The sequence below is a fragment of the Dunckerocampus dactyliophorus genome, chromosome 5, assembly GCF_027744805.1.
Source record: "Dunckerocampus dactyliophorus isolate RoL2022-P2 chromosome 5, RoL_Ddac_1.1, whole genome shotgun sequence".
NCBI lineage: Eukaryota > Metazoa > Chordata > Actinopteri > Syngnathiformes > Syngnathidae > Dunckerocampus > Dunckerocampus dactyliophorus.
The window spans coordinates 30,561,566-30,633,654 of record NC_072823.1 but is presented as its reverse complement, the minus strand read 5'-3'; the positions used below and the strand labels follow the sequence as shown (position 1 = coordinate 30,633,654).

Genomic DNA, 72,089 nt, shown 5'->3' with positions numbered 1-72,089 from the left:
TACTGCATACTGCATACTGTATACTCCATACTGTATACTGCATATTGTATACTGCATATTGTATACTGCATACTGTATACTGTATACTGCATACTGTATACTGCATACTGCATATTGTATACTGCATACTGTATACTGCATACTGTATACTGCATACTGCATACTGTATACTGCATACTGTATACTGCATACTGTATACTGCATACTGTATACTCCATACTGTATACTGCATACTGTATACTGCATACTGTATACTGCATACTGTATACTCCATACTGTATACTGCATACTGCATACTGTATACTGCATACTGTATACTGCATACTGTATACTGCATACTGCAGACTGTATACTGCATACTGTATACTGCATACTGCATAATGTATACTGCATACTGTATACTTTATACTGTATACTGCATACTGTATACTGCATACTGCATAATGTATACTGCATACTTTATACTGTATACTGGATTTGCATGCTTGTGTCATTTCTATTTAACTCAACAAATACAAGTCAAAGATCCTCTATATAACAGAAGCATGCTGCTGTTGTTAGAAATCGCTTGCAAAAACACTAGTCAAAGATCCTGTGCTTTTTTTTTTTTTTTTTAAATCTGCTGTGTGAAAACACTAGTCAAAGATTGTCTATATGCCAGGAGCGCTACGCTTTTTTTTTTTATCCGCTGTTGCAAAAACGCTCATCAAAGATCCTCTTTAGACAGGAGTGCTCTGCTGTTGTTAAAAATCGCTTGCAAAACCGCTAGTCAAAGATCCTCTATATACAAGGAGCACGCCGCTTTTTTTCCCTTTTTTTAAAAATCTGTTGCAGAAACACGAGTCAAAGATCCTCTATATGACAGGAGTGCTCTGCTGTTTTCAAGCACCTACTGCAAAAATGCTGATCAAAGATCCTGTATATGACAGGAGCGCTGTGCTGTTTTTGTAGATTGTAGATTCGATTAGATTCGATTAGACAGAACTTTGTTGAGCAGAAGTCTTGGTGGTAAGCGGGCGGCCATGTTGACGCGACTTCCTGCAGGAGAAGCGTCGTGCCGAGAGGGCGGAGCAGCAGAGGGTGCGAGCTGAGAAGGACAAGGAGCGCCAGGCCAGACGTGAGGTGCGTATTCCTCCTCTGAGGAGAAGCACGTCCGTCGTGGAGATGTTCCTCATCGTGCTGTTGTTGCAGGAGGAGAGGAGGATCAAGGAGGAGGCTGACGCTAAGAAGAAGGCTGAGGAGGAAGCCAAGAAGAAGTCTGCTCTGTCCAACATGGGCTCCAACTACAGCAGCCACCTGCAGAGAGTACGTGTTGCCACGGCGACGCCGTCTTCAGAAACGCACACGCCAACATCGCTTGCTTCACACGTCCTCTCCGAGATGCGCTTTGACCCAATACTTTTGTCATATCCATTACGGAACGCCACTAGTTCAAGTTAGCTCCTTCCGCTATGTAGCCGAGATGGCGCCTCTTGAGGGTGCCGAGTGTCCAGCAGCATTTGGAGTGTTTATGGTACATACTGACAGTGCACTTATCTGCGCCAGTACACTTAAGCACTCAAATGTCTAAATGTGTACCAATTGTAAGTACACAAGTACCAATAGTAAGTGCAGAAGTGTACTAATTGTAATTACGTGCATCATTTTTAAGCACATACCAATTCTAAGTACACAATTGCACCAGTTGTAAGTATGCAAGTGCATCAACTCTAAGTACTCAAATGCACCAATCGCGAGGATGCTCGTGCACCAATTGTAAAAGTACAAACCAAATGATTACTACACAAAGTTGCAAGTACACAAGTGCACCCATTGTGAGAATGCACCAATTGTAAGTACACACCAATTTTGACTACATAATTGCACTGATCGTGAGTACGCAAGTGCACCAATACGAAGTACGCAAGTGCACCAATTGTAAGTACACATGTTCACCAATCACAAGTATGCAAGTGCACCAATTGTGAGAACGGACCAGTTTGTAAGTATGCAAGTGCATCAATTGTAAGTGCACACCAATTGTAAGTACAGTATACAATTGCAGCAATCCTAAGTACACAAATGTACCAATTGTAAGTACACAAGTGCTCCAAAGGCCCTCTCAGGAAACACATTGACCAACATTCACTTCACTCGTGTTCTACAAGATGCCAATACTTGTCATGTATAACATAACATAACATAAATAGTAGTGTTGAAACACTTTACTAACGCCAATACTTTCGTAATAGTACTGTTGAAGTACTAGAGCTGTACTTGAGTGGTCGTACTGTTTTCTTGCAGGCTGACCAGAAGAGAGGAGGCAAGAAGGAGACGGAGAGAGAGAAGAAGAAGAAGATTTTGGCCGCCAGGCGCAAGCAGCTCAACATCGACCATCTCAACGAGGACAAGCTCAGGTAGGACCCACCTGTCTAGACGAGCTCTATGTCCACAGAAGGATGTCGTTAGAGAGCATGAGCTGTATGAAAACGCTACAGGGACAAGATCAACGAGTTGTACGAGTGGATGTGCCAGCTGGAGTCCGAGAAGTTCGACCACACGGAGAGACTGAAGAAGCAGAAGTACGAGGTGAGCCGGTCCAGCCTCCGTCGTTGTCATCATCATCATCAACAACAACCCAACCGATGTCTTTTTTGCGCCCCCTGCAGGTGACCACCCTGCGCAAGCGCGTGGAGGAGCTCAGCAAGTTGTAAGTTGACACAAACGTTCACCTGCTCTACAGTGCCACCGCTGGTCAGGAGGGGACACGACACCTTCAGCATACTTTTATATTTTGCTCCAGTTAATAGTCTAGTTTCATGCTAGCACACATGCTAATCTATGGTTTATTATTATTATTATTGTTATTTCTAATGCTAACATGCATCGTCTTTGTGACGTTTCACAGCAGCAAGAAGGGAGCCGCCCGCCGCAGGAAGTAAAGCCTCTGGCCACAGGAAGCGCCACACCGGCTAAGCTGTTATAGCTGGGAAGACGCCATGACGTTATGCTGAGGTTGCATCATCATCAGTCTTTAGCTGCTGTGCAATAGGAATAAAACCTAATAACCTTTCACCTCCTCGCCCTCCGCTGTTTGGTTCTCAGTGTTTTTGTAAATAAAGTTTCACTCTTCCAGGCGCCATGTTTCCTCTTTTGTCAATAAAGTTTTGGTCAGGCCTGTCATGGCAGAAAAGAACAGCAAAAGTCACTTTTTGTTCGTTTGAAAACACAAGTGTAACATTGCTGCTTGACCAAAGGACAACGAGCGCTGCTCATGCAGGTAATTCACCCACAACTTATTTATTCGGCCTTGAATCAAGCTAAACACATCCTAGCACATTAGCTCGAACGCGAACACGGCGTGAGCCTGATACAGTATAAGTAACATTTTAAAACCTGCAGACACTATTCTATTGTATTGTAGTGGTGTTACGAGATGTGCCGAGGCTTTGAAGCGTGTGCCGAGTAATGGAGGGAGCGTTTCCATGAAGCCCGTATCGAGGCTCGCTTCATTTAGGGGAGGACCTGAAAATGATGACGTCTGAAGCCTCGCTGCCTGGCTGTACCACGTGACTGCTTCTGGCAGTGGTTCTGATTTTGGCGCGAGGTTTGACATCAATATAAACCCCTCAGGCTCCGTTCAGAGGGTGGGTTTTTGATGAGGAGTTATTTCAGCGTTTGGATAGAGTTTATAGAGTTTGGATACTAGAGTGTGGAGATAGCTTGGAGAGACTAGGTAAGAGGATGGAGCCAGTGAGGAAGAGGAGGATTTCCCCTGTGGGAACATTTTGATTTGATAACTCCTAATAAGGTAAGCAAAATTTAAAAGCTAACTTTATTTCTGACACATGAGGTTTGTTTTTGGAGAACAGTATTTTTGAACTATTTTATATTTTTTCAAAGGTGAGGTGTTTGTTGCGTTCCAAGGACTTGGGGTACAACAACACCACCTCATCCATGCTGAGGCACCACCGTGCCTTGCATGGGAATAAGGAGGGAACTGGAGCTTCAGCCAGCCACCAGAAAACAAGAGCTGGATGAAGCCCTCGTCTCCATGATAGTGAAGGATACACAGCCCTTCAGTATTGTGGATGATGTTGGATGTCCAAATTGGGTCCCAGTTATGTTCAGTTATGTACAAGGCAGGTATGTATGGCTGCATGCATGGAAACAATGAGTACTTTATTGTATGTTACACAATTCAGCACAGTGTATTTTTCCTTTAGGCTCTGAAGGCCATGGTGGAGGCCAAGTATGACTCATCAAAGGAGAAGGCTAAGGCTAAAGTGGAGAAGGTGGCTACTGTTAGCTTTACATCTGAAATGTGGACATCCATCAGTGTGGATGCCTACTTGACTGTAACATGCCATTTTGTGGATGACAGCACCACTTTGGTTCAGTGCTGATGGGAGTGCAGGCCTTCCCCCAGTCTCACGCTGCTGAAAATATTGCTCGTGTGAAAGCCTCCATGATGGAGGAATGGGGCATCACTGACAAGGTGACATGTATGGTCACTGATGGTGCTCCCAATGTGGTTGCCTGTGTGAGAGAGGTGAAGCTTGGGCACCATATTTGCATCGCACACACACTCAACCTGCTTGTGAAGAAGGCGCTTGACCAGCAGCACTCTGTGCTCTCTGGCATCCGAGCCAAATCAAGGAAGCTGGTTGGCTACTGTAGAAGCAGCACAGCTGCTAAAGTACCGGTATGCTTTGTCCCTTTATTCCAATTGATGATAACGCTAATGGTTTGTCTGTGTTCCTACTGCAGTGATTTCATGGCCTACTCGTCTGTACCTTTAAAGGAGAAGCTGACTCAAGTGCAGCTTCATCTGGGGATGGATCACTTGAAATGAATTCGAAGTGGAGACCAGGTGGAACAGCATGTATTTGATGCTGCAACATCTGGTTGAGCCCAGTTGGAGCAGCATTAGCTGGGCTGCAACACGACATCAGATGAATTCAGTATCATCGGAGGGTGCCGTTCTTCACTGTCTCCATTCTACGATGCCACTGTAGAGCTGTCAGCAGAGGAAAACGTGTCTGCCTCTAAAGGCGTACCCCTCATGAAAATGCTGGAACAAACACTTCAGGAGGAGGTAACAAAGCCAGCACCTGCAGGGGAACTGGAAATGGGCGACCAGCTCATCAGGCAACTGCGTGAGAAGCTGTACACTTTGCAGTTGATGAGCATCACGTCACTGGCTACACTTCTGGACCCCCGCTTTAAAGTCATTGGATTTTTCAGCCAAACAAAAGCCACAGAGGCAATAAAGGGACTGGCCTCGGAGTGTGCCACCATGGTAAGATCAAAGCAAAACAGAGAGGAAATCCCCCAGGCTTCCACCTCACATGATGTCACTGGAGGTCATCTATTATTTGACATTTTGAGATCATTTCTTCTTATTAGAACACTAACATGATCTGTGGTTTCTTTTTAGGTAGCAAACTGTGGCATCGTCTGGACACCAGTGTCATGGCAGCACGGAAAACCCAAAATGTAACTGCAGATGCCCATGTGGAGGTCCAGCGCTACCTTTCGGAACCAAATATCAGCAGGCTGGAAAACCCTCTGGTGTACTGGGAGAAGCAAAAACTGTTATGCTCACATTTACATAAACTAGCAATTGCATTTTCGTGCACGCCAGCGTCTTCTGTCCCGTGTGAAATGATGTTTTCAAAGGCTGGAGAAGTTGTGTCAGAAAAACATGATTACACAACCTGCCATGTCATATGATATGAACATTTACACAAATAGAATACATTCAAAAACTATTTTATTCTACACATATGTGGTAATTTATGTAGAGACATTATTTGGTCATACATTTTTTGTTATTCATTTACACAAAAATTCAGTGAATCCTACACAATGTGGTTCATAGACAGCTGCCTGTCATTATACACCTGGCCAGTAGGTGGTTTCGTGTGCACATGAAGCTTCGAGTAATGAACCCTGTATGAACAATGTATTGTGTTGTTAAAAACAATATTAAACATTTCATGCTCGATGACGAAACAGCTAATAATATTGACATGTGTTGTTAATTAGTTGAAATAATTTACTAAACAACGCTTAGCTATTTAGCTAGCTGGCTCACGACTGGCTCACGACTGGCTCACGACTCAATCAGTCAACCCCACTGAACTCTATACTACTGGAAGGGGCGTCCCTGCTGACCGCATGAAGCCATTGGTCGGCCATCTTGCTTCACCCAAAAAAGCAAACACGCATACACATATATGTATCTTCTTTTTTTTTTTCCCCCCGTCCTGTCCAGCCTTTAAAGCAGATAGAATAGTAGATCTAAATGCCGTCAAGTGCTCAACAGATTTACTCTGCCGGGGAGAAGTGTGATATACACTTCCCCTGTCATACAGAATTTAAATGACTTTGATGCTTGTTATAAAGCAAATTTGGAGCGACCGGACCGGAGCAGGAGGGGACAGAGAAGAAGAGAAAAGGAAAGGGGGGGGGGGACAAAAAAAAAATTGTGACAACAAGAACAGAACAACAGAAACATACAGAACGACATCAGCAAATAAATGTCCGTGACAACTATAAAGATGAACGAGGACATAAGGACAAAACAATATCAACAACCACAATGACAAAGCTGTCAATGACAGTCACACATAATAGCAGTCATGAAATGATGAACTATGATAATGATCACAATGACAATACCGCATTGAAACAGTTACACATAATATTAGTAATGAAATGATTATCCATGATAGTGATCACAATGATAATACTGCATTGAAACAGTTACACATAATAGCAGTCATGAAATGATGAATTATGATAGTGATCACAATGACAATACTGCATTGAAACAGTTACACATAATATTAGTAATGAAATGATTATCCATGATAGTGATCACAATGATAATACTGCATTGAAACAGTTACACATAATAGCAGTCATGAAATGATGAATTATGATAGTGATCACAATGACAATACTGCATTGAAACAGTTACACATAATATTAGGAATGAAATGATGAACTATGATAGTGATCACAATGACAATACTGCATTGAAACAGTCACACATAATAGCAGTCATGAAATGATGAACTATGATAGTGATCACAATGACAATACTGCATTGAAACAGTCACACATAATAGCAGTCATGAAATGATGAACTATGATAGTGAACAGAATGATAATTACTGTAATGCACATCATTGTAAAAAAAACTATAATCATACTGCTGATATCACCGTCGCTGTAATAAAACCAACAACATAATAACACCCTGGTTAACTCAGTGAGTAATGTGGGGAAGTACGTATGTACTGTGAGTGTGCATATGTACAGGTATCTCTGTAAGTGAGGAAGACTTCATATATATGTAAAGGTGCAAGAATGTGTGGGCGTGTAATTGTCACTGAGAATGCATGAAAGGAAAGGGGCCGCCTTCCACCTCCCAGAGAGCCCCGCCCCAAAAAGCCAGGGCGAGCCCCCGCCAGGCCCACCAGGCCCACAGGGGCAGGCAGCACAAAGATCAGTGCCCCAAGAGCCAGCCCAGAGAGCCCTCCCCCCCGGGAAGACCAGCAAGGGGCCGAAGAGAGGTAATCCCAGCCAAGGACAGGGCGCCGGCGGGCCGCAGGACTGCCAACCCCTGAGACCAGCGAGAGATCACACCCCACAAAGGCAGACGAGTACCGGGGGCCACAAACCGGCAGGCCCAGAGACGCACCCACAACCGGAAAGAAGCCCACCCGCGCCGGAAGCGCCAATCCCTGCCCCCCGCCAACCCCACCCCCAGGGAGCGGAGCCCGGCCCGCCCCGGGCCAACCCCAGACACCCATGTATCTTCATTGACTACATTTATTATGTTTCGGTATAAAAATTAACACGAATTAACAAAAATTCCATGAAAACAAAGTCAATTTACTAGACCCAAATCTCAAAATTTCCCTCCAGTTTAAGGTTTTTCCTACCTCTAAGGTGTGACATTACAATGCATAACAACTCAATTTCAGTGTTCACCAGGTATTTGTTATGAAAAGGATCTACGTAGTATCAAAGTTAAATGCAACGCATACCTTTAGAAGATGATCGGGAAAGTCAAATATTGTTGGAACTGCATTTTGTCGTAATCTAACAGTCTGGCCGGTCCTGTCCAAGTTCTCCTCGGTGAAATGACTTGAACAGAGTTGCGATCTGGCTGCAGGAATCCACCCGTCTCTCCGCATATTTACTACCCATTGCTTTAGAAGTTGAGCATTGCAGTGTGGACATCTAAAGGAGAATAAGGGCTCATTTACAACTACTTAGATGAAAAGATGCTTACAAACCCATAAGAACCCACGGTGACACGAGTGTAACAAGCACTTTGAAGGTCCCAGTCTCTTCCTTATAAAGCTTTATATCTGATTTTAACTTGTTAAGTCCCTAAGCTACACATACTAAACATCCTGGTGTGATGACCATGTGACAGTCATGTGACTGTAGCAGGAAGTGACCTCTCCAAAATGCAGGTCTGGCCTGTGTGCAAACTTCTAGGAAGCAGCTAATTTCAAAGAGCTGTTTTTTGATACTACATGTAATTTCAAACACATTTCTTAGGTTCCATGCTTTGATAACATGTCCTAAATGACTTTCAACCTGGTCTGACCATAGTTGTTGAAGAAAGTAATATCAAAAAAGGAACAGAAATATTGCTGTAACATATATGTTACATAGGGGTTTTAGCCTTAAAATCACAATGAAGAACCCGATGTGACCCATTTGTCACAATAACAAAAATGCTAATAATCCACCCAATTAATTTAGCTGTTTCAATTATATTAAGATGAAATATGTTCTGCTGGTCAATTGAAAGTGTAATGAACAATTAGAAACACAAAATAATGTGAAAGTATTTGGTTTGTGTTACAAACGTTTTTGTAAATCTGTACATCGCTGCACTGCACTCCTTATGATGCACTGGAGGCCATTTTGGGAGATGATAGTTAGTTTGAGGGATGTGACGATTGCTCAGATGAAGACCCTGATGACCCTCTTTACAATCCCAATAGTCAAGACGGGGATAGTGACGAGTCAAGTGAGTGTGGTGATTCGGACAGTAGTGAATCAAGTACACCAGATGATGTACCACAACCAAATGAATTCAGGGCAGAAAAATACATCCATTCTAGGAAAAAAACAAGAAACTGTCCATGGCCAAAAACAAGGAACTGAAGAAGGAACTGTCCAAGGGAAAAAACTATTTTCTTGGGGGAAGAAAGCATTTGAAGCCCCTGAGTGTACATTCAAAGGACCACCTCCAGACAATCGTCATAGTCCTTTGGAGTACTTCAGGAAGTTCATAACACCAGAAATGCGATGTTACTAAAGGATCAAACTCATTTGTACAGTGTACCAAAATGTCCACATCACAACAATGTTAACACCACTGGAAAAGACCTGGAAATACTGATTGGCCTCTACCTGTGCATGGGTCTTTGCCAACTGACGGCAAATCGTGCATACTGGGAAAATGACACAAGGTGTCGCATGGTAGCTGAAGTCATGTCACGTAATTGTTTTCGGAACCTGCAGGAAACTCTGCATTTCATTGACAACACGGATGTATCAAACAGGCAAGCTACAGATTCCAGGCAGAGGTTGCCACTAGCCTCATTCTTTGGCAGGCACAAGGAGGCCGCCCATCAGTCAATGCCACATTTCTACCACCACCGCTGCCCAAGAGGGTTCGTGTTGGAGATCCAGATGATGTTTGCACTGACCAAGTCACACATTGGGTTGTGAAATGTGACAAACATGGCTGCTGCAAACTCTGCAAAGTCAATGCAACCACCACTCTCTGTGAGAAATGTGATGTGCGTCTTTGCTTCACTGAGGAACGAAACTGTTTCAAGTCTTACCATGTGACCTAGGCTAAATGGCTGAAGACACTTACCAGACATAAGAACTGTGAAAATGTGCTGATGATACAACAGTTTCATTTCTCTTCAGCGTTTACGTTTTTTTGCACAATTTATGTTTGTAGGTCTGCAGCTATGGTAGCTTATTGCAAATGTCCCCAAATAAGCAGTGTTGTTTATTTTTGATGCATTTGGCATATTTTGTGATGCAAAGCAAAACTGATGAAGAAGTTTGTGAAACCTTGCCATTGAAGTCACAGTTTTTACATATCTTATGGAAATACAAATAAAAAGGCAGTTTGGTGGCCCCAAGTTTTTACTGCTTGGGAAGTGATGGGAAAATGAAGCTTCATGAAGCACTTGCGATATTTAAAAAAAATCCACGGCATCTTTAAACCAAGAGTGCCACATAGAGGACTCAAAAATATCACAAGTGCTTATGAAGCTTCATTTGTCCATCCATCATCAAAAACCGTCAGGTTTACTTATTTTCAAAGAAGGAATATGTTTACCACTAACGCCCAATGTAACAAATATGTAACAACACAGATCTTTGGTAATAAAAAAGTGTTATTTTGAAAAAAAAATTTGAAATGTGTTCTATGTGGTCCACTTGGTCTGTGGTATAGCCCGGATAATTTTCCTTTAAGGATAAATGGGTCTGGGTTCTTATGGGTTAAAGTATCTATTTTTTTTAACACTATTTTTTATTATTTATAAGCATTTATGTAACCGATGTGTTAATTCTGTTAATTTAATTTCACCAATAATTCATTTTTCATTTCTCACGTATGTATTTGTTGATATAAGCACCTTTTTATGGGCAGTCTTTATTTTATTTGCGTTCTTTTTGTTGTGTGAACTTTGACATCGCTGTGATGTCATTTCCTGCCATTCTGGCGCGCTCCTCTTCAGTCGCCTTCAGGACTGCTGAGGAGAGGTATGTTAGTCTGGTGGCAACAATGTTTGAATGTGTTAATGTGAGTATAAGAGACATTTCATGCCATTGTGTGCTCTGTATTATGTACAGCCTTTGAAGACAACTCACGAAAGTTACTGCTGTTAATTAAGCTAGTTTTGGTGAGTTCGTTTTTCATGTTTTTTTTTTTTTAGGAGACGTGTGCATGAAGCTTATTCAGGTTGCTGTACATTTTATGTGTTGTGCACAGAGAATAAACGCCCCCTCTGGATGGAAAGAGAACTGCAGCTGTCTCATCATTCACCCCGTCAAAGAACACAACGCAGAATTCATTTTTAGTCCGTGTCAGTACAGGCCGGCTACAGTGGTGCCGTGACCCGGATCCACGCTGCTTCAGGCTGGTTCATCATTTCTCCTGGAGCTGTGGATCAATGGCAACTTGGTCACCTGAGGTTGCTACTAATTTATTTTAGTGTTTATTTTGTTGATGGATAGAAGTGTTAATTAAGGGAAAACTGTTCCATAGCTGTTTCACATTTTATGTTTTGAAGGTGATTTTGTTATTCCTGAATACGTGTCCTGCAAGAGGTTTACAATGGCAAGTATTCATGAGAATATGGTTGCAGACAAAAATTCACCTGACAGTTTTGCTTTTGGAAGGGGAAAATCTATTTACAAATCACCTTGTACACCCGCTAGGGGCACATTTGATGTTGGTTCACCAGTTTTTTGTTCCACAAATATACTGGGTCAAGCTGTAGCCAGTCCCAGCCAGGGTGCTACATCTTCAGACTTCCCTGACACATCTGACCCAGCGCTCAGCAGTTTGATAACACATACTGCTCAGCAGGTAGGAGAGACTATAAGACATCAGATGAGGGTTGAGCGTGAAGAGAGAGATGGCACACAAGCTCAGAGCAGTCTAGGCCAGACTTCCAGTGACTCAACTTACCTCAACTTGACCGGTGCAAAGCTCGTCCTTCAGTCAGACGTCAAAGAGCCCCCAGTCTTCAGAGGAGATGGGCCTGACAAGAACACAGTCTGTGAATGGGAGGAGCTGATGCAAGCGCACTTCAGGAAAGGAGCCGTGCCCCTGCATGAACAGTACCCAGAAATAATGTCTAAGCTCATGGGCAAGGCTAAAGATGCAGTGAGAATAACTTTGAGAAGCACTTCGTCAATGAAGCCTCAAGAAAATCCAAAAATCATCTTCGACATCCTCAGACAGCATTTCAGCGAGGTGACTTATTCTTGCATGCCTATGGCTGATTTCTACAGCACAGTCCCAGTGACAGGAGAGGCCCCCGTTGACTACTGGCTTCGACTGAATAAGGCAGTTGATGCAGCAGAGGAGGGACTGAAAAGATTAGGACGACACATGGAGGACCCATGTCAGGAGGCGGCCATGATGTTTGTGGAATACTGTCCAGATCCCACACTTGCCGCCATTTTCAGATTTAAGGCCCCAGATAAATGGACAGCTAGTGAGGGCCAGGAGCACATTGATCGGCATCATACTGAAATGAAAGAAAAGATTCTCTCCAAATCAAAGCGCCTTAAGCCAATGGTAATACACGTCCAGACACCAGAACCTGATGACTCAGGGGAAAACTTCCATCCAGGAGGGGCTACCTACCTGTGAAATAAGTAAGTCCCTTCTTGTGATTTTCACGATTTGTGCAATTAATAGCAGCACAAGACGGCATCTCGAACTCCTCTTAGTTCTGAGGCTTTCTTGTTTTGGGTGAAACAACATGGCGACTTCTATACTTCCGGTGGCTTCAAGCCTCCAATGCGCAGCAAGCGATCGGGGCCATTCCAGTTATAGAGTTCAGTGGTCAACCCATTGACACAGTCTACATCCGGGGCCTGCAGTTTACTAGTCGTCCACATTGGCGGGCTGCATGACGTCAGCGCGCCGTGTGAAGGCTCCTCCAAATGCGGCTGACAGATGTGTCTCCTCCATTGAAAAGAAGTCTGCGTTCCAACCATCCTTGGTGGCCCGTCATATCCCAAGATTCTTTGCGCACTTCCGTCCAGCCCTTAAAAGACAGACAGTTTGATGTGCGGAGCCTTTGAATGTAAAGTATTAAAGCTTTCTCCGACGTGAAAGTCACGCCGCAGTGTTGCCTTTCCACGGCTTAAGATCAGATCAGATTGATTGCAGGTGCGTGTGTCGCCAGCTCCGCCTCAGCAAGGCAGCATGCACTAAAAAGAACAGACAGCAGGCGGCAGCAGAGCGACAACACAGATCATGACAGTGTTCGTGTGATCTTGTGCTCAGTGTGCTCTTGCTTCTGTCTTTAGAGCAAGCAGTCTTGGAGGAACGCATGAGCTCGCAAGCACCTACAGTAAACAAACAATTAAAAAATATATATATCATATGTGCAAGTTCAGATCATAATGTGGCAAACCAAATGATGTTTTCAGTGTTTATGTCAAATAAATATTGTGCTGAAACAACCGCTCTTGTGATTTTCATCTTCTGTATTAACTGCAAAGACTAATGAATAGGGAGGATGTTCTGCCTTCCAAATGATTTACTGTACTTTACTTCATATTTGCAAATACAGTGTAAAGTACAATCATAGCAGGCTTCGCAAATGGCAGCAAGTGCTACATTTTAGACATGAATGAAAATACAGTGACTATTAAACATGTATTTCAAATAAAGGTGACGTGAGTATGACTGCATATGTGTTCCATCAACAAAGATGTCTTGTGTCTGTCAGTGGGACGTCATGTGGACTTGTGCATGTCTCCAATGTCCTCATCATCATCCATCAAGTGGGTGTGCGAGGATGATCTTTCTCAATTACGTGAACGCAAAAGATGTCCACCATAAACTTCATAAAGAACACAAATAGAATGGGATAGTTTTAAACTACTAAAGATACATCCGCCGACGGAGAACTGCTCCTTTTTCCTGTAAAACCTACATTTAAAAAACGAATAACTTTGTCACATTTTGTTTGTTCTCCTTCGCTTTAGTGATGTGTCGGTTGCAAACAAGTCGGCTCTTTGAAATGGTTTCATTTACAGCGCAGCCTTGCCACATCCAATATGGCGGCGACGTTGACGTACGGGTCAGCGTTCCATGCAGCGTCTGTCTATGGCTGAGTGTAATTTAAGGGTCTGCAGCCCACAAGGCCAGTAGCCTACTCGGTCGATGAAGGCCAGACGTTCGGAGGCTCCTCGTCCAGTCATGAACCAGCCCTGTGAATTTAGACGGGAGGCCTAATTACTCACACCTGAGGACAATTAGTGAAGGCCTTCTTAAACTGCAACCAAACCCAGAGTCACTGCCACAGGATCAAAACAGTTGTGGAAGCTGCAGGACAACATTTAAACATCAAGGACCTAAAAGCAGAAGAAATACATAGTATGTTGACTATACATAATGATGCAGGATCTCAGAACGTTCATTAAATTCACAATGGCACTCCACATCCTACCATGGAATGCAAGAATTTTAATAGCAAATGGACAAGAACTTAAGAAATGTAGAAGAGAAAGTGAGAAAAGGCCTGATATGATATGTGTGAAACGTGGCTTAGACCCCATGTGGATGATGTGTTGCATGGCTATGAATCAGTGGCATTCCATAGAAAAGACAGCCAAGGGGGAGGGTGTGCAACATTTGTGAGGGATGGAATAACACAAGTATATACTAGAATAACAACATGAACTGAAATAGAATGTGTGATTATTGAAATACATCAAGCAAATAGAAATATAATCATTATTAATATACAGTATATAACCCCTGTAAACTACTAGATGTTGAAACAATGGAGAAGATCATAAGGAGGCATGGTGGTAGAGAGATCTGGTGTGGGGACTTGAATGCACATCATAGTTTATGGGGAAGTAAGCAAACAGATCACAATGGAATAGTAGTAGAAGAACTCATGCATATCAGACAGTTAGTACGCTTAAACAAGGGAAATGGAACAAGAATAGATATACGCTCAAATAGAATGTCATGCATTGACTTAACTCTGCTCTCGGATCACTTGGCAAGTTCCTGTGAATGGTATGGAAATGAAACCACAAGTTAGGAAGTCATCATTTCCCCAGAAGTTGTACAATAAACGCAGAAGTAGATATCAAAGAAAGACCCAGACATAAAAAGTGGTGCTTTTCAAAAGCGCATTGGGGAAAATTCAGGGAGGAATGTAGCAAAGCATTGGTGATGTGGAGGAATGCACAGTTAAGATGACAAATAAGATCATAGAGGCAGCAATGAAAAGTATACCGTGGAAAGGAAAGGAAAATGGTTCCATGGTGGAATGAAAAGTGCACAACAGCTGTAAAAGAAAGAAACAGCGCATTAAGAAGGTTAAGGAAGAACCTCAGCCAAGAAAATGTAATAAATTATCAGAGGAAAAAAGCTATAGCCCGAAGAGTAATTAAAAACAGTAAACAAAACGCATGGAGGGATTATTGCTCTGCCATAGGAAGGGAAATTAAGATAGGAGATGTATGGTCAATGTTGAAGAAGATGAGTGGGAAAAACGTGTTTACTAAAATACCTATATTAGAAGATAAGGGAACAATGTATGTGACTGATAAAGAAAAAGCAAATGTGCTGGGGAAAAAGTTTGCAGGGGTGCACAGTGGAGACCATCTGGATGAAAATCATAGACGAGGGAAGGAGAGGATGATTAAAAAGAATAGGGATGTGTTACTAAAACAGGATGGTGAGGAGAGTGTGATGGATGTTGAAATTAATATCAATGAACTGCTAATAGTATTAAATAAAAGTAAAGATACTGCAACAGGAGAAGACCAGTTGAGTTATATTATGTTCCAGAACCTACCAGAAAATATGTTGGGAAAAATATTATATTTATATAACAAAATATGGGAAGAAGGGAAAATACCGAAGTGCATGGATTTGACCATTTAATAAACCCGGTAAGGATCCAAAACACCCTGTGAATTATCGACCTATTGCTCTTGCATCACATCTATGCAAATGGATGGAGAAAGTTCTAGTCAGAAGACTTAACTATTTCCTTGAAAGTCGAGAGTTGCTTACAACTTATCAGTGTGGTTTTAGAAAAGGACGATCAACAACGGATGCTGTAGTTAGAGTAAGTCATGAAATAGAGAAAACCTTTAAAATGAAAGAGTTGATGAATATTGTATTCTTTGATATTGAAAAGGCTTATGATTCCATGTGGCGGGAGGGTTTATTGATTAAGATGAATAGGATGGGAATTAGAGGTAGGTTCTATAACTGGGTCCTTGATTTCATATCGGACAGAAAATTCAAAGTTAAAATAGGATCAGAGATGTCAGAAGAATACAGTATAGCAAATGGTATACCACAGGGGGGTGTAATTAGCCCAGTTTTGTTTAACGTAATGATAAATGATATATTCATGAATCTGGATAGAAGGATTGGGTCGGCCCTACACGCAGATGATGGAGTGATTTGGGCAAGGGGACGAGATTCTATAAATGTGACAAGTAAAATGAAGGAAGCAATAAAGAAGATAGAACAATGGTCATATGACTGGGGATTTAAGCTATCACCCAATAAAACATGTTACATGACGATTACCAGGAAAAAAGGCATGAAAAATCAGAACCTGATGCTATATGGACAGATCATGGTAAAGTAGATCAGTTGAAATACCTTGGTATGTGGCTAGATGAGAAAGGCACATGGAAGACCCATGTGGAAAAGGTAGAAGAGAAATGTAAGAGGATAATAAACTTAATGAGAGCTGTCACAGGTAAGGAGTGGGGAGCAGATAAACAGTCACTAATATACTGTATATATATATATAGAGCTTTGATGAGAGCAAATATAGATTATGGAAGTTTTGTACATGGAGCTGCAGCTAAAACACATTTAATGAAAATAGAAAGAAATATTCACAGCATTTAGGATATGTACAGGTGCAATCACATCAACACCAATGAAAGCAATGCAGGTTGAGTTAGGAGAAGTACCGTCTGACCTGAGAAGAGATCAACTTATGTTGACATACTGGAGTAGACTTAAAGGATGTAGACATGGACATCTGGCCAAGGATGTGATGGAGGAATGTTGGGAGTATAATACAACTAAAAGTAATAGCTTTGGGTGGGTAATTAAAGATAAAATAGATAAATATAACATAAAAAATATACATATTAATAATTCTACACCCATAAGCAATATTCCTATCTGGCTATTTCCTAAACCTGAAGTAGATATACATATAACAGAGTTAAAAAATAAATGGAAAGATAGTGAAAAAGGACATAAGGCAAGTCAATATATTAAAAACAAATATTATGGATACTTAGATATGTATACAGATGGATCAAAAAGCGAAGACGGGAAGGTGGGGATTGGAATCTATGTACCAACAATGAATTACAGCATCATTAAAAGATTACCTGACCAGCTCTCGGTTTATACAGCAGAAATGATGGCAATTGTTATAGGCTTGCAATGGATAGAGGAAATAAAAGCAGATAGAGTGGTATGTTGTGTGGACTCTCTGGCAGCATTATATAGTATTAAAAATATGGAATCAAGTCGAGAGGATTTATTATTAGAAATACATCAAAACCTATTCCAACTACTACAACTACAACTACTTTATTTGCCTCGTGAGTTTAGCGCTGTGTATTTAACTGCTGTTTACATCCCACCACGAGCTAACACTGCTAATGCACTAGGCCTCCTGTATGACATCATTGATAAACACGAGACCAAACACCCAGACGCTGTATTTATTATATCTGGCGATTTCAACCACTGTAACCTCAGGACTGTCCTCCCCAAATATTACCAGCATGTGAGCTTTCCCACAAGGGAAAATAACATCCTGGACCAAGTCTACTGCAACATGAAAGGTGCTTTGAAGGCTGTTCCAAGACCCCACTTTGGAAAGGCTGACCACATCTCTATATTCCTTTATCCAACATACAGACAACTTCTTAAAAAAGCTCCCCCTGTACGTACAGCAGTTAAAGTGTGGAATGAAGAAACTGATCAAGTACTTCAGGACTGCTTTGGCTGCACAAACTGGGATGTGTTTAAAACTGCAGCGGGGAGGGAAGATTGTACTGTTGATTTGGATGAATACGCTTCTGCTGTTACTGGCTACATTAGCACATGTATAGAGACTGTTAGCACCACCAAGTATTACAGAAAATACCCTAACCAAAAACAGTGGATGAACTGTGATGTAAGGGCTAAGCTACGTGCTCGTTCGACTGCATTTGTCATGGGCACCGCTGATGACTACAAAAAGGCCAGATATGACCTGAGGAGGTCCATACGAGAGGCCAAAAGACAGTACAGACAGAAGCTGGAGGGCTACTATTCCACCTCAGACCCTCGGCGCATGTGGGCGGGGCTCCAGCACATCACAGACTATCGACAGCAGAGTAGCGTAGCCACGTCCAGCCAAACCACACTTCCTGATGAGTTGAATGAGTTCTATGCCCGCTTTGACACCCAAACTCCTGATGAGCAGAGAGGGTGGCTGAACCTGGGGAGCACACAGGACTCACCTCTCATGGTGACATCAGCTGATGTGCGCAGGGTTCTGAACAAAACAAACCCACGAAAAGCAGCAGGCCCAGACAACATCTCAGGACGTGCACTTCGGGTTTGCTCATCAGAGCTAGCTGATGTGCTTGCTGACATATTTAACCTGTCGCTTGCACAAGCATCTGTACCGACCTGCTTTAAGTCCACCACCATAGTGCCCGTACCCAAGAAGAGCAACGTGACCTGCTTGAATGACTATCGCCCTATAGCACTCACTCCTATTGTTATGAAGTGCTTTGAAAGATTAGTCATGACCCACATCAAAAAGAGCATCCCGGCGGCAACCGTGGACCCTCTACAGTTTGCATATCGCCAGAACCGGTCCACGGATGATGCAGTCAACACTGCCATCCACACAGCCCTTTCTCACCTACAGGGCCAGGACACATACGTCAGAATGCTATTTATAGACTATAGCTCTGCTTTTAATACAGTCAGCCCCCACAAACTCACAGATAAGCTCCTCACACTTGGCCTGTCACCCTCCCTCTGTAACTGGGTGTTTAACTTTCTCACAGGCAGGCCCCAGTCAGTCAGAGTCCACAACCGCACATCCAGCTCAAGAATTGTGAGCACTGGGACCCCACAGGGGTGTGTGCTGAGTCCACTCCTCTACACGCTCTTCACCTACGATTGCGTGGCCTCCCAGAACAACACCAGCATCATTAAATTTGCAGATGACACTACAGTCATCGGACTGATCACTGGTGGTGTTGAAACATCATACAGAAGAGAGGTGGCGGACCTCATAGCTTGGTGTCGTGATAACAATCTCCTTCTCAATACAGATAAGACTAAAGAGATGATCATCGACCCAAGAACAAGGGAAAAGGAGCCGCATAGACCCCTGTTTATTGATGAGACTGAGGTGGAGAGGGTGAAAACCTTCAAGTTCCTTGGCACACACATCAGCGAGGACCTCACCTGGTCTCACAACACCCAACAAATTCTGAAGAAGTCCCAAAGGAGACTGTACTTCCTGAGAAGACTGAGGAAATTTGGCATGTCCACCACAATCCTGAGTTGCTTCTACAGATGCACTATGGAAAGTATCCTTACAGCCTCCATCACTGTTTGGTACGGTAACTGTACAACACGTGATAGGAAGGCACTCCAGCGGGTGATCAAGACCTCACAGAACATTGTTGGGGCAGCCCTCCCCTCACTGCAAGACATTTATAAATCTAGAGTCCTACGCAGAACACACAACCTCATCAAGGACAGCACACATCCACAACACTCATTATTCACACTCCTACCGTCAGGCAGACGCTACAGGAGTTTGAAGTCCAGGACCACAAGGCTGGCAAACAGCTTTTACCCACAGGCCATCAGGCTCCTCAACGAAGCACTCGCACACGCCGCACGCAACACACGCACACACTCATAGCACTTTATTTATTTATTTATTTGTATTATTTACTTGTATTAATGTCTCTTCTGTTGTTGTTGCTTAATTTATTGGTATATATGTTTGTGTGTTTATGTTTCTTATGTTCTTATTCTTTCATTTGTTTTCTTTCTTTTCTTGGGAGAATGAACAGAATAAGATTTTCATTGCATGGTATAACTGCTGTTGTACTATGCACATGACAATAAAACTCTCTTGAATCTTGAATCTTGAATCTTGAACTACACATGTTAAAAATAGACATAAGATTTTGCTGGGTGCCTGCACATGTAGGGGTGGAGGGGAATGAGGTGGCAGATAAAATGGCTAAAATGGGAATTAGAAGGAATGAAATTATAGATATACCTGCTGGTAAAGGCGAAGTAAAGGCAATAATCAAAAAACAAATGATGGAGAAATGGCAAAATAGGTGGGACGATGGTAGTAGCGGGAGAAAGTATTATAAAGTACAAAAATCTATCAGCGCACAAGGGGTGAAGAGAAAAAACAGAAAAGAGGAAATAGTGTTAACTAGGATTAGGCTCAATCACACCGGGTTAAATGACAAGATGTTTTTGATAGGGAAATGTAAATCAAAAGTATGTACGGAGTGCAAAAGTATAGAGAACGTAGAACACATATTACTACACTGCAAGAGATATAGGGAAGAACGTGTAACGTTAAGGAAAAGAATTAAGAAGATAGGAAGGGAATGGAGCATTGAGGGTATCTTAGGAACAGGTGGGGAGGGGGTAAGAGATATACAGAGGGCAGTGATAGAATATTTGAAGGACACAGGATTATATAATAGAATATAGATAAGTATTAGAATATTTTAGTATAAGTATTACTATTAGGATTATTATTAGTAGTAGTATAAGTAGTCTCCTCACTATCTAAGATAGCATAAAGTAAGATACTGTATATGGCCCATGTTACATACTCCGGTACAGTAGGTGGCGGTATGCACCTTTTCAAGTCATGGTTGCAACCCGCCATTAAACTAGAAGAAGAAGAAGAAGAAGACTCACTACCAGATTGTTACCAACCTTGTGCCAACTAGTGCCAACTAGTGCCAACTACCTGCTCTCCTCAGCATCCAGTTGTGTTGTTTCTGGTCATTGTTACTATTGCAGTGATTTTCAGTTTTACTTTTCCTGCCTACGTTTTGTGCAGCGTTTTCTGTGATTGCATTTTCCCCGTGTTGTATCCTGGTCTCTTTCTCGTGAACTTGCCTTTTTTCCCTTTGTTGTACTTTTGTATTTTTACCACTTTATGGACACCTTTTGTTATCATAAATAATCATTTAAAGGACTTGCTCGACTCTGCATACTGGATTCCAAAACCCGGCTGTGCCGAATCGTCACAGAACAATCTGGCCAGTCATGGAATCCGCAAAGCTCGAACGCCTCCAATTTGCCATCACCCATCAAGGGCAATTGGTTGGTAAGCACAAACAGTCCTTAAATGAAATAATGGCGACACCTGCAGCGTTAAACGCCAGTGTCAACGCCATTTGTGAAAGGCTCGACTGTCCCCGAGACTCAGCAACTCCGGTGAACATGGCTGACCCTGTCATGGTGGCAGCGGAGTTACCCCCAACCACTTCCGCTCAGCCTAGCGCACCTCTCCGAGAGCCGAGTCTTCCTCACCCTACACGATACTCTGGTGAGTCTGAATCCCGTGAGCAATCACTTCCTGTTGTATGGACAGGACGCTCACGGAAAAGCTCCGCCCACTATTACCGGAGTTTTAAACTTTTTGCGACCTTGGTGAATACAGTTCGTGATCACAACTTGTGATTACAACTTTGCAAGTGAGTGCTGAGACTTCCGCCTCAATTCGGACCTGCGAGTGGACTAAACTCACCAAAAGAGACAATCAGGTGGAGCCGACAGCCGTTACAAGCAGTTTTAATAACAGGATAACATTTGGAGTTTTCCTGTGCAGCTTTTTCCGGCCCACGAGGACTGGTGGGACTTTGGTGAGATACTGGTGAGAGACAAACTCGCTGTTATAGCGAATATTAATCACCGAAGGCATAGCACCACAAGCCAACGGCTAACTGACGGCGTTACCAAGCAACAGTAACAAGGTCAAAGGCTCGAGGGAGAGGAAGCGCAACAAGCGGTGGCTCTAGCAGTTGTGGTCGAAGTACTCCAGATTCAGTCATATATACGGAAGATGTCGATCTAGAACAGATTCCTGAGACAACCGGAGGTGCTCACCTAGTACCACACCCGCCGCCGAGACCCAACAAGGATGACAGTTAATCAGATGACACAACTGAGTGGAAATATAGATAAAGCAACAGCGAGAGCCTTACAGAAGGTTAAACACCGCGCAAAAAAGCAAGAAAGAAGCTTAATGGAAAAGAGTGAGGATACCACGGCGAAAACCACGGAGGATTATGGAAAACAGATGCAGCAACTTGTGGAGAATTCCAACTCCATGCAAAGAGTAATTCAAAGTCTGCTAGAGTCTTCCAACGCCATACAAAGAGAAATGCAAGGTCTGAGAGAGCAAGTTCAAGTTCAGAGAGAAGCATTGCAAAATGAAATGGGGATATTAAGGAAGGAAATGCAAGGTCTGAGAGTGGAGAATAAAAAATTACAGGAAAGTTATGCTGCACTGGGAGCCACTCTCAGAAAGGAATGTGAAGAAAAGGATAAAATCATTGAGCAGCTGAAAAACACCATAGATGACATGGATCAGAACACACCAATGAGTGACGTGGTCGTGACGGGACTTTGAATCAAACCAAGGTCCTACGCCACAGCAGTGGTGAATACTGAAGAACAAGATGAAAGGGATGTCGCCTCAACAGAGCAACAAGTTGTTGCTTTCTTGCAATCAAAGAACGTGGATGTAGACATCCAATCTATTGATACTTGCATCCCACTGTATGGGAGGAACCTACTACACCCGTCATCATCGTCAAATTCACTAATAGGAAACACAAGGTTGCTCTGCTGAAACAGGGAAAGAAGCTGAAAGGAACAAATGTCTACATGAATGACCACCTGACCAAGCGCAACGCTGAGATTGCTAAGAAAGCACGTGATCTGAGGAAGCAAGGAAAGATCCAAGGAACATGGAGTGCAAACTGCAAAATCTTCATCAAAGCAAATGGAGGACCAGAGACCAGAGTTCTTGCTGTCAAAGACATCAAGGACCTAGAAGGATACTGAGGTCTCCCAACATGGAGGAAAACAGCTTCAATATGCTACAAGAAGATCTACAACTGGACACTTTTTACTTTACAGATCACAAACAATTGGATATGGAAAAGATATTGATCCAGACTCAAATGTTTTCTCTCACATTACAAACGACTGCCGTTATTATACGGAGGAGCAATACAACAACAGCTTCATCAACGACGACAAGTTATCCATCATACACATAAACAGCAGAAGCTTGAACGCAAACTTTACTAATATTAAACAATATTTGAATCACTTCAAAGAACCTTTCAAAGTAATAGCAATCTCAGAAACTTGGATCAATGCTAACAAAGGAATGGATATGAAATGATGTGTGCAAACAGGAACAATGCAAATGGAGGAGGTGTGGCCGTTTACGTGGACAAACATCTGACCTACAAAATGGTAAAGAATATGTCATTTGTCATTGATAACATTTTAGAATGTATAACAATGGAAATCTGTAAAGAAAAAAGCAAACATGTGTTAATAAGTTGTGTGTACAGAACTCCAAAGTCAAAGATTGGAATGTTTGAGGATTGGATTAAGACAACGTTTACAGACATAGGTCAAAAAACTATTTTCATATGTGGAGACTTCAATATTGACCTTTTGAACCCACACAAGTACAAGGAAATAGATGACTTCACAGATACAATGTATAGTTTGAGTTTATATCCTAAAATCATCAGACCAAGCAGAATACCAGAGCACTGTGCCACCCTCATCCATAATATATTCACCAATGACTTGGATAACAACACCATCAGTGGCCTGCTAATTAGTGACATCAGTGATCATCTTCCAGTGTTCACTATTTACAATGAACATTATAAGAAAAGACAGGTGGAGGCAAAAAAGACTTTTCAAAGATTGCGTACTGAGGACAGCATCCGTGCCTTCAAGATAGGACTAGAAGAACAAAGTTGGGAGAGGGTCTACAGTGCAATAGATGTGGACGAGGCATATGACAGCTTCCTTGGTACTTACATGGAGCTCTACGATAAGAACTGTCCCTGGCAAGAAAAGCCCAAGAAGCAAAAGAAAAACCAGCAGCCATGGATGACAAAAGGACTAAAAAACGCCTGCAAGAAGAAGAAGACATCATACAGGACATTCATCATCCAACAGACTACAGAAGCAGAACAAAAGTATAAGACTTACAAGAATAAGTTGACAACTATCTTGAGAGTGTGTAAGAGGGAATATTATAGTCACGTACTAAATAAGAACAAAAATAAGATGAGAGCAACTTGGGGCATCTTAAATAGTCTTATAAAGAACAACTTTAAGAAAGCAGACTACCTTCACTATTTCATGGTTGGAAACACCAACAGGAAGGACATGAAGGAGGTAGCTGAAATGTTTCATGAATATTTTGTAAATATTGGACAAAAACTGGAAGAAGAAATTCCAAAACAAGACACAATTGATGAAGGGAATGATATCATTGATAGGAATCTTAATTCTATGTTTCTCACTGCTGTAACCAAAAAGGAGATCACTGACATTGTTAACCATTTTAAGGCAAAAACATCAACTGATTGTCATGGAATCGAAATGGAAACAATTAAAAGGGTCATCAATGAGATCGCAGACCCGTTAGCATAGATTAGTAACTTATCATTTCAGACTGGAATATTTCCAAGCAAAATGAAAACAGCCAAGGTGGTTCCAATTTTCAAAAAAGGAGACAAACACCAATTTACAAATTATCGGCCAGTTTCCTTGTTACCACAATTCTCTAAAATTGTGGAGAAGCTATTTAATAATAGGTTGGACAAATTTATTAATAAGAATGAATTATTTGCTAGCAGTCAATATGGTTACAGAGCCAACATTTCAACTTCTATGGCACTGATGGAAATCACGGAGGAAATCACTACTGCCATAGACAACAGAAGATGTGCAGCAACAGTATTCATGGATCTGACAAAAGCCTTTGATACAATTAATCACACTATCTTAATTTCATAATTAGAAAGGTACGGAATTAGAGGATTAGTCTTGAATTGGGTTAAAAGCTACCTAGCAAAGAGGAAACAATTTGTAAAGCTAGGAGAATACACATCTGGGAGTCTACACAATACGTGTGGAGTACCCCAGGGGTCCATACTGGGACCAAAACTGTTTAATTTGTACATCAACGGAATTTGTAAAGTAACAAACGACTTAAAATTGGTCTTATTCGCGGATGATACCACCGCTTTCTGTTCTGGTGAAAGCACACAAGAACTCATTAAAAAGGTCAAGGATGAAAAGGTCATATTAAAGTCATGGTTTGACAGGAACAGATTATCCCTGAACTTAAGTAAAACTAAAATAATGCTATTTGGTAATAGCAGAAAGGACACGTACGACCAAATACAAATTAATGGAGTGGATATTGAAAAAGTGGAAGAATATAAATTCCTTGGGGTTATAATAGATGAAAAAATGAGTTGGAAATCTCATATTAAAATTATACAACAAAAGGTGGCGAGAAATATCTCTATATTGAATAAAGCAAAATATGTTCTTGACCAAAAATCCCTCCACACTCTGTACTGTTCCTTAGTATTAGCATATTTCATGTATTGTGTGGAGATATGGGAAATAATTATAAAAGCAATCTTCACTCACTCACTGTACTGCAAAAAAGATCAGTGAGGATCATTCATAATACCAAGTATAGACAACATACACACCTTTATTTTTAATATCACATATTAGTATCATTCATAATACCAAGTATAGACAACATACACACCTTTATTTTTAATATCACATATTAGTATCATTCATAATACCAAGTATAGACAACATACACACCTTTATTTTTAATATCACATATTAGTATCATTCATAATACCAAGTATAGACAACATACAAACCTTTATTTTTAATATCACATATTAGTGATGATCATTCATAATACCAAGTATAGACAACATACACACCTTTATTTTTAATATCACATATTAGTATCATTCATAATACCAAGTATAGAGAACATACACACCTTTATTTTTAATATCACATATTAGTATCATTCATAATACCAAGTATAGACAACATACACACCTTTATTTTTAAAATCACAGATATTAATATTTGCAGATTTAATAAACTTTCAAACCGCTAGAATAATGCATAAAGTTAATAACAACTCGTTACCCAAAAACCTAATAAAGTATTTCTCAATAAGAGAGGAGAAATTAAACCTAAAACTTTTATATGTGAGAACTACGCTGAAAAGCCACAGCATTTCCGTGTGTGGAATGAAAAGATGGAAGGGATTGAGTAAGGAACTAAAACAAAGTACAGAGATGAGCACATTCATAAACAATACAAGCAGTTGATGTTTGCTAAATACAAGGAAGAAGAGTCTTGATTGTTCTGTCAGGTTTGTTATTTTTTTAGTTTTTTTTGTTTATGAAAAAAAAAGTTTTGCTCTTTATTCATATTTATTTTAAACATTTATTTATTATTATTATTATTATTATTATTATTATTATTATTATTATTAATAATGTATATATATATATGTAATGTATATATATATATATATACACATATATAATTATTATTATTTTTGGGGGGTGTGGGGGAGGGGTGTCTTACCGTTATCTATTATGTGTTATCCTGACTATCACAGAAAACATGACATGGAATGCAGGAAGTGAACTACATGTACTGTACTAGATGTAGAATGGATGGGGGGTAGGATTAAATAAGCTTTGCTTCTTCCTACTCCTTTTGGACATGAGGAACTGTGAAATAATGAATCATGAGATGTATTCCATTGTAATCTTCATGTTCAAATAAACTAAACCAAACCAAACCAAACCAAACCAATTCTTACACCAATGCTCTTATTTTTGACCAGCAGCCACTCACCAACACCACTGACTCAGCCAAGGTAGCCTTTTGACTGGTCAAGCTGCAGCATGGGCTATGACTGTCAGCAAAGCCACTCCTACCATACGCTCAAAGTTTTCGGCGGAGATCCAGAGTGTGTTTGACCATCCAATCAGGGACAAGGAGGCACGTAGTCGCCTACTAGACCTCAAACGAGGTGAACGCCCAGTGGCTGCATTTTCCATGGGCTTCCGGGTTTTAGCAGCAGAGAGCGGCTACAATGACGTAGTGCTGCGGAGCGTGTTCCGTAAAGCCCTACATGCTCGTATTAGAGATGAACTGGCAGTAAAGGATGGCACGGCTACACTGGACCAGCTCATCAACCTAGCTATCCGTTTGGATAACCGCCTGAGAGACGCGAACGTGAGAAGATAGCGGTGGTGGAGAGCATTGGAACGTCAAGAGCCACCAGGCGGGGACATGGATTACTCCTGAACTACGTGACAAAGATTCCCCAGGATGGACCGATCCAGGAGTCACAGGTGATACCGCCCGAGGAACCTATGCAGTTGGGAGGTCGACGTCTCACATCAGCCGAGCGCTCCCGCCGTCGCAGACTCCACCTCTGTCTGTACTGCAGGGGAGGGGGCGGATCAGAGCATTGCCAAGTGCCCAGATCGACCGGCTCGACGTCCCGGATCACCCCCGGACACAGCGAGACCCGAACGACTGTTATCACCGCAGAATCAAGGACTTATTCGTCCATCGTCATCGCCACTTGGGGCAGGATATTTTTTCGTCAACAAGAAACATGGGTCCTCACGACCATGTATCGACTACCGTGGCTTAAACGACATAACTCTTAAGAATCGCTACCCCCTGCCACTTATGGATTCAGCGTTTTCCTCCTTACACGCTGTTATGTACTTTACCGAATTAGATCTTAGAAACGCTTATCATTTGGTCCGGATAAAGGATGGGGATGAGTGGAAGACAGCCTTTAATACCCTTTTAGGGCACTTCGAATATCTTGTGATGCCGTTTGAGCTTATGAATGCACCAGCTATATTTCAAAGTCTCATAAATGATGTGTTGCGTGACATGCTCAACTCATTTTGCTTTGTTTACAGTATCTAGATGACATATTAATATTCTCTAACTCTTTGCAGGAGCATGTACAGCGACTTTTGGAAAATAGGCTATTCGTGAAAGCCGAGAAGTGTGAATTCCACGCAGCTTCAGTCACTTTCTTGCGGTACATCGTGGAGAAGGACAAGCTTAGAGCCGATCCCGCCAAGATCCAGGCGGTGGTTGATTGGCCTTCTCCAACAACAAGAAAGCACTTGCAGAGGTTCCTGGGCTTTGTGAACTTCTATAGGAGGTTCATTCGCAATTTTTAGCACCAAGGCCGAACCTCTGACAAGGCTGACATCGATAAAAGTTCAGTTTAAATGGACTCCCGAGGCTGAAGAGTCGTTCGTTAAACTTAAAACATTATTTACCACAGCACCTGTGCTAACTCATCCTAACCCATCTTTGCAATTCATTGTAGAAGTGGACACGTCAGATACAGGAGTGGGGGCCATCCTGTCCCGGAGATCCCTGGTCGACCAGAGGCTGCACCCATGTGCTTTTTTCTCTCGACGCCTCACGCCTGCTGAGACTAATTATGACGTGGTTAATCGGGAACTGCTGGCCATCGTCCTGGCACTTTGTGGGCACCTTTTGTTATCATAAATTATTATTTAAAGGACTTGCTCGACTCTGCATACTGGATTCCAAAACCCGGCTCTGCCGAATCGTCACATTAATAGTCTCTGCAGATTTATATTCTATTTTTTGTAGCTGTTCATTGAGGATTGAAATAAATCCATTTAAATTGGACTGGCAGACTGGAGTGGTGGTCCACCTTTTCAAGAAGGGTGACCAGAGGGTGTGTTCCTACTATAGCGTCTGCAGTAATGCGGGAAAGCAAAGCTCTCAATTTAGTGGTCGACCTACGTTCCCACCCTCACCTATGGTCATGGGCTTTGGGTCGTGGCGGAAAGAAGGAGATGGCGGATACAAGCGACTGAAATGAGTTTCCTCCGTAGGGTGGCTGGACTCCCTAAGAGATAGGGTGAGTGATGTTTGTATCTGAACATACTATACGTATATATGAATATTGTGGAATTATGGCTGTTATTATTGTGTATACTGTATATTGTGTATAACTATCTGTGTGGGATGCATGACATTTCCATCAACAATATCACTTGCCCAAAAGGCTGGACAGGACAGACTTAAAAAAATAAAGTGTGTATATGTGTGTGTGTGTGTGTGAAGGAAGAATTGACAAGCCATGTACACAAAAGAGGAGAAAGAATAAATGCATAGAATACAGCAATCAGTAGAAGCAAATTGTGTTGAAAAAGCGTTGAGATATGATCCCAAGTGAAATGTGAGTGTTGTGTCGTGTGTCATTTCTTACTCATTGCTCCCTCTTCAATGTCCAGGTTAATGGTTAATCCAAACGCAGACCAAGCCCTGTTTGCGCTTGGGCAGTGACTCAGAAGCACACAAGTTCTAGCAGGTCCGAGCGGGACAGGTTCAGAGAGCCGTCACACCGAGACCCAAGATGGCCAAGACCTCCACCTCCAAGGCCTTTGCCACCGCCTTCATCATCCTGACCGTGTCTGTCATCGGCAGTATCGTCACCATGATCATCTTGTACAAGACCGAGATTGCCACCATGAACCCCACGCCTCGTCCCACCCTTCCATCCACCACCGCTGCACCGCCGCCCGTCATGCGGCTGCCCACTGGTCTGGTGCCCGACCGCTACACGATCTTTCTCCAAACTCATTTCTACTCCCAAATCCCGGAGGAGGTGAACGTCACCGCTCCCAACCAGACCATGCTGTTCACCGGGAACTCGTCCGTCGCCTTCCACTGTGTGGAGAGGACGCGGAGCATTTACCTCCACAGTCGGGACCTGACGCTCGGCCACGCCTCGGTGAAGAACGGGGACACGGACCAGGACATGAGCATATCTCACATCGAGCATCACGCCGAGCAAAGTGACTTCCTGGAGATCGGCTTGAAGGAAGCGCTGGAGAAAGGAAGCAACTACAGCTTGTTTGTGTCTTTCCAGGGACAGATATTAGACCGTCTTCAAGGACTTTATGTCAGCACTTACTCTCAAGCGCACACACAAAGGTAAGTTGACATACATTATACAGTGCTACTACCGTTTGCGTGTCCCAAAATATATACACTAACTTCTTCCATCACAATAGCAGCCAATATGTTGTACTTTGATTTACAGCAGCAAATGATGACATGAAAATAGACACATACTGCATCATATACACACCAAGCCAGGAATAGAAAGAAAAAATACAGCTGAGATCATTATTTCAGTCATATCAATATCAACCACACCAACAAGAATGACTGAATTCATTCACCATATACAGTATCATCATCCAATCCAAACCACTTCATTTATGTAGCACGTTTTAGAAACGCTGTTTCCAAAGTGCGCTCACAGACAAGTAAAACCAGAAAAAATAAGAAGTAAAAGTACAAACTACTACAGTAAAAACCAAGACACTTACTGTAGAACAGTCAAATATTTGAAACACGAAGTAAAAACAATAAAAGCAATGACTACAAGAAGTAGGTGACAAATAAATCAATCAAGTCCAACAAAAACCCATTGAAAACTACGCAAAAGGCCCGGTGCCCCCGGTTATAGTCTGGTCTTGGGCCCACCAGTCGGAGCTGGCCTTCGGAACTCAATGTGTGCGCTGGACATTAAGGTCCGAGATGCACTGAGGGGCCGGTCCATTCAATGCCTTCAAAACAAACAATCGAATCTTGAAATCAATTCTAAAACGCACAGACAACAGGTGCAGGGAGGCTGGAATGAGGGCGATGTGCCGCCCCTTTTTGGTTCCTGTTAAAAGCCGTGCCGCAGAGTTCTGGACTAACTGGAAGCCGGAGAGAGACTTGTGGCTTATTCCAGAGTACGGCGCATTACAGTAGTCCAGACGTGACGTGCACGGCTTGTTGGAAATGTGGCAAAGATAAAAATGAAGATGATAACAACATGATTTTACAACAGCGTTGACTTTTTATGTTTGTGAAGTTTAAAATGGCTGTCTATTATGACACCAAGGCTGGTGGCAAACTGACACGGTTCCTGTGGGGGCCACTGTTATTCAGGAGGATAACTTCTGTCTTTCCCTCGCCAAGCTTCAAAACATTCGGAGCCAACCAGACCTTGACGTGGCTTAAGCACTCGGGAACGGGTGTCGCGGGGGCATGGTCATTTTTAGTGGGTGGCAAATACATTTGGCAGTCATCTGCATGAAAATGAAAGGAGATGCCATGTTTGTTCAGTGCTGCAATCAGCGGGGTAAAGATTATTCATAGGTTTGATTCATTTAGCTAACTTCATATTACTTCATGGTGTTTTTCATTATTCATATATTTTGATCTCTGTTAGAAATCAATGTGCACAATGGTTGAATTTATGAGTAGATTTGGATGATAACATATATAAAATAGAATTGTATTTATTCATTTGTATTGATGGGCTTATTGGGTGATTCTTGAATCACAGTATTTGATTCATTTAGTATTTTTTGTCATCATTTGACTTTGAAACCATGAATGTTTTGATTGCTGGATGGTGACTAGTCTCATGTATGTCTGTCCTATGTAGGCCCGTACTGCGTGACAGGTGCTAATTATGAACGCCGTCATCATAACGGCACACGGACATGATCGCGGACCAAACTCCTCAGCTTGGGAGAAAGCCATGTCAAGTTTAGTCTGCATTTTCTCACATAAATCCAATCTTCAAATGAAGAATTGTTTTCAAGTAACCACTGGCCATTTCCTTACAAAGGTTCCTAGAACTTCAGATATGTTCCCTGAGTAGATTCAAGATTCAAGAGAGTTTTATTGTCATGTGCATGGTAAGACAGGCAGTTATACCATGCAATGAAAATCTTATTCTGTTCATTCTCCCAAGAAAAGAAAGAAAACACAAGAAGGAATAAGAACATAACAAACATAAATACCAATAAATTAAGCAACAACAACAGAAGAGACATTAATACAAATAAATATACAAATAAATACATAAATAAATAAATAAAGAGCTATGAGTGTGTGCGTGTGTTGCGTGCGGTGTGTGTGAGTGCTTCGTTGAGAAGCCTGATGGCCTGTGGGTAAAAGCTGTTTGCCAGCCTTGTGGTCCTGGACTTCAAACTCCTGTAGCGTCTGCCTGACGGTAGGAGTGTGAATAATGAGTGTTGTGGATGTGTGCTGTCCTTGATGAGGTTGTGTGTTCTTCGTAGGACTCTAGTTTTATAAATGTCTTGCAGTGAGGGGAGGGCTGCCCCAACAATGTTCTGTGAGGTCTTGATCACCCGCTGGAGTGCCTTCCTATCACGTGTTGTACAGTTACCGTACCAAACAGTGATGGAGGCGGTAAGGACACTTTCCATAGTGCATCTGTAGAAGCAACTCAGGATTGTGGTGGACATGCCAAATTTCTTCAGTCTTCTCAGAAAGTCTCCTTTGGGACTTCGGGACTTCTTCATAATTTGTTGGGTGTTGTGAGACCAGGTGAGGTCCTCGCTGATGTGTGTGCCAAGGAACTTGAAGGTTTTCACCCTCTCCACCTCAGTCTCATCAATAAACAGGGGTCTATGCGGCTCCTTTTCCCTTGTTCTTGGGTCGATGATCATCTCTTTAGTCTTATCTGTATCGAGAAGGAGATTGTTATCATGACACCAAGCTATGAGGTCCTCCACCTCTCTTCTGTATGATGTTTCAACACCACCAGTGATCAGTCCGATGACTGTAGTGTCATCCGCACATTTAATGATGCTGGTGTTGTTCTGGGAGGGCACGCAATCGTAGGTGAAGAGCATGTAGAGGAGCGGACTCAGCACACACACCTGTGGGGTCCCAGTGCTCACAGTTCTTGAGCTGGATGTGCGATTGTGGACTCTGACTGACTGGGGCCTGCCTGTGAGAAAGTTAAACACCCAGTTACAGAGGGAGGGTGACAGGCCAAGTGTGAGGAGCTTATCTGTGAGTTTGTGGGGGCTGACTGTATTAAAAGCAGAGCTATAGTCTATAAATAGCATTGTGACATATGTGTCCTGGCCCTGTAGGTGAGAAAGGGCTGTGTGGATGGCAGTGTTGACTGCATCATCCGTGGACCGGTTCTGGCGATATGCAAACTGTAGAGGGTCCACAGTTGCCGCCGGGATGCTCTTTTTGATGTGGGTCATGACTATCCTTTCAAAGCACTTCATAACAATAGGAGTGAGTGCTATAGGGCGATAGTCATTCAAGCAGGTCACGTTGCTCTTCTTGGGTACGAGCACTATGGTGGTGGACTTAAAGCAGGTCGGTACAGATGCTTGTGCAAGCGACAGGTTAAATATGTCAGCAAGCACATCAGCTAGCTCTGATGAGCAAACCCGAGGTGCACGTCCTGAGATGTTGTCTGGGCCTGCTGCTTTTCGTGGGTTTGTTTTGTTCAGAACCCTGCGCACATCAGCTGATGTCACCATGAGAGGTGAGTCCTGTGTGCTCCCCAAGTCCAGCCACCCTCTCTGCTCATCAGGAGTTTGGGTGTCAAAGCGGGCATAGAACTCATTCAGCTCGTCTGGAAGTGTGGTTTGGCTGGACGTGGCTACGCTACTCCGCTGTCGATAGTCTGTGATGTGCTGGAGCCCCGCCCACATGCGCCGAGGGTCTGAGGTGGAGTAGTAGCCCTCCAGCTTCTGTCTGTACTGTCTTTTGGCCTCTCGTATGGACCTCCTCAGGTCATATCTGGCCTTTTGGCGGTGCCAATGACAAATGCAGTCGAACGAGCACGTAGCTTAGCCCTTACATCACAGTTCATCCACTGTTTTTGGTTAGGGTATTTAGGGATATATACAGTATAGGGAGTATATAGGGAGTAAACGTCTATATTGATATTAGATCATATCTATCCGTCTATATTGATTTACGAAGCCAACGACAACGTTCACGTTGACGCAGAAACATACCAATGATCTCTTCAAGCGCTATTTTATCCATGCTTCTACTCCTCCACAAATACATCGAATCTTCTCTAGAGCTTTCACATGCGTGTTTTATTCTCACAGCCATGCTCCCGTCTGCTTTTATATTTCAGACTTCAACCAAACATAGATTTCTTCATGCTGATGCATTAGCAAAGCATAGCTTTCAGACTTTGCTAAAAACGAGAAAGTCATCCTTCATGTCCACAAATGCAAACTTTTGCTCGACAGATACTCGACTTTCTCTGACTCGTGGGTACACGATAAATACTTCAGTTTTAGCGACCCACCGGAACTGAACGGAGACTCGAGTTTCACTGACTTGTGGGTAAACGACAAAGACTCACCGTTCATTCACTCACAGACTCTGTACTCATGTCACGGATACGGCTCGAGTTTCACAGATTCATGGGTATTTGACAAAGACTCCTGTTTCACTGACCAACAAGTTTCAATTATGCAACGAAGTCTCAAGTTACACTAACTCACAGGCACTCAATGAAGACTTCAGTTTTACCAACTCATGGGTACTGGATGGACGCTCATGTTTCACTGACTTATGCATAAATGACAAAGACTCATTGCTCAGTGACTCATGGGTACTCGACAAAGTCCAGAGTTTCACTGATTCACGGGAACTTGACAAAGACTCATGTTTAACTGACTAACAGGTACTTGACAAAGTCTCGAGTTTCAATGACTCAAGTTTCACCAACTCACGGATACTCGATGGAGACTCAAGTTTCTCTGACTTGCAAGGAAATGACAAAGACTTGCTTTTATCTGACCCAAAGGTACTCAATGTAGACTGACGTTTTAAACTCACAGGTACTCGACAAAGACTCAAGTTTTACAGACTCACAGGTACTAGACAAAGACTTGAGTTCACTGACTCACGGGTACTGGACAGAGACTCAAGTTTCACTGACTTGAGGGTAAACGTCAAAGACTCTCTATTCACTGATTCAAGTTTCACTGACTCACAGGTACTCAACAAAGACTCAAGTTTCATTGACTCATGGATTCTTGACAAAGACTTGAGTTTCAATTACTTGAGTCTGTACCGACTCATGGGTTGGTCGACAAGGACTCAAGTTTCACTGACTAACGGAAACTCGACAAAGACTCGAGTTTCAATGACTTGAGTTTCACCAACTCACGGGTACTGGAAGGAGACTCGAGTTTCACTGAGTTGTTGATAAACGACAAAAAAAATCACTTTTCATTGATTCAAGTTTCACTGACTCACAGGTACTCAACAAAGACTCAAGTTCTACCGACTCATGGGTGTTCAAGAAGACTTGAGTCCATACCGACTCATGGGTTTTACCGACTCACGGGTGGTCGACAAAGGCTGGAGTTTAACTGACTCACGGGTACTTGATGCAAACTCTCATTTCACGAGCGCTAGCCAAGTATGTACCGCTCGGCTGCTGAACTTTCTGCGCATGTACCGATTCAGTTTAGTGAGTGAGTCAGGTTGGTATCAGTGCTCGGAGCAGCAACAACACGATACAAGATGAAATGAGTTTTTCCTTGTAGGTTTCTTGCCAGCACAAATCTGGAGCCGACGAGCGCCAGGCGAGTGTTTCCTTGTTTCGACGAGCCTCAAATGAAAGCGGTGTTTGACGTCAGCATCGTCCACAGACTAAGCACGACAGCGCTGGGAAATGCCGAAGTGTCCGGTAAATCAAATCCATCCATGCTGAAGCTCAAAAGCTTTGACACGGATGGCCGAATGTTGACGTCACGTGACTTGAAATGTCTCGGCACGGGCTAAAAGTCAAAGGTCTTTGTACTCTCTAAGGCTCGGATATTCTTCCTGACGACTGGCAGTTGACTCGTTTTCATCCCACGCCAAAAATGTCAACTTACTTGCTGGCGTTCATGGTTTCCGAGTTGACCTCCATCCGCTCCGCACACCGGCGTGTCAACATTCAGGTATGTTTCCGACTTGTCGACTTTCAGGAGAATATTTAGGATGACTGATGCTTTTTCAGATATACGCTCGGCCAGAGGCCACTGAAGCTGGCCACACTGCTTACGCAGCAAACGTGACCGGAAGCATTCTGGACTTCTACGAGAAACATTTCCACATCAATTACCCTCAGAAAAAGCTAGGTACGACATACTGTATAGATATACAATATAGAGACATGGACACATTTGCTATGTAATTTGGTGAAATGATGTGATGTACAGAGGACTGTAATCACGTTAAAAAGCGTATTTACAAGGTGGTAAACAGGTTTTGTATGTCTTATTTTCTCTTATTATGTCTACTATATTGGGTAATAGGAGTGTGAAGGTGACTATAGGGGTGTTACTTCATGTCTAGAGGGCTCAAATCATGTTAAATTAGAAGGTGGTAAAGAGGATTTTTATGTCTTATTTTCTCTTATTATGTCTACTATATCGGGTAATAGGAGTGTGAAGGTGACTATAGGGGTGTTACTTCATGTCTAGAGGGCTCAAATCATGTTAAATTAGAAGGTGGTAAAGAGGATTTTTATGTCTTATTTTCTCTTATTATGTCTACTATATCGGGTAATAGGAGTGTGAAGGTGACTATAGGGGTGTTATTTCATGTCTAGAGGGCTCTAATCATGTTAAATTAGAAGGTGGTAAAGAGGATTTCTATGTCTTATTTTCTCTTATTATGTCTACTATGGGAATCTCCGTTGGGCATTTCTGTGTGGAGTTTGCATGTTCTCAACGTGTGTGCGTGGGTTTCCTCCAGGTACTCTGGTTTCCTCCCACATTCCAAAGATGTCACCGGCATGTTAGGTTAATTGCCGACTCTTAATTGTCCATAGGTATGAATGTGAGTGTGAATGTGTCACGGTGCAGTAGTGGCTGTCGAGTGTTTGACCCCCAGTATGCAGAGAAAATAAAGGTTCTTTAATGGTGTACAAAAGGAATAAACAAAAGATAACAGAGAAAAATGCTCTGTGGGAAACAATACAACAGGTAGAATTAAGGTAAGTAAACTGTAAGTGACAGCACTGACTAAGAGACGAGAAGCATGGGTAACACAGACAATGAACCAGCGCCGCACATACGATGGCGCTGGCCTTTTAACCGCCACGAAGAACAATTGTCCGCAGCTGTGCGGACAATTGTATCTTACACCACACCACAGTACAGCTCGCCAAAATAAGGGTGCAGGACAGAAAGCACTCGGACAACAGAAAGCATTCGCTCCTGTCCTGCGAAACACGACAGAATGATTGTTTGTCTATATGTGCAATGCGATTGGCTGGCGACCAGTCCAGGGTGTACGCCGCCTGTCGCCCAAAGTCAGCATACCCCCGCGACCCTAATGAGGAGAAGCGGTATAGAAAATGGATGGATGGATGTCTACTATATTGTGTAATAGGAGTGTAAAGGTGACATAGGGGTGTTATTTCATGTCTAGAGGGCTCAAATCATGTTAAATTAGAAGGTGGTAAAGAGGATTTCTATGTCTTATTTTCTCTTATTATGTCTACTATATCGGGTAATAGGAGTGTGAAGGTGACTATAGGGGTGTTATTTCATGTCTAGAGGGCTCTAATCATGTTAAATTGTGGTTTCTTTGAAAATATTCCATTTCTAAATAATTCTACTTTGTGGAAAGTGACTTTTCACGGTCGGGTCTGGAAGCAATTAACCGCCATGAAGGAGGGATAACTGATATGTGTGTATCATTACACACAGCAGATCCCTGCTGTTTACGGTGATTACGACCCAAGACCACCAGCAGCAAATGGCGAAAATCTGTGAGTAATTGATATGCCCACAAAAATGTCTATTTTTAACACATGGCTCGCTCCCTCCCCCTCCAAACTCTCCTGCTAGCTTGATGTGCTCCAATTTTGGATCAACATTTACAAGAAAAACGAGCATTGTAACGATTAGATTATATTCAGCTCCCGAAGCCCCCCCTTCTCTCTTCAATTGGCATTGCTCCCGCTATAAAACACATTTCAAGTATAAAAGTATGAGCTGTATATTTACTCACCACTACCGAATGACAATGGAAGGTGATGGATGAAGACATGGCTTTATTAATATTAAGCTGTGGCAGCCTCAGAAAAAGTGTGTGAAAAAGTGATTGCCCCCTAACTGGTTGGGCCACCCTTAGCAGCAACAACTGATAACTTGCAATGAGTCCCTTACAGCGCTGTGGAGGAATTTTGCAGAATTGTTGTCATTCAGTCACATTGGAGGCTTTTCCAGCGACAGCATCTCAAGTAAATTTCCCCGCTGTGGGATAAATAAAAGTACATACAATCTCAATAGGATTCAGGTCAGGACTTGGACTAGACCACTCCAAAGTCTTCATCCATTCAGAGGTGGACTTGCTGGTGTGTTTTGGATCATTGTCCTGCTGCAGAACCCAAGTTGCTTTCAGCTTGAGGTCACCGACAGATGGCCGAACATTCTCATGCTTCCATTTATCACAGCAAGTCTTCCAGGTCCTGAAGACCATCACACTACCCCCACCGTGTTTTACTGTTGCTATGGTGTTCTTTTTCTGAAATGCCAGATACAAGATACAAGATACAAGAGAGTTTCATTGTCATGTGCATAGTAAAACAGCAGTTATACCATGCAATGAAAATCTTATTCTGTTCATTCTCCCAAGAAAAGAAATAAAACAAATGAAAGAATAAGAACATAAGATGTAATGGGACACACACCTTCCAAAAAGTTCAACTTTTGTCTCGTCAGACCACAGAGTATTTTCCTGAAGGTCCTGGGGATCATCAAGATGTTCTTGTTTTTGTTCAGCAGTGGTCCCCAATCATGTTAAAAAAAGTGTATTTAGAAGGTGGTAAACAGGTTTTCTGTATATTATATGTCTTATTTTCTCTTATTATGTCTACTATATTGGGTAACGGGAGTGCAAAGGTGACTATTGGGTGTTATATCATGTCTACATCCATCTATCTTCTATGCCGCTTATCCTCACTAGGGTATGCTGGAGCCTATCCCAGCTGACTTCGGGTGAGAGGCGGGGTACAATGGCAGGGCACATATAGACAAACAAGCATTTACACTCACATTCATAGCTATGGACAATTTAGTTAGAGTCGCCAATGAACCTAACATGCATGTTTTTGGAATGTGGGCGGAAACCGGAGTCCCTGGAGAAAACCCCCCCACACACGGGGAGAACATGCAAACTCCACACAGAAATGCCCAAGGGAGATTCCAACCCAGATCTTCCTGATCTCCTGACTGTGTTATTTTGCCTCATAATATTACAACTTTATTCTCGTAAAATTGTGACTTTTTTCTTCTTGGAATACAACTTTTTTTCTCTCAATATTTTGACTTTATTCTCGTGAGATTACAGGTTGTTTTTTTTCCATTTCTGCTGCTGTTGCTGTTTTTTTCCCCAACTATTTCAACTTTCACACATTTGCCTGTATGGCCTGACCTTTCCGCATCATTCCCCAGATCAAGTTGCACTGCCAGATTTATCTGGTGCCGCCAAGGAAAACTGGGGACTGATTACGTACGCCGAGGGTGTCTTGCTGTACCAAACGGGAGTGTCTTCGCTCTTGCACAAGGAAACCATCTCCTACGTGATCGCACATCAACTGGCACACCAGGTTGGGCAACAGACTGCTTCATGTTCTGCCTTCTGGCTTTCCGTACAATACTGCACGTAACAAAGTGGCCTGTGTGCCTACTGTATTGTTCCGTGACATCAAGTGCTTAACAGAGCACCCTACTACAAAATTAATATATATAAAAATATATACTTCAAAAAGTGACTTTTTGATTTTTTTTACGATAAATATACACTATAATATAAATAGATGTAAAAAATAAACATGTGCATCAATAATAGTAATTAAATACATTTATATAGATATAGTTCTTATAGTACAAAATAAATACAAATGTACATAAATAATAGTAATACAACAAAAAGACTGTTTGTATATGTGCAAATATAAAAAATAACACTACAAATACGTCTGAGTTGTCCATTGAGGGAAAGGCTTCTTGAGACGTCATCTGTACTTCTGTGAAGAAGGTGTCGAACTGTATTTAACTGTATTTAAGGCCTAACCTAGGCCTTAAATACAGTAAGACTTACTGTATTTAAGGCCTAGGCTACCAGCACTTGTTAGTTCGCTGACGAAGCTCTTCGGATGAGGAGCGAAACGTTTGACACTTTCTTCACAGAAACACTAAAAATAATCAAATGAAATAAAAAAATAAGTACTATAAATATATATTACAAAAGAAATGCAGTATATTTAAAAATAAATAAAAATGTCCATAAATAATAGTAATAAAACTAAAACACTGTTTGTATATACACAAATATTTAAAAAATGCTAAAAATATGAAATGAATTTTTTTTGCATTTTTTATTACTATGAATATATGTTACAAAATAAATATATTTATATAATAAAACTGAAACTCTTGATATACTTACACTTACTGCTCAAAAGAATTAGAGGAACACTTGGAAAACACATCAGATGTAAACTGGGGTAAAAATGATCTTGAATATGTTTCCTGATAATAAGTGGGTGATGTATTAGTAACAAAATGATGCCACATCATTTGATAGAAATGAAAATGATCACCCTATAGAGGGGGGAAATCAAAGACACCCCAAAAATGAAAGTGAAAAAATGATGCAGCACACTGGTCCATTTTGCTAAAATGTCATTGTAGCAACTCAAAATGATTCTCAGTAGTTTGTGTGGCCCCCACGTGCTTGTACGCATGCCTGACAACGTGGGGGCATGCTCCTAATGAGACTACGGATGGTGTCCTGGGGGATCTCCTCCCAGTCTGAGGAGCAACCTGGCGGCGCCGGATGGACCTAAACATAGGTGACCATGTTGTACATATTCAACATCATTTTTCCCTCAGTTTACATCTGATGTGTTTTCCAAGTGTTCCTCTAATTTTTTTTAGCAGTATATATATATATATATATATATACACTTTTTATCATTATTAGATCTAAACATGACATCTAAACATATATATATGTTTATATATATATATATATATACAGTATATACTTTAGTATATATATATATAAACATATATATATGTTTAGATGTCATGTTTAGATCTAATAAATATTCAATTTCTTGATATTGAAACCTGCTTTGCGGAAATTCACTCATGGCGGTCAGTTCTGGAACCAACGAACTGCCATATAGGCGGGTTTCCCGTTATTCATTGTGCGTATTATCACATCCGTATGCAGATGAGATGACTCATTTGTATTTTGTGCCATTCCAAAGGCCAAAGGGCACACATACTGTGCTGTGGTGTTGTGACGGCAGATAAAACACATGCTCATAATTCACTCATGTTATTGTATTGCGTTCACAATATGTGGACATAATAACATACATCATATTACATAATGAAATCCTGATTGTAATAACAATCAACAACAACAAGAATAAGGACTGTTACTGTTATTGCTTATGACAATAAAAGACTCCAGTGTAGGCTGTGATGGTGTGTGTGTTTGCTTGCAGTGGTTTGGGAACTTGGTGACCATGACGTGGTGGAGTGAAGTTTGGCTGAAAGAAGGCTTTGCTACATACATGGCATCACTGGCCTTGGACCATCTTCAGCCCACATTCCAAGCTGTAACATCACATCCGTACATCATTGCCGCCCTAATCTATCATGCAGCGCTATTTCATACCTATACTCTAGTATACACTAGCTATTATAATACACTATGTGGTATAGCGCATGTGTGATAGAGTGCAGTATGTCTTATCGTGTACAGTGTGTGTTATGGTGTGATAGAGTACAGTATGTGTTACAGAGCATGTATTACGTGTGTGTTGCAGAGAGAAAGGCAGATGATGACGGCGCTCCATGTAGCATTGAAGCAGGATGCTCTGGCTTCTTCACATCCTCTCGCCGTCCCACACCAAGATGTCCAGTCCACTTCCCAAATACTTGACTTATTTGATGCTGTCACCTCCTACAAGGTACCCTCAAACCGCACATGTACACTTATACAGCAACAAGCACTGTCTGATTTTATAGGTGACATACGAACACTCCATCATTTTTATGGTACAGTCGCTTTATTGGAGCAGAACATGAAACACACACGCACGCACGCACACACACACACACACACACACACACGAGTCCTGCCCCTTTACTCCTCATCTCAACTCATGTGCATGAAACACACCTGTCACTCACGCACACACACATTTTCATTCACACCTCTACACCACCATGGGAAAGACTAAAGAGCTGACCTAAAGATTATACACCTGCACAAGACCAGAATGGACCACAAGACCATCAGCAGGATTGTAGACCTGCACAAGACCGGAATGGACCACAAGACCATCAGCAGGATTGTAGACCTGCACAAGACCAGAATGTACCACAAGACCATTGCAGGATTGTAGACCTGCACAAGACCGGAATGGACCACAAGACCATTGCAGGATTGTAGACCTGCACAAGACCGGAATGGACCACAAGACCATCAGCAGGATTGTAGACCTGCACAAGACCGGAATGGACCACAAGACCATCAGCAGGATTGTAGACCTGCACAAGACCGGAATGGACCACAAGACCATCAGCAGGATTGTAGAGCTGCACAAGACCAGAATGGACCACAAGACCATCAGCAGGATTGTAGACCTGCACAAGACCAGAATGGACCACAAGACCATCAGCAGGATTGTAGACCTTCACAAGACCAGAATGGACCACAAGACCATCAGCAGGATTGTAGACCTGCACAAGACCAGAATGGACCACAAGACCATCAGCAGGATTGTAGACCTGCACAAGACCGGAATGGACCACAAGACCATCAGCAGGATTGTAGACCTGCACAAGACCAGAATGTACCACAAGACCATTGCAGGATTGTAGACCTGCACAAGACCAGAATGGACCACAAGACCATTGCAGGATTGTAGACCTGCACAAGACCGGAATGTACCACAAGACCAACAGCAGGATTGTAGACCTGCACAAGACCGGAATGGACCACAAGACCATCAGCAGGATTGTAGACCTGCACAAGACCGGAATGGACCACAAGACCATCAGCAGGATTGTAGAGCTGCACAAGACCAGAACGGACCACAAGACCATCAGCAGGATTGTAGACCTGCACAAGACCAGAACGGACCACAAGACCATCAGCAGGATTGTAGACCTACACAAGACCAGAAAGGACCACAAGACCATCAGCAAGACTGTAGACCTGCACAAGACCGGAATGGACCACAAGACCGTCAGCAGGATTGTAGACCTGCACAAGACCAGAATGGACCCATAGACCATCAGCAGGATTGTAGACCTGCACAAGACCTGAAATGACCACAAGACCATTGCAGGACGGTAGACCTGCACAAGACCGGAATGTACCACAAGACCATTGCAGGATTGTAGACGTGCACGAGACCATCAGCAGGACTGTAGACCTGCACAAGACTGGAATGGACCACAAGACCGTCAGCAGCATTGTAGACCTGCACAAGAGTAATGTCTAAAATTGATTGGTTCATTTTAAGATTGTGTCTGTCTGGATTCCAATAAATGTAGCATAAGAATGCAGGAGTGTTCATAGAGTATGTGCGCAAGGGGGTAGTAAATGTAGTCAAGTGGGGGCGGCACGACTCAGGTGGTAGAGTGGTCATCTTGCGGTTTTGGATCCTCCATCCTCCCGGCAAGATACTGAACCCCCTGTTGCTCCTGATGCTGTGTCATCAGTAGGTAAAAGGTGTCAAAGTGCCTCGGAGGTGGAATCCAAGTGAAAGTGTAGCTAGCGTATGTGGTGTACCATGTCGTGTGTGGTGTCTTTGCAATGAGTATGCCCGTGTTGATTGACATGCTAGGGAGCTATGCTGCTGACAATGCTGGCAGACGCTGTGGAGCCAAGAGTTTTCAACAAAGGCATTCAGGTAAGACTAAACACGGACTCATATCTCCACATTCCCATCTTCTACGAGTGCATCCTGCAGTACAATATTCATCTGCTGTAAAGTATTCACGCAGCGCATTGCTAAAAGTTTGTCTTCTTCATGCATCTTGCTGTCATGTTTGAATTTGGAACGGTCGCAGCTGTATCTCAGAACCTTCAAGTACGACAACGCCGAGCAGAATGACCTTTGGGACTGCATCCAAAAGGCAAGACTTTACTTACTGCGGTAACATACGGTATACAGTATATGAGGGCTTCTCAAACGCCCTCAACCTGGGACCCACATTTTCCATTGGACATGAAGTCACCACCCACTTCTGTTGAAGTCATTGTTCATTTTTTACTTATTTTTTATGTTTTGTGAAGTTGTTTTTCATTTTTATTTATTTCTACACTTTTATTTAAGGCATTTTTATTGTTTATTGACTTTTGTTTACATTTTTATTGAAGTTTATATATATTATTATGATATTATAATATATTATTATATATTATTTGTCATCATTTGTATTTCTTTTTCTTTTTTTACTTTTATTTAAGTCATTTTTTCAATGTATTTGTTGTGTTTTTAACTTGATTTTATTTGTCCTATTTTTATTTTGTAAACTTTCAAGTCATTTATATTTGTATTTCTTTTAATTATTTTTCATACTTTTTTTATTTAAGTCATTTAAAATCTGTATTCATTTTGATAACTTTCTATACTTTCATTGGAGTCATTTTTTTTTTTTTTTAAACGGTTTTAAAGTCATTTTTATAATTGATTTGTTGTGTTTGTTTTTTTTTTACATTTTTATTTGTCCTATTTTTATTTTTACATTTTTAAGTCATTGATATTTGTATTTGTTTTCAGAGGGTTTTTTTTTTAGACTTTATTTGATTCATTTTCATTTTATTTTATTTTACAAACATTTCCATCATCTTTTGAAACCTGAATACACATAATTACCCCGCCCACCAGTTGAGAACCACTGCAGTCTATGATAAGAAGATGATTTAGAAAAGAAAAAGACATGCCATTGTTGCAGGCTGTGGATGAGGAGGGGGGGCACACTGAGGTGGCCACCTTGATGGCGACATGGACCAAACAGATTGGATATCCTGTTGTTACCATCAACACAACAAACGGAGAGCTCTACCAGAGGCACTTCCTGTACAACACTTCCTTTGAATCCAGGTATGTCTGACAATACCATGTTAAACCATCATTCTCTCTTATTTAGGTGCTATATGTCTTATTTTCTCTTATTATGTCTAATATATTAAGTAATAGGAGTTTAAAGGTGACTATAGGGGTGTTATTTCATGTCAAGAGGGCTCTAATAATGTTAAAAAGTGTATTTAGAAGGTGATAAACAGGTTTTTTGTGTCCTATACGTATTATTTTCTCTTGTTATGTCTACTATATTGGGTGTGTACTATATGTGTACTATATAGGAGTGTAAAGGTGACTATAGGGGTGTTATTTCATGTCTAGAAGGCTCTAATCATGTTAAAACATTTGTGAAATAGTACATTTAGAAGGTGGTAAACAGGCTTTCCATGCTGTAAGTACCAAAAAGTATTCCATTTATAAATAAGGAATCCTACCTTGTGGAAAGTGATTTGTCACGTTTGGGTCTGCAGCCAATGAAGCGCCATAAAGTAGGGGTTTCTGTAGTGCAAGTTACAAACTTAGATATTTTGTTAAACGACTGTCGAAACTGCGTTTTTTTACATTTGTGTAGGAAGTTTTTCTTTATTTTTCAGATGTTTTTGGCCTGATTGGATTGTGTGTTTGTACTTGGTGTGTTTGATCACAAGAGAATGCTTCACGGCTGCTGGAAACTCACTTTGTGCTTTTCTTTCTGCTTTTCTGTCCTTTTACAGTCTTTGGTGGTACATCCCAATCCGAGTGATGTCAGCGACGTCTGAAACTTCTCTGGTGTGGTTGGAAAGCGACGACACGGGTAATGGAATAAAAGGGAACTAGCGTTTAACTCAACTACAACTCCAAGTGTAAAAGCCGTGAGTTTATGTCGTAGCTCTTGTGCAGCTTTGGCTTCTTTTCAAATAAGGAAATGTACTACACACATGTACTATTTCACAAATGTTTTGTAGTATTTACACTTTTATTTAAGGCATTTTTATTTTTGTTATTTTTACTTATTTTTTTATTTATTTTAATTATTTTTACACTTCATTTAAGTAATTTTTATTATTTATTTTATGAATTGTGATTTTTTAAAAACTTTTAATTAAGTAATTTTTATAATTTATTGTTTTTTAACGTTGCATCGTTTTTATTTTATTTATTTGTATTATTTTTTATTGCTTTTATTTAATTCATTTTTATTTCTTCTATTTACATTTTTTACACTTGTAAGTCATTTATATTTGGATTTGTTTTCTTTTTTTTGCACTTTTAATAAAGTCATTGAAAAGTAAAGGAAAGGAAAACATTTAGCAGGAAAAACATAATATATGCACTATTTCACAAGTTTTTGTAGCGTTTACACTTTTTTTTTTTACACATTTACTTTTTTGTCTTATGCTATATTATTTCTTATACTTTGTAAGTATTTCACACATGTATTTTGGGGTATTTTACAAGAAAAAAGCTTCTTGGGTGTGCTTTATCCAACTGCATTGTTATGTCTTCATCAATACTACTTCTGAGCAGTATTTTGTACTCTGGAACAGTTAAAAAGGACCAGTTCATTTCCACGGATGGAGAGTGGATCCTGGCAAACGTTGGCTGTACCGGATACTACCGGGTCAACTATGACCCAGAGAATTGGGACCGCCTCCTCACGCAGCTGGAATCCAACCCTCGCGTGAGTCCAACACAAAATCATTGCAGATTTCTGCTGTGCTTACTTGGGGTTTTCTGCAGCTTGGGTAGTTTTACTGCAATACTATACATACTGTACGTATGTTCATCATTGTCGTTTATCGGCAGGTAACACACATGCTGCCTTTTTGGAGTGTAGCACAGCCCCGCTTTTCACGGAGGGTTGCGTTCAAAGCCCACCGACGAATGGCGAAAAATCTGTGATAAACTGATACACTCGTAAAAATGTCTCTTTTTGACGAATCGCTCCTCCCCCTCCAAATCCTTCGTTCCCCTTGGATTTCAGATCAACATTTGCAATAAAAGTGAGTGCCATTGTTCACTCGCAACACTGTCCAGGTGTAATCCCGAAATATGCCTCCCACACAACACAACACAACACATTGACGCCATCAAACGTATAGCTACTCACCACATGGAACACACTTTTAAGTTATTTATATTTGCTTTAATTATTTATTTTACACTTTTATTTATAATTTATTTTTATTGTTTTTTTTCATTTTTAGTTATTTGTATTATTTTTATGCTTTTATTGAAGTCACTTTTGTTTTTATTTATTCATTATACTTTTATTTGTCTTATTTTTTTTTTTACACTTTTAAGTTATTTAGCGGAACAAATACCAACTAGTGCTGAGGGAAAGAAAAAGGAGACACAACATGTCCAGAGAGCGCTCTCAACCTGTGGGTACCCGCGGTGGGCTTTTAACAAATGTCAAAAGAAGAGAGTAGGGACAGAAAGCCAAAAGCCCACAGAAGCAAAAAGGAGAGGAGTGGTAGTCCCTTATGTAGGGGGGGTCTCCGAAAAACTCCAGAGGATCTTATGACAACACAAAATTCCTACTTATTTCAAACCAGTAAATACCCTGAGACAAAAATGAGTGCATCCTAAAGACAAGGCTCCAAACCAAAAACAGAGCAATGTGGTCTATTCCATCCACTGTAAAGATGAGGAATGCAAAGAGCACTACATTGGGGAAACTAAGCAAATGCTCCAAAAAAGGCTTTATCAACATCGCAGGGACAATGCTAGTGGTCCTCAATCAGCAGTACATCTACACCTTAAAGCAACCACTCACTCTTTTGAGGACAGCGAGGTAAAGATTTTGGCCAAAGAAAACAGATGGTTTGAATGAGGAGTAAAGGAAGCTATTTTTGTCAAACAACAGAACCCATCATTGAATCGGAATGGTGGTTTGAGGTTTAATTTGGACCCTGTGTTCAGCAAGTTACTGAGACCAAAACCCACAGCTCTTAGTCTTGCAAATGAGGTGGAGCCAGGGCCGAGCCAGAACAATAGATGCTAACGAGCCAGTATCAGAGTCATTCATACCCAAATACAGGGAGCTACACTTCCCTTTGATTGGAGGTGCTAATGGAAGGAGAGGATTAGACCACAACTCCTCCCAGGCTTAGTGTAAGGAACCAATAGGAGGAGGGCGTTGGCACACCAATTCCGCCCACTCTTACTGTATTTAAGGCCTAGGCTACCAGCACTTGTTAGTTCGCTGACGAAGCTCTTCGGATGAGGAGCGAAATGTCCGACACCTTCTTCACAGAAGTACAGATGACGTCTCAAGAAGCTCTTCCCTCGTTTAAGTTATTTATGTTTGATTTAATCATTTCTTTTCCACTTTTAATTATAATCTATTTTTATTGTTTGTTTTTTTTACTTTGAGTCATTTTTTATTTTTATTTATTTGTATTATTTTTTATGCGTTTACCAAAGTCAGTTTTTTATCCATACATCCATTTTCTTCCGCTTATCCGGGTAGTGGGGCGGCAGTCTCAGTAGGGAAGTCCAGAATTGCTGGTCTCCGGCCACCTCCTCCAGCTCCACTAGGAGGACGCCAAGGTGTTCCCAGGCCAGCTGTGAGACATAATCCCTCCAGCGTGTCCTAGGTCTGCGTGTCCTAGGTCTCCATGCCGGGTATGCCCGAAACACCTCACCGGGGAGGCGTCCGGGAGGCATCCGGACAGCTCAAATGGCTCCTCTCCATATGAAGGAGCAGCCCCTCCCGGATGACTGAGCCCCTCACCCTATCTCTTAGGGTGAGTCCAGCCACCCTACGGAGGAAACTCATTTCAGCCGCTTGTATCCGCCATCTCGTTCTTTTGACCCAAAGCTCATGACCAGATGTGAGGGTGGGAACATAGATGCGGAGGGTAAATTGACAGCTTTGTCTTCCGGCTCAGCTCTCTCTTCACCACGACGGTCCGGTACAGCGACCGCGTTACTGCAAAAGCCATGTCGATCCGCCTGTCGACCTCGCACTCCAACCTTGCCTCACTCGTGAACAAGACCCCGACATATTGGAACTCCTCCACTGGGGCAGGACCTCATTCCAAACCCACCCTTTTCCAACAGGGAACCATGGCCTCGGATTTGGAGGTTCCGAGTCTCATCCCAGAAGCTTCATACTCAGCTGCAAACGACCCCAGCAAACACTGAAGGTCACAGCCCGATGAGGCAATCAGGACCACATTGTCTGCAAATAGCAGAGACCAGATCCTAAGGTCCCCGAACCGGACTCCCTCGACACCTTGGCGCTCAAGTTTTGTGTCCCTTCTTGTAAAATCCAAAGGCGTTCCAAACTTTAGGGGGTTGTTTTTGAAGATGTGTTGAAAATCTTTCGCAGTGACTAGCTAGCGCTAGCTAGCACGCTTGCGACTATTTACATCCATTCTGGCCTTCAGACATGGCTAGCTACGGCGCATGCGCGACAATCCTTTGGCCGAACAAGCCTTTCGCTCACCATACCCGGCGTAGGTCTCCACAATCCATTCATCTAAACCAGGGGTGTCAAACTCGTGCCATGGAGGGCCGAGACACTGCAGGTTTTCTTTCCAGCCAGTCACTAAAGCAGGTGATTTTAATGATCAACACCTTCAGTTTGAGGGAAGGAGCTCATCAATTAAATCACCTGCTGAAGAAACTGGTTGGAGAGAAAACCTGCAGCGTCTCGGCCCTCCGGGGCACCAGTTTGACACATGTGATCTAAACATTTATGGCTGATTCTTATCCGTACAGGAATCTGCTATCGTTCACTTGTCAAACCAGGTGGGTATGTTGTTTATTCAACTTGCCTTTTTTGCTTTCCAGGGCATCCCCGTGATGAATCGAGGGCAGCTCATTGATGACGCATTTAATTTGGCAAGGTACTAATGTGTGTGCCCATGTTGAGTATAATCTGTAGACCACCTCTGTGGCTATGGATCGTATATTGCTCACTGCTTACGCAATCTTTTCTTTTCTTCTAGAGCCAACATTGTCCACGTGACTCTGGCTCTGAATGCAACACGCTTCCTTCGTACGGAGGAAGCCTACATACCCTGGCAGTCTGCAATTAGGAATCTGGAGTACTTTGTCCTCATGTTTGACCGCTCAGAGGTTTACGGACCCATGCAGGCACGTTCAGTTCAAACAAAACTAACAATGCCATTCCTTTGTAAACCACAAGATGTTATAAAGGTCTTGCAGATGTGCTTTAGAAATATCCCATAAAGTTGTCTTCCCTTCAGGCCTATCTCCGAGATCAAGTTCAAAACCTGTATGGCTTCTTTAGAAACTTGACGGATGAGTCAGATATTCCAGTGGACCATTCCTCACAGTAAGAATCAATCCCCCCCTCCCCCATTTGCAGCGCGTCCACTACTTCAACTACTCTTTAGCAAGATCATTTGAAATTCAGAGTGTAGTTTCAGCACGGGACCTTCAGTTTGGTACAGAGGCGTACCAGAAGGTCCCACTCAGTAAAATTGAGAGACAAGAAGTGTTTATGGTCACTACGACTACTCGGTGAACAAATACAGTGCAGTCCCGTTGTTGGCTAGCCAGGAGTCATGGCTAGAAAAAACAGTCCTTACGTTAGGTTGGATTGTCAGAATGTTCTCCAAACATTCAACGCCAACAACACCCTCTGACAAAAAACGCTACATCCCAAAAGCCAAATCCTTAGAAGCAAACTGAGTAGTGTAGCAACCTCTATATTGGAGAGACCAGGCAACAATTAAAGAAATACATGGCACAGCATCAGAGTTTCTTTGCACCCAGACTCATATCTCAAACAGAAGAGACATTCCTTTGAGGACAAGCATGTGGAAAATATTGGACAGAGAGGACAGAAGGGAGGATTGAGGTGTAGGTTCTTGCAACCTCAACAGTGCAAATGAGAGGAGTTCCAAGAGGGTTAGGTTGAGTTTAAGGCTGAGTTATGCCAGTATTTACCCTTTTTATCATCATTTTATAACTATCCTAATCAACCCTTTGATAACCTCAAAGAGTCTTGTGTGATATAAAGGAGTAAACATAACATACAGGACACAGGAAGCAGGAAAAGCAAGTCACCAAGATGACTGATACATAATCTAAAAAAATAAAGTGAAAACCCCCCTCCTGTGCCCAAAGAAAAAGCCCTTATATGCCGGCCTAAACAAACAAAAGGACGGTGAGGTGAACAGGCCAACTCTATCCAAGGCAGTCATCCTGTCACCTCACCGTACCCCTAAACAAGGAAAAACACAACTAAAACCCGAAACAAAACGAAAACCCAAAACAGGACAGCCTGAATAGACCCAGCCTGCTGCTGAGTGTCATGCCAGCAGCCGGCACAAAGCAGCTGAGTGACCCTGGAGCATGACGTGGTGGAAAAGACATACCTGCGCACAAATGCAGAGCGCACCTGCATCCATTTACAGGCTCCAAAAAGGGTGGCGACAATCAGCTGCTTCCTGTAAAACCCAAACAAAAGATCAATATTGTTCAATATATTCCTTTTACGTTGTTCCGGTTATAAGTAAAAACCCAACAGGTTCTTCTGATCGCTAATAGATGAGCAAATGGTCCCAGGTCTTTAAGAAGAGCAACAAACTGAAAAGAGGGGAGGCAGCTATAAAGTAGATCGATATCAGACCTGAATGTCATAGGGCTGCCTCTACACAGCAGGTTGCGAATACCCGGGTGGGCTCCCCTCGCCCCTGACTTGGAGGTCTTGCCCGCAACGGGGGAGAGTTAACCCTTTAAACGGAGTAGTCAGGCCGGGGGGTGCGCACGCTTGAATGAGAATAAGTGTGGTCTTGCACCCCCCGGGGTGACTAGGGTTTAAACAGCCATCGCCTTTCGTTAGCTTACAACATCCCAACATCTCTCCCAAGAAGAATGTCTCACACCTTGACCTGCAAAACCTCCATTCACCAGACAGGACTCATGTGGACACGTCCCCACCAGAGACATAAACATGGAAACCCTGTGTCAAAACATTTACAACTGAAGAAGAATTTCGGATTAGAAGGTGAAACGTCCTCTAACTACAAATGACTAACTAACCAGAAGTCCATTCACCTTGTGGCCAAACCATTGTTAAGTACATCTACGTCTGCATGAACGAGCATCTGACAAGCACGGCCAGGGAAGCGGGGGGAGACTCCAAGGCATGTCAAGCGCCAACTGCAAAATCTACAACATGAAATTTTCTCCATCCTGGTTTTGGACAAAAAAATATGGCCAAAAATACATGTGGATTATCGTACAGCCAAATGGTGTACCTAGCAAACTAGTCCGTGGAAAAATCAGTTTGCTTTTCATAGGTTTCGGTTGTGGTCAGACATTTTGGAACAGGTTAATGACGAGGTGCATGTGGTCGGAGACATGGAGGAAGTGGACAACTATTGATCAATGGTGATCTTTTTAACCCGGATTGAGAAACAGCAAGAGTTGAAGTTCTGCTGAATAATATTTGGTGGGTTGCATTTGAAGGCACCACCAGATCACCGCCATCGATGTGGCCTGTTCCAATGGACTCCCAGAGTGTGTCGAAATGGCTACCATGATGTTTGCCGACTGGATGAGCAGCAGTGACAACCAAAGCAACAGGTATGGACACACCTGGATATGTCAAATGTCCATTTTAGACTACCAACAGCATACAAATGTGATAGAATACCAAAATATTTGTCCTCTCAATGTATACAAACAGCAGACACAGTAGTGGCGGGCGGCACATTTCATACCTGGGCCTTCAGTGAGGACTTAAAGGAAAATTACACTTTTTGGGGGAATTTTGAGTAACCCCCAAACCTAGAGTCCCTTGATAGAGTTACGACAACTGAGATTGTGCCGCCATGTTGGGGCCAATTCAAGCGTGCACAGTACGACAATGCATGTAAAAAGTGGTATAAAGAATATTAAGGTATATGTAATATCCATAAAATAACTGCAGTTTAGATTAAGTGCACGAAATGAGGTTTCCCAACCATACAGATCAAAATAAATCTAAAATTGGGCCAGATTATAAACAGTATAATACGATTTAAAAAAATTGTTTTTTTTTCATTATTGCACTTCACATCTAACATTGCGAATTCCTTCTACAGTTTTGAAGCATTTTAAATTAAACTTAGGGTAAATGAGGACATTGACATGAAGATGTGCAGGACATGTTTTTTTTGTGTTTGTTTGTCGGACAAAGCGTTGCCATGGTAAGTTTGCTCAAGATCATGGATTACTTTATTTGCAACCAGAGGTGATTTACACAAAGATCATTCACATTAAACAGAAATTCACAACACCAAATACAACACATGGGACCGAACACTCTCAATTGACCTACCTCGCACAGCTTTGAAGACGAGTTCGGCTTCCAGCCCAAAAGGTTGATTTTATTCTCCCAAATTGTCCGTCTGTTGATATCTGAAGGAAATCTGTACAGCTTGAAACCCTTGTTGTGTCTATTTGTGCATCCAAATGCACAACAACCCGGCATTTTTGATGAATAAACAACAACACAGCCAAGAATACTGTTGTATTCTGTTGTATAAAGGCGAACGCAAACACAAACTTGGCCCCAAGATGGCTCCACGAGTCACGTGACTGTATTTTTTCGACTCGTCATGTCGTAACTCTCTCTATCAGGGGACTCTACCCCAAACCTAGCCCTAAAGCCTAGTCTTAAACCTAGCTCCCAACCCTAATTCCTAACCCGAACCAACTCATCAAGTCCTGTAACACTGTGGTCTTCTTAGTAACCCCCAGCCCTAACCCTTTACCCTAACCCCAACACTTGCCCTTTACCCTATCCTTTAAACCTAACTCCCAACCCTAGCCCTTAACCCTAACCCCAACACTAGCCCTTAACCCTATCCTTTAACCCTAACCCCCAACCCTAGCTCTTAACCCTAACCCCAACACTAGCTCTTAACCCTAGCCTTTAACCCTAACCCCCAACCCTAGCCTTGAACCCTAAACTCCCAACACTAGCCCTTAACCCTAGCCTTTAACCCTAACCCCCAACCCTAGCTCTTAACCCTAACCCCACACTAGCCCTAGCCCTTAACCCCCAACCTTAGGCGTTAACCCTAGCCTTTAACCCTAACCCCCAACCCTAGCCTTTAACCCTGACCCCAACCCTAGCCTTTAACCCCGACCCCAACCCACAGACTTTACCTAACACTAAGCTCTAACCCTAAAATGACATGGATTATCCACATAAAAAAGGGTATTGTTAGGGTCATCACTATCGCTGGTGTGTCTTTGCAAAGGCAGATGTGTGCTGATGTCACAGAAGCGCACAGTATGTCTAGTTTATGTGGACGGGTGCTTATGTCGAGTTGAAGTGGCCAATAAGAAGGTATCTGCTCGCCTGCGTGACACAGGATCCACCCCAACCTGAGATCGGTCATCTACTGCCAGGCTGTGGCTGCCGGGGGGGAGAAAGAGTGGGAGTTTGCTTGGAACAAGTTCCAGAGCACCAGGGAAAGCTCAGAGAAAGAGCAGCTTCGTCAGGCACTGTCGTGCACCAGGAAAATATGGCTTCTCAGCAGGTGATGCAAACAAAGCAGCACACCCGGGACACATGATGTATCATCATATCAGCTTTGCGCTATCAGGAACACGCCTCCGATGAGGTCAATCCTTATCTTGCAGATACCTGCAGTACACTTTGGACCCTGAGAAGGTACGACTGATGGATGTCACTTCTACTATTAACTTCATTGCCAGGAATGTGGTGGGACACGGGCTGGCCTGGAACTTTCTAAGAGCCCACTGGGACTACATCAGTCAGGGGTTAGTAAACGTCCGTCGTTTTCCTTCTCTCGTTGTTCCCAATAGCTTATTCAACTTGTAGTGCGTCATTCAGGACAAAGGTCATCACATTTAATCAGTGCTTATCAGAGTTTCTCCTCATAAAGGCTTGTTTGCATTACCAGGAAGTAGGTTTTATTTTTTTAAGCCAATCATTTTTCCTCCAGCCAGCAAGGGCCACGTAGTGACAAATGAAAGGATGCAACTTGGCCACTTTCATGTTTTGTGTAGATATGCTATATATTTCATCTCAGCTTTGTCATATAGGTGAAAAAGCATATTATTCCTATCAACTTCACTCTTTTCCTTTTCAGAACCTCATTTTACAAAAATGACAACTTTGTTTTGTTTGTTTTAAAAAGATTTGAAAAAAACTCTCCAAAAGATAACATATTTTTTCTTTAATATTGCTATTAAAATGACAAAACTGTGATTTTTTTCTCTCTCGTTAAAACTGAACTTTTTTCTCTTAACATTTTGACTTTATTCAGGTCAAATGACATCAGTTTTTTTTCATAACTGCTGATGTGTTTTTTTTTTCCAGCTATTTCAACTTTTTTCTTTTACATTTTCTTCTCATAATTATGACTTTATTGCCATAATATTTTGACTTTATTCTCAGAACATTATAACTTTTCCATAAGCAAATTTCCCAGAAATTACAACAAAAAAATAACATTTTCTTTAATATTTCAACATTATGCTACTAAAATGGCATTATTTTTCCTCATATTACAAATTCATTCTCATAAAATTGAATTTAATTTTTTTTCTCTTAATATTTTGACATATTTCTGGTGAAATTAACGCTGTTTTTTGTTGTTATTGGTTGTTTTTTTTTTACATTTTTTGAATATTTCCACCTTCATCTTAATTTTCCTTTCTTAATATTATGACTTTATTCCCATAATATTACAACTTTTACAAGCATAACATGTTTTCTTTACTATTTCAACATTACTGTATTGTACTCAAAAGGCATTATTTTCCATCATATTACACATTTACTCTCAAAACATTTCGATTTTTTTTTCCCCCTTGAAAGATTAAAGATTTTTTTCTCTTAATATACAGTATGTTGTTGTATTCTGATAAAACTACAGCTGTTTTTTTTTTCTATTTTTGCTCTTTTTTCCCCACTATTTAAACTTTTTTCTGGTAATTGCCATAATATTTAGACTTTGTCGTAACATTGTAACTTTTTCCGCAACCTAATTTTCCAGAAAATACAACAAAAAATTTATTTGTATTTTTCTGGAATATGTCAACATTATGATACTAAAATGACGTTATTGTTCCTCATAATATTACCGTATGTTATTCTTCTAAAATTTTCTCATTACATTACAACTTTTTTTCCTGTTATTATTTTGACTTTATTCTTGTAAAATGACTGCTGATTTTTCAATTTTGGCTGTTTTTTTTTGTTGTTGTGCCACGGGCTCCAAATGGCCCCTGGCCCACACTTTGGACACCGCTGATATAATGTGTGTGTTTGAAAGAAGCTGTAAATGTGCTCAAAATATGTCGTACAAATATGTCGTACTCACAGGTCTTCTCATCTAGAATGGAAATATATCATATATATCATTACATTATTTCATAATTACTATCATATATATATCTTTTCAACATTCCAAATGTTTTCCAATATTTTGTCAGCAGAGATGGAGCCAAGCTGATTGACGGAGTGACAAGGAGGTTCTCCACACCATTTGAACTTGAGGAGGTAATTTCTTATATGTCTTATTTTCTCTTATTATTTATACTATATTGGGTGAGAGGAGTGTAAAGGTGGCTATAGGGGTGTTATTTCATGTCTAGAGGGCTCTAATCATGTTATAAAGCATATTTAGAAGGTGTTAAACAGGTTTTCTATGCTCCAAGTATGAAAATATTCCATTTATAAATAAGGAATGGTACTTTGGCTTATCACAGTCAAGTCTGGAATCAAAGAATAGTGTACGATTAGTGCACGTGAGAAAGGAATGAAAAAGACATTGTGCTGTTAAAAATGCAGCGTGTAAATGGGGGTTTAAGATGAAAAAGTAGTGGTAAATAATGATAAAGGTGTGCTGTGTGTACAGTTGGAGAACTTTGCCTCCAAGTATGATGTGGGTCCTTGTGCTGGGGCGGTGGAGCGGGCCATAGAGCGAACCAAAGTCAACATCCAGTGGGTGGCGGACAACAAGGAGACGGTACTGGACTGGTTTGAAAGGCGTTGGGCCTGATAGTTGTTTCCACAATCACACAGCAGCATGACGTGACTTTTTCTAAAAGCCTCAATGATTTCTGAGCTGAATATTGTGTAATAATCCCATTCTATTCATGATGTATTTACTGTATTTCTACTACAAGCACTGCAGGATTAAAAAAAGACACTGATGCTGCCATGAACGTTTGGAAGAGCCAAAGAACACAATGTTAGTCATTCGTCATGTTTTATACAGTATGTGTTGTTAAATTATTATGTGTGTGTGTGTGTGTGTGTGTGTGCGTGTGTGTGTGTGTGGCTGATAGAGTCCACAACGTTCAGTCTTGGAAATAAAATGATACAATTGGTGTGTCATATTGCATGGAACGTGCCAGCTACTTCTGATTATTATTATTAGTATTATCATTTGATGATGTACTATTGTCACACAACCACTGACTTGTACAGTCAATGTGAATGTATTTCTATGCTAAAGGATCCAATACAATAAATAAATGGCTTTGCCCATTCACTTCAATTCAATCATTTCCATCTAGCAGTACTTCTATTAACCTGTGGTGCCCAATATCATATACAGTACAACCATCCCTCGTTTATGGCCCTTCTTTGGATCCACACCCTACCGTGGTAAGTGAATTTCATACGAAACCTGTTTACCACCTTGTAAATATGCTTCTCAACATGATTAGAGCCCTCTAGACATGACATAACACCCCTATAGTCACCTTTACACTCCTATTACCCAAGATAGTAGACATAATAAGAGAAAATAAAACATAGAAAACCTGTTTACCACCTTGTAAATACGCTTTTCAACAGCTTTCAACACTTTTCTAGAGCCCTCTAGAAATGACATAACACCCCTATAGTCACCTGTCAAGTCCTATTACCCGATATGGTAGACACAATAAGAGAAAATAAGACATATAAGTCATAGGAAACCTGTTTATGACCTTTTATATACAGTTTTTAACATTATTAGAGCCCTCTAAACATGTAATAACAACCCTATAGTCACCTTTACACTCCTATTACCCAATATAATAGACATAATAAGAGAAAATAAGACATATAAGGCATCGAAAACCTGTTTACGACCTTTTAAATACAGTTTTTAACATTATCAGCCCTCTAGAAATGAAATCACACCCCTTTAGTCACCTTTACACTCTTTTTACCCAATATAGTAGACATGAACTTAGTATGACTTTTTTTTTTGTACAGTATTTTTTCTATGCTACTAAAATGATATTTTTTATTGTTAGATGACAACTTTTCTCTCGTTATAGCTTTTCATTTTTGATTTTGGCTAGATTTTTTCATTTTCACTGTTTTTGGGTTTTTTTTTTGTTAAATATTTTTAGAATGTGTTAGGAACGGAGTGAGCCGCAGGAGGGGATTCCAAGACGCGTGAGTCGACGTGAGGGTTGGAAATGGTTTACTCCAAGCCAAAAAAGGGATAACAAAGGCAGCAAAATACAAACAAGGATGCGGCAACAAAAGGTGACCCGAGTGCAGACGGGAAAAGGCTGAATAACTAAGAGAGCTACCAAAAGGTGTAGAGCAGGAACAAAAAGCGCTGCTGAGTGGTCAAGCAGGATAGTACTACACAATGCTTACGCTGCTGAATAATCCAAGCAGGGAAAAGAAACTAGCAAGGTCACTAGCACAGAGACAAATAGCATCAGAAGGTAGCAGGGAGCGCCTGGGTCGTGGATAGTGGATCAACGATCTGGCAACGGTGTCTGGAGATCTCGTGTCTTAAGACTGGTCTCGTTAATTATCTCCAGGTGTTGCCAATCCGCTCCTCATGATGGTGTGGCGAGTGCACTGCGAACATGAGCACAGGAGAGGGCAGCAACGCAGCACACAACACACCACAGAATGTGCCATGGGCTACAAATGTATGCAAGAGCTTTTGTGGCACCTAAGAAGTACAGTTCAAGCACATCAGTTCCAAAGATGGGGAAATGCCTTTTCTTCAGTCATCCTAAAAAAACAGAAAAAAAGAAAGAGCGGTGTTTACGTTTTTGTAGCCAGTAGCATTGTTAGCATTTGTGTCTGATCGGCTTATTGCACACGCTCTACATACTTTCAAAGGCAAAGCCCAAAAATCCCCATATTTCTAATTGTACTTTAACATGAAGGTTCAGGAAATACACGTAGACAAACAATAAATGAAATGATGGATTTCATTCAAAAATATATATTAAAAATTATAAAACATGAGGCCACCCCAACATGGATTAGAAAGTGAAATGTGTAAAAGTTGACATTTTTAGGGGCAAATAATTCCAGTATGGTTCCATGTGTCTTACCGGAGCCTAGACTTGGGGACATCTTGTTTGCAACCAACCAACCCCACTGCTTTACTTACCTTACTTTCCTATGTTTGTTTGCCTTTCATTGTGTCAAACTCCTTTTTTACTATTTCACACAAACCTCCATTTCATTTCAGCATCATGCTTTACGGTAACACTAATACATATTCTATTTTTACACAATAAAAGAACCATTCTCATATCTTTCATCTAGAAATGTGTCGTGTATAAGAGTATCATGGAGCGTGCAGGTTTATGATCATGCATAATTCTCATGTCCATCCAAATTCCAGCACTATTAAAAATACTCAGTCTTTCATATGGGAAAAGAAAATGCATATCCCAATGCTAAGTCACAATTGTCACATAAAAAGTCAAAATTCCGAGTGAAAATTATGAGGTAAAAAGTGGAAATTATGAAATAAAAAGTCAAAATTATTTATATCATATTATTGATCTCATACTAATCTCATAAATGAGACTTTCTTATCTCATCATTAGGACTTTTGATCTCATATTTTTTACTTCTTATATTATAATTAGGCCTTTTATAGAATCATCTATGCTGGTTTAGCTGGTGGACCATACTGGTATGCTGATCTTTACAGCATAGCATCACGGGATGCTGGTCTATGCTGGTTTAGCTGGTGGACCATGCTGGTCTATGCTGGTCTTACCAGCACGGTTTAGCTGGTGGACCATACTGGTACGCTGGTCTTACCAGCATCCCAGCATGGGTCCGGCATACTATGTCACACTGTCCTCAATTGTATTTCTCATTCTCATGCTAATAAGGGACAAAGTGTGTCCCTTGTCAACTCAATGCAGGATGCATACTTTTATTTTGAAATACTGGTTGGCAAGCCTATTTGAGCGTCATAGTAGTGATTTAGTACTAACTAGGGTGTTAGGAATTTAGCATCTCACCCATTCATCCTCCTCAGCTCCTTCCCTCTCGCCTCCAGGCTGGTGTGCGCTGGCCGCTCCAGCTTTGTTGGCCATAATCTTGTCTGTCCACGATGCCCCAACCTCCTGGTCTCCAGCAAAGTTACACTTGGTCACTGTGCCACTGTCCACTCGAGCTAAGGAGGCTAGACACAAATACCAACCAGCATTGAAGTCAAATAGGCTGTTCATCAGCTCATCAAAAGTTTACAACCATAGCTCACTAAACCCATGAAACCCCTCTAAAATAGAAATCAAATGTTACAGTAGGCCGCACGGTGGTCTAGTGGTTAGCACGTTGGCCAACACAGTAACAGCTTGGAGATCGGGAAGACCTGTGTTCGATTCTCTTTCTGTGTGGAGTTTGCATGTTCTCCCCGTGTGCGCGTGGGTTTTCTCCGGGTGCTCCGGCTTCCTCCCACATTCCAAAAACATGCAGGTGTGGTTAATTGACGACTCTAAATTGTCCATAGGTATGAATGTGAGTGTGAATGGTTGTTTATAGAAAATGGATGGATGGATGGATGTTACAGTAGATGGACAATTCTTGTTAACGAGGTGGAAAATGGCTTTGGTTGCTCCAGGTGGTGAAGATGGCTTCACTGACATTTTAAAGTAGAACCTGGTAGAAATCATTTATTTTTGTTATTATGTGATTTTATTCCATCCATCCATCATCCTCTATGCCACGTATCTGCACGAGGGTCACGGGTATGCTGGAGCCTACCACAGCTGGCCCCCTGGACTGACTGGCTGCCAGCCAATGACAGGGCACATATAGACAAATATGCATTCACACACATATTCATACCTACGGACAATTTACAGTTAGTAACCTAACATGCATGTTTTTGGAATGTGGGAGGAAACTGGAGTACCTAGAGAAAACCCACGTGGCTTCCATGGCTCTCTTAGCCAAAAAGGTTCCCAACCCGACCTAAAGGATACCCAACCCGACTCACCATACAGTCCTTCCCTCACTCGTCCACAATAATGAGTTTGGTAAAGACCATGAGCTCAGACAAGTCCAGTCTGAGGCCCAAGATGGTCCTGATGCTGAGTCATGTGGGCAAGGTATGCCAGCATCATCAGTCCCTGTTCCAAGGTGATGGGCACATAAGGCCAATCAGCAAACAAGCACATGGGTGCTGTGTTCTGTTCTGCTCTTGCTTCAGCTGGTCAGGTCTAGGCTCAGCATGTTATATGTCCCCCACCCAAAATAGGTCAGATTCTTTGACAGGATGGAGGGGTGTTGTATGTGGTGATATGTAGTGGCAGGACAAAGACACATCTACTGTAACTGTGTGAGGTCAAGACTCACATATGAATGGACTGTTTCCTCTGGTCTTCAGTCGAATGTCTGCTTCAGCATCCAGCTCCGTTTTGTCCATTTCAGACTCAGGGTACCAGAAGGCCCACGTCCCGCTGGGTCTGTGCTTGTCGGTTATCTTCACCAGCTCGTCTTTCCGTATGATTGCTGACAGCTGCTGCTCAGACAGAACGTCCGACTCCCCCCTAGCTTCCACCTCTGCGCAGACATACACATATACTTTATTATTCCATTATATACATATTGGATACACATATATACTTTATTATTCCATTATATACATACTGGATACACATATATACTTTATTATTCCATTATATACATACTGGATACACATATATACTTTATTATTCCATTATATACATACTATATACACATATACTTTATTATTCCATTATATACATACTATATACACATATACTTTATTATTCCATTATATACATACTGTATACACATATACTTTATTATTCCATTATATACATACTGTCTATATTCATATAGATTCTGAAGATAAAATGCTTCACATGAGTAAGAATGATTGTATTGTTAAATTCTACCCACTCATTGCTGCTCACATTTAGCACTTTAGGTAATATATGGGTACTGTATGTACTGCTATTATGGGTATTGTATGTACTGGTAATATGTGGATATTGTATGTACTGGTAATATATGTACTGGTAATATATGGGTATTGTATGTACTGGTAATATATGTACTGGTAAAATATGGATATTGTATGTACTGGTAATATATGTACTAGTAATATATGGGTATTGTATGTATTGGTAATATATGTACTATATGTACTATATATGTAATATATGTATTGTATGTACTGGTTATATATGTACTGGTTATATATGGGTATTGTATGTACTGGTAATATATGTACTGGTAATATATGGATATTGTATGTACTGGTAATATATGGGTATTGTATGTACTGGTAATATACATATATTACCAGTACACACAATACCCATATATTACCAGTACATATATTACCAGTACATACAATATCCATATATTACCAGTACATATATTACCAGTACATACAATACCCATCTTACCAGTACATATACAGTATTACCAGTACATACAATATCCATATATTACCAGTACATATATTACCAGTACATACAATACCCATATATTACCAGTACATATATTACCAGTACATATATTACCAGTACATACAATACCCATATATTACCAGTACATATATTACCAGTACATACAATATCCATATATTACCAGTACATATATTACCAGTACATACAATACCCATCTTACCAGTACATATACAGTATTACCAGTACATACAATATCCATATATTACCAGTACATATATTACCAGTACATACAATACCCATATATTACCAGTACATATATTACCAGTACATACAATATCCATATATTACCAGTACATATATTACCAATACATACAATACCCATATATTACCAGTACATATATTATCAGTACATATATTACCAGTACATACAATATCCATATATTACCAGTACATATATTACCAGTACATTCAATACCCATCTATTACCAGTACATATATTACCAGTACATACAATATCCATATATTACCAGTACATATATTACCAGTACATACAATACCCATATATTACCAGTACATATATTACCAGTACATACAATATCTGTCTGTGTAGGCTCTCAGTCGTACAGGAGTTGTCCATCGAGGAAAAGGCTTCTTGAGACGTCATCTGTACTTCTGTAAAGATGAGGAATGCAAAGAGCACTACATTGGGGAAACTAAGCAAATGCTCCAAAAAAGGCTTCATCAACATCGCAGGGACAATTCTAGCGGCCCTCAATCAGCAGTACATCTACACCTTAAAGCTACCAATCACTCTTTTGAGGACAGCGAGGTAAAGATTTTGGCCAAAGAGGAGTAAAGGAAGCTATTTTTGTCAAACAACAGAACCCATCATTGAATCGGAATGGTGGTTTGAGGTTTAATTTGGACCCTGTGTTCAGCAGGTTACTGAGACCAAAACCCACAGCTCTTAGTCTTGCAAATGAGGTGGAGCCAGGGCCGAGCCAGAACAATAGATGCTAACGAGCCAGTATCAGAGTCATTCATAACCAAATACAGGGAGCTACACTTCCCTTTGATTGGAGGTGCTAATAGCAGGATAGGATTATACCACTACTCCGCCCAGGCTCAGTGTAAGGAACCAATAGTAGGAGGGGGTTGGCACACCAATTCCGCCCACACTTACTGTATTTAAGGCCCAAACTACCAGCACTTATTAGTTCGCCGACGAAGCTCTTCGGATGAGGAGCGAAACGTCCGACACCTTCTTCACAGAAGTACAGATACATACAATATCCATATATTAGCAGTACATTCAGTATGTACTGGTAATATATGGATATTGTATGTACTGGTATTACCAGTACATGTACTGGTAATATATGGATATATATATGGATATTGTATGTACTGGTAATATATGTACTGGTAATAGATGGGTATTGTATGTACTGGTAATATATGTACTGGTAATATATGGATATTGTATGTACTGGTAATATATGGGTATTGTATGTACTGGTAATATATGTACTGGTAATAGATGGGTATTGAATGTACTGGTAATATATGTACTGGTAATATATGGATATTGTATGTACTGTTATATATATGTACTGGTAATAGATGGGTATTGTATGTACTGGTAATATATGTACTGGTAATATATGGATATTGTATGTACTGGTAATATATGTACTGGTAATATATGGGTATTGTATGTACTGGTAATATATGTACTGGTAATATATGTACTGGTAATAGATGGGTATTGAATGTACTGGTAATATATGTACTGGTAATATATGGATATTGTATGTACTGTTATATATATGTACTGGTAATAGATGGGTATTGTATGTACTGGTAATATATGTACTGGTAATATATGGATATTGTATGTACTGTTATATATATGTACTGGTAATATATGGATATTGTACAGTATGTACTGGTAATATATGTACTGGTAATATATGGATATTGTATGTACTGGTAATATATGTACTAGTAATATATGGGTATTGTATGTATTGGTAATATATGTACTATATGTACTATATATGTAATATATGTATTGTATGTACTGGTTATATATGTACTGGTTATATATGGGTATTGTATGTACTGGTAATATATGTACTGATAATATATGTACTGGTAATATATGGATATTGTATGTACTGTTATATATATGTACTGGTAATATATGGATATTGTATGTACTGGTAATATATGTACTGGTAATATATGGATATTGTATGTACTGGTAATATATGTACTGGTAATATATGGATATTGTATGTACTGGTAATATATGTACTGATAATGTATGTACTGGTAATATATGGGTATTGTATGTATTGGTAATATATGTACTGGTAATATATGGATATTGTATGTACTGGTAATATATGTACTGGTAATATATGGGTATTGTATGTACTGGTAATATATGTACTGGTAATATATGGATATTGTATGTACTGGTAATATATGTACTGGTAATATATGTACTGGTAATATATGGGTATTGTATGTACTGGTAATATATGTACTGGTAACATATGGGTATTGTGTGTACTGGTAATAAATGTACTGGTAATATATGGATATTGTATGTACTGGTATTACCAGTACATGTACTGGTAATATATGGATATATATATATGGATATTGTATGTACTGGTATTACCAGTACATGTACTGGTAATATATGGATATATATATATGGATATTGTATGTACTGGTAATATATGTACTGGTAATAGATGGGTATTGTATGTACTGGTAATATATGTACTGGTAATATATGGATATTGTATGTACTGGTAATATATGTACTGGTAATATATGGGTATTGTATGTACTGGTAATATATGTACTGGTAATATATGGATATTGTATGTACTGGTAATACTGTATATGTACTGGTAATATATGGATATTGTATGTACTGGTAATATATGTACTGGTAATAGATGGGTATTGTATGTACTGGTAATATATGTACTGGCAATATATGGATATTGTATGTACTGGTAATATATGTACTGGTAATATATGTACTGGTAATATATGGGTATTGTGTGTACTGGTAATATATGTACTGGTAATATATGGATATTGTATGTACTGGTATTACCAGTACATGTACTGGTAATATATGGATATATATATATGGATATTGTATGTACTGGTAATATATGTACTGGTAATAGATGGGTATTGTATGTACTGGTAATATATGTACTGGTAATATATGGATATTGTATGTACTGGTAATATATGTACTGGTAATATATGGGTATTGTATGTACTGGTAGTATATGTACTGGTAATAGATGGGTATTGAATGTACTGGTAATATATGTACTGGTAATATATGGATATTGTATGTACTGTTATATATATGTACTGGTAATAGATGGGTATTGTATGTACTGGTAATATATGGATATTGTATGTACTGGTAATATATGTACTGGTAATATATGGGTATTGTATGTACTGGTAATATATGTACTGGTAATATATGGATATTGTATGTACTGGTAATATATGTACTGGTAATATATGGATATTGTATGTACTGGTAATATATGGGTATTGTATGTACTGGTAGTATATGTACTGGTAATATATGGGTATTGTATGTACTGGTAATATATGTACTGGTAATATATGGGTATTGTATGTACTGGTAGTATATGTACTGGTAATATATGGGTATTGTATGTACTGGTAATATATGTACTGGTAATATATGGGTATTGTATGTACTGGTAATATATGTACTGGTAATATATGTACTGGTAATAGATGGGTATTGAATGTACTGGTAATATATGTAGTGGTAATATATGGATATTGTATGTCCTGTTATATATATGTACTGGTAATAGATGGATATTGTATGTACTGGTAATATATGTACTGGTAATATATGGATATTGTATGTACTGGTAATATATGTACTGGTAATATATGGGTATTGTATGTACTGGTAATATACAGTATGTCACAAAAGTGAGTACACCCTTCACATTTCTGCAAATATTTTATTATATCTTTTCATGGGACAACACTGAAGAAATGAAACTTTGCTACAATGTAAAGTAGTCAGTGTACAGCTTGTATAACAGTGTAAATTTACTGTTCCCTTCAAAATAACTCAATACACAGACCTTAATGTCTAAACTGCAGGCAACAAAAGTGAATACACCCCAAGTGAAAATGTCCAAATTGGGCCAAAAGTGTCAATATTTTGTGTGGCCACCATTATTTTCCAGCACTGCCTTAACCCTCTTGGGCATGGAGTTCACCAGAGCTTCACAGGTTGCCACTGGAATCCTCTTCCACTCCTCCATGACGACATCACGGAGCTGGTGGATGTTAGAGACCTTGTGCTCCTTCACCTTCAGTTTGAGGATGCCCCACAGATGCTCAATAGGATTTAGGTCCGGAGACATGCTTGGCCAGTCCATCACATTCATCCTTAACTTCTTTAGCAAAGCAGTGGTTGTTTTGGAGGTGTGTTTGGGGTCGTTGTCATGTTGGAATACTGCCCTGCGGCCCAGTTTCCGAAGGGAGGGGATCATGCTCTGCTTCAGGATGTCACAGTACATGTTGGCATTCATGGTTCCCTCAATGAACTGTAGCTCCCCAGTGCCGGCAGCACTCATGCAGCCCCAGACCATGACACTCCCACCACCATGTTTGACTGTAGGTAAAACACACTCGTCTTTGTACTCCTCACCTGGTTTCCGCCACACACGCTTGACACCATCTGAACCAAATAAGTTTATCTTGGTCTCATCAGACCACAGGACATGGTTCCAGTAATCCATGTCTTTAGTCTGCTTATCTTCAGCAAACTGTTTGCGGGCTTTCTTATGCATCATCTTTAGAAGAGGCTTCTTTCTGGGATGACAGCCATGCAGACCAATTTGATGCGGAGTGCGACGTATGGTCTGAGCACTGACAGGTTGACCACCCATCCCTTCAACCTCTGCAGCAATGCTGGCAGCACTCAGGCGTCTATTTTCCAAAGACAACATCTGGATATGACGCTGGGCACGTGCACTCAACTTCTTTGGTCGACCATGGCGAGGCCTGTTCTGAGTGGAACCTGTGATGTTAAACCGTTGTATGGTCTTGGCCACCGTGCTGCTGCTCAGTTTCAGAGTGTTGGCAATCTTCTTATAGCCTAAGCCATCTTCCTGTAGCGCAACAATTCTTTTTTTCAGCTCCTCAGAGAGTTCTTTGCCATGAGGTGCCATGTTAAACTTCCAGTGACCAGTATGAGAGAGTGTGAGAGTGATAAAACCAAATTTAACACACCTGCTCCCCATTCACACCTGAGACCTTGTAACACTAATGGGTCACATGACACTGGGGAAAGAAAATGGCTAATTGGGCCCAATTTGGACATTTTCACTTAGGGGTGTATTCACTTTTGTTGCCTGCAGTTTAGACATTAAGGTCTGTGTATTGAGTTATTTTGAGGGGACAGTAAATTTACACTGTTATACAAGCTGTACACTGACTACTTTACATTGTAGCAAAGTTTCATTTCTTCAGTGGTGTCCCATGAAAAGATATAATAAAATATTTGCAGAAATGTGAGGGGTGTACTCTCTTTTGTGACATACTGTATGTACTGGTAATATATGGGTATTGTATGTACTGGTAATATATGTACTGGTAATATATGGGTATTGTATGTACATGATGCACTGAGCGCTGCCCTGAGCTTTTCACGTGGATGAAAGAATAAAGAATTGAAAACTGAAGTTTGCATGGACAAGAAATGCTTTGGACTCACTGTACGAAGACAAGAGGAAGCCTGTGTTGACCTTTCTGGTGTCACTAAAGTTAGGCTCCACCTCCTTGCCCCTGGCGTCAAACTTCCTGTGATGGATGCGTTTAGGTTTGATGTACAGCACGTTGTAGCGAACCTGAAAACAAGCCAAAACAAGCAACATGCTCCATTAGCTAACAACACATACGGTATCATGATCATGGCTGTGGTACGTAGGGGGACAGCATCTATCCAAAGAAGAGCCACCCAAACTTTTTCCTGCACTGAGGGCCACATGGTGACAATCAAAGGATGCAACTTTGCCACTTTCATATTTTGTAGGTACTGTATACTAAGAGTATGCTAAATATGCTAAGATGATACTGTATTCATATCATCTTCACTCTTTGCCCCCATTTTTGCTGTGACAAAACTTCTTAAATCATCTCTGAAAATGTTATTTTTGTAGCATGATCACTCGATTCATTTTCAATTTATTCCTATAATATTAATAATAATCATAACAGGCAGATATTGTTCAACGCTCAATTTCCGATTCCGACATCAAACGTTACCGATAAGTGTAACATGACGTATTTCCTGTGATTTGGAAAGACTGGACTTATTAGCGTGACTACAAGGTTTTCAATACATGTAATGGATCGTGGCGGTGCACCACTACAAAATAAAAGCCACCACATATTTAAAATGAGGTATGTTTTTAAACTTGACAATGGAACGGGACTTACGGACGCTGACGAGGACTGCCTCTTGTGATCTTTCTGCAGGGTTTGAGGAGTAGCTTAAGCTATGCTTGTTGACAGTGTAGGCTGTCAAAGTTTCAAAAATATGGATTAGAAGTTCCACTGTCAGCCTCGGGTTTGTTTTGCCAACTTATAGCTGTTTTTTTTTCCATTTCTGATGTTATTTTTTTGTTCAATGTTCCAACTATTTAAACTTTCTTCTTGGAAATGTTCTTCCTGCAATCATGACTTACATTCCCAACATATTTTGACTTCATTTTCAGAACATTATAACTTTTTCTGCCACCTCATTTTCCAAAAATTACAACTCGATTCCAAATGTATTTGATGCTTTCTTTGTTTTTCATATGACAACTTTTAAAAAAATCATCTTTTTTCTTTAATGTTTCAATTCTATGCGACTAAAATGACATGTTTGCGCTTGTTTGTTTTTTTAATTGTCAAAATATTTCACATTGCTTCTTATATAATCTTTGTACATTTTCTTTTTGTAAAATTTGGACTTTATTTCCATAATATTATAGCTAAAAAGGACAGATGTACTTTGTTTTGTTTGTTTCTCATAATATTTTATACAAAATTTTATTAAAAATAACAGTTTTTTCCTCCAATATTTCAACTCTATCCCATTAAAATGACTTTTTTTTTTCAAATATGACTTTTTTCTCTTACTATTTGTACTTTATTCTTTTAAAATTAGTACAGTTTTTTTTATTTCAACTTTATTCTTGTAAATTTTCATCTCCTAATCCTGACTTTATTGCCTTAACATTTTGACTTTATTCTTGTAACTTCCCAAACTTCATTTTCCACAAATGACAGCACAAAGTAACGTCAACTTGCTTGCATATTTCAACATTATGCTACTAAAATAACATTTTTCTTCATAATATTACAGTATTTTTGTCAAATCACAACTTTTTCTCGTTTTTAATATTTGGACTTTATTCTTGTAAAACTACAGTTGATGTTTACACTTTTTACTGTTGCCGTTTTTAGTTTTTTTAATGTTTTCTTGGTAAAGTATATTTTTTGAATGCGCTGCAGGCCAATAAAAAAAAATGTATTAAAAAAAACAGCCGTGGGTCGCACTCCTGACACCCCTGACCTAAATCTAAAAAATAGGATAAAAGATAGCGTTGTGTCCTTCTGTGGCGGTCCAAAATGAATCGTGGTGGGCCACCACGAATGTGTGGGAATGTATAAGCCAAAAATAAATCAATAATAGGCCTTCTTTAACTCTGTGCTTAGCTAAGGTACCTTCTTATTGTTGACATCAGTCAGCACGTGTCTGGAAAGATCAACCAGTGTTCCTTCAACAAGCACTCCTTGGCCACTGCGGAGAAAATACAAAACTCACTTTGAGCAACAAACATTAGGGGTGCTTGAGTCTATCCCGGCAGACTTTTAGGGGTGAGAGGCGGAGCAAATCATGAGAAATCAATGAGAAAAAAGTTGTATTCAGAAAAGAAGAGAGTTTAGAAGAGAGTTGAAATATTTTAGGGACAAAAACAGCAGCGAGCGAATATGATAAAAAAAAATGTCGTTTTAGTAGCATAGAACTGAAATATTAAAGAAAATAATGTACATTTTTTAAATTATTTTTTTAAAAGTCGTAATATTATGAACAACAAACAAAACAACAAATAAAAGTTGTATTTGGTTTTGGATCATTTCTCTAGAAACTTTCTGCCGTTCCGTGCGCATGGCAATAAATTATTAGCATCAAAAAACATAATTGTCAAGTATGAGGATATACAAGAGACGTATCGAATAGCTTCACCTACTTGATGATCTGGCTAGCACGCCCCCTAGAGGCCGTGGGCCATACAGCGCATAATGGATCCTAATAATGCACATAACGCAGCACTTCACAGCAATCTGAGTCGATACTGAATGTTGTTTTGTACCATTTAATGTGTTTATCATTGCTTTACTGTCCACGAATCCATCTTTTATGTTCTTAACTTTTACCGGAGCTCCAGACTTCGCAATGTCCGAAAACGGGAAGATGGACGACTAGCAATGATAACGTTGTCCCTACCGTTCAAACGACGATGGCGACCAGGCCTTGTCAAATGTCTCATTGTGTACAGCTTTGTTTCGCAAACAAGTGTTGTGATAGATTCGGCTCATATTGCAAAACTATTCCCAAATTTTCCTTCTGTGTGTTTACGGAAACAGACTTCCACTTCCGCCCACGGAAGGCGCGCTCGATTTCGACACCGTGCGAAGACGGTACACCGTAGGTAAGACAGCAGAGACAATTGCCGTGTCTCTAATGGAATACTTTCGCCAGTACGCGTCATTATGTATACTGTGTGCTGTGTATACTTAGTTTCCGAGTACATTTTGACAAAGTAGAGCTGTCAAAAATCCATTACTGTTATTGCACACAAACCGGAAACGACGCAGGACGGCTTGCAACCGTGACATTGAAGGTGCACACCGCCCCCTACCGTATGGGAGTATGTAATATGAACTACGCTGTACTCACAACACCATTTCCAATGGCATATTCAGCAAGATACTTTAGTCAGGTGTAGGTTTGGATCCAATTTCACTTCAATGGTTCACAAATGACGTATTTACTAGACATAATGCATTTTGTTCAGAACGAGTCAATGTTCTTCCCCTAGATGGCAGAAAGTACATCATTAACCTTTTTTTTAAATAACATTTTTATTGAAGTCAAAAACATTATTTTTTTTTCTGTATGTATTTTATACTTGTTTGCTCAGACCATTGGCGCCAGTCCCTCCAAAGATAACTTTCTCCTGAATTCCTTGACGAAGCTTGTGACGCCAGCAGATGATAGCCGGCTCCCTCGGCGTCCCGATAACACTTAGTGTAGTGGTTGACATAAACAAACATTCTTTTCTCCGGCCAATGTTTCTGTTT

The 72,089-nt window shown here is 40.8% G+C and overlaps 4 protein-coding genes across 8 annotated transcripts in view; 2 read left to right on the top strand and 2 right to left on the bottom strand.

Annotated features, from left to right (window-relative positions):
- The window catches only part of LOC129181286 (troponin T, fast skeletal muscle isoforms-like), a 10,371-nt gene extending 7,317 nt beyond the window's left edge, over positions 1-3,054 (top strand). For all 3 annotated transcript variants that reach the window (XM_054776289.1, XM_054776288.1, XM_054776290.1), the window contains 6 exons: positions 1,045-1,122; positions 1,192-1,305; positions 2,284-2,396; positions 2,478-2,568; positions 2,649-2,689; positions 2,888-3,054. In XM_054776289.1, the coding sequence (XP_054632264.1) occupies positions 1,045-1,122; positions 1,192-1,305; positions 2,284-2,396; positions 2,478-2,568; positions 2,649-2,689; positions 2,888-2,921 (471 nt within the window). In that variant the 3' untranslated portion in view covers positions 2,922-3,054. The remainder of the gene's footprint in view (positions 1-1,044; positions 1,123-1,191; positions 1,306-2,283; positions 2,397-2,477; positions 2,569-2,648; positions 2,690-2,887) is intronic.
- The window catches only part of prr33 (proline rich 33), a 36,319-nt gene extending 24,506 nt beyond the window's left edge, over positions 1-11,813 (bottom strand). The window contains exon 1 of the mRNA XM_054776277.1: positions 11,738-11,813. The gene's annotated coding sequence lies outside the window, so the exon portion shown is untranslated. The remainder of the gene's footprint in view (positions 1-11,737) is intronic.
- Positions 11,814-29,339: 17,526 nt separating this feature from the next.
- On the top strand, positions 29,340-57,565 carry LOC129181266 (aminopeptidase N-like). 2 transcript variants are annotated; one of them, XM_054776227.1, is made up of 20 exons: positions 29,340-29,983; positions 35,407-35,549; positions 35,672-35,805; positions 35,865-35,985; positions 39,313-39,467; positions 41,382-41,495; positions 41,706-41,849; positions 43,737-43,802; positions 43,963-44,028; positions 44,851-44,999; positions 45,692-45,771; positions 46,505-46,638; positions 49,761-49,816; positions 49,919-50,066; positions 50,180-50,268; positions 52,413-52,529; positions 54,308-54,475; positions 54,579-54,719; positions 56,400-56,466; positions 56,825-57,565. In XM_054776227.1, the coding sequence occupies exons 1-20, from the start codon at positions 29,403-29,405 to the stop codon at positions 56,966-56,968; spliced, it is 2,817 nt and encodes a 938-aa protein (XP_054632202.1). In that variant the 5' UTR covers positions 29,340-29,402; the 3' UTR covers positions 56,969-57,565. The 2 variants fall into 2 exon arrangements, with proteins under 2 accessions (XP_054632202.1, XP_054632204.1); XM_054776229.1 differs by having other exon boundaries at positions 56,403-56,466; positions 56,825-57,562.
- arpin (actin related protein 2/3 complex inhibitor) lies at positions 54,103-71,569 on the bottom strand. 2 transcript variants are annotated; one of them, XR_008570407.1, is made up of 7 exons: positions 71,233-71,569; positions 70,449-70,524; positions 68,449-68,581; positions 61,540-61,746; positions 60,201-60,364; positions 58,842-58,942; positions 54,103-58,322 (listed from the first exon to the last, which is right to left on the bottom strand). XR_008570407.1 is itself a non-coding variant. In XM_054776232.1 (6 exons), the coding sequence occupies exons 1-6, from the start codon at positions 71,322-71,324 to the stop codon at positions 58,934-58,936; spliced, it is 681 nt and encodes a 226-aa protein (XP_054632207.1). In that variant the 5' UTR covers positions 71,325-71,569; the 3' UTR covers positions 58,335-58,933. The 2 variants fall into 2 exon arrangements, 1 of the variants encoding a protein (XP_054632207.1); XM_054776232.1 differs by lacking the exon at positions 54,103-58,322 and having other exon boundaries at positions 58,335-58,942.
- Between the last annotated feature and the right edge of the window lie 520 nt (positions 71,570-72,089).

Bases quoted from the DNA above. Each gene is read 5' to 3' on its own strand.
- LOC129181266 (XM_054776227.1), top strand. From the start codon at position 29,403: ATGGCCAAGACCTCCACCTCCAAGGCCTTTGCCACCGCCTTCATCATC. The intron at 35,550-35,671 runs GTAAATCAAATC...GTACTCTCTAAG, and splicing joins GGGAAATGCCGAAGTGTCCG to GCTCGGATATTCTTCCTGAC. The intron at 52,530-54,307 runs GTATGGACACAC...TGCGTGACACAG, and splicing joins AGTGACAACCAAAGCAACAG to GATCCACCCCAACCTGAGAT.
- arpin (XM_054776232.1), bottom strand. From the start codon at position 71,324: ATGAGCCGAATCTATCACAACACTTGTTTGCGAAACAAAGCTGTACAC. The intron at 68,582-70,448 runs GTACCTTAGCTA...GCTTGTTTTCAG, and splicing joins CTGATGTCAACAATAAGAAG to GTTCGCTACAACGTGCTGTA. The intron at 61,747-68,448 runs GTGAGTCCAAAG...ATGTCTGCGCAG, and splicing joins CTTCCTCTTGTCTTCGTACA to AGGTGGAAGCTAGGGGGGAG.